The 72089-nt window shown below is 39.3% G+C and overlaps 2 protein-coding genes across 4 annotated transcripts; both read right to left on the bottom strand.

Moving 5' to 3' along the window:
* Positions 1-20981: 20981 nt before the first annotated feature.
* Positions 20982-23646, bottom strand: PHLDA1 (pleckstrin homology like domain family A member 1). The gene is made up of 2 exons (XM_063308527.1): positions 22950-23646; positions 20982-21595 (listed from the first exon to the last, which is right to left on the bottom strand). The coding sequence occupies exon 1, from the start codon at positions 23420-23422 to the stop codon at positions 22967-22969; it is 456 nt and encodes a 151-aa protein (XP_063164597.1). The 5' UTR covers positions 23423-23646; the 3' UTR covers positions 20982-21595; positions 22950-22966.
* A 12023-nt stretch (positions 23647-35669) lies between these two features.
* Positions 35670-71784, bottom strand: NAP1L1 (nucleosome assembly protein 1 like 1). 3 transcript variants are annotated; one of them, XM_063309061.1, is made up of 15 exons: positions 71658-71784; positions 60305-60343; positions 57737-57825; positions 55381-55483; positions 50008-50149; positions 49754-49834; positions 48932-49057; positions 48191-48262; positions 44621-44760; positions 41812-41957; positions 41078-41097; positions 39082-39204; positions 36671-36703; positions 36479-36529; positions 35670-36360 (listed from the first exon to the last, which is right to left on the bottom strand). In XM_063309061.1, the coding sequence occupies exons 2-15, from the start codon at positions 60319-60321 to the stop codon at positions 36325-36327; spliced, it is 1179 nt and encodes a 392-aa protein (XP_063165131.1). In that variant the 5' UTR covers positions 60322-60343; positions 71658-71784; the 3' UTR covers positions 35670-36324. The 3 variants fall into 3 exon arrangements, with proteins under 3 accessions (XP_063165131.1, XP_063165129.1, XP_063165130.1); XM_063309059.1 differs by having other exon boundaries at positions 48932-49060; positions 71658-71783; XM_063309060.1 differs by lacking the exon at positions 71658-71784 and adding an exon at positions 71239-71325 and having other exon boundaries at positions 48932-49060.
* Between the last annotated feature and the right edge of the window lie 305 nt (positions 71785-72089).

The raw sequence follows: 72089 nt of genomic DNA, 5'->3' as shown, positions 1-72089 counted from the left end.
AGTTACAAGGGAAAGAGTAAAAGGCAGAAAATATCTCTTTAGCTGTAAATAGATTACATCCAAAAGTGTTTAAGAAAGTGAGGCTTGTGCGAACCTTGTATCCATACAGGCTGCATTATGGCTTTGAGCTTGAATGAATTCCCTCAACCCCCAGCCACTCAACTCATGAGTTGACAGCAAAAACCTCAGTTCCTGCAGTCTCCTGATGAAGAGCAGCTGTCCAGGGTGCAAGTGGGAGATCTCACAATCTCTCCTTATCCGGAGAGACTGTGCTGGCCAGAATTCACTGTCTGGCCACCAATTTCTACCATAATGCCATCCCTGCTCCTTCAGGGACATCTAGTCCACCATAGATCCTCAGCCAGAAGCCCAGGAAGATTACATTCTCAAAAGAAGGAAGTCTGATCCTTAAATGTTCCAAATGATCTTATAATTGCCACATATAGGATGGGGAAACAGTAATACTGATTTTGCAGAACAGCATCAGACAAAAGTGAGGGGTTTGTTATAGCGCAAGCCAGCCTTCTTGTCCTTTTACATAATTCCCTTTCTCATACAAAGACTACACAACAGCGTTGATCTTTCCCTGCTGCTTACCCACTCAGATATCTCTGCTAGTGTCAGTATAAAGCACAGCCAGAATTTTCTCACCAGAAAGGTTTCACTAATACAATCTGTGTACAAACAAATACACTAGGAATGAAGCCATTATTACAAGACAGTTCAGAACTCTCAGAAGCTAGAACATGCTTCACATAACCTTGGCCTCAGAACTTTCCCCAAGTCTGTGTAAGCAGAACTGAAGAACAAGCCAGCAAGTAACAATTGTGTGGGTGTTTTGCTTTTTTTTAAAAAAGGAAAATAGCCTCCAGTAGATCTAATGCATTTGTTTTACTTGAATACACCTTAATTTCTAAAACACTACATGGCTTTGCTAATGAAATATCTGCAAAAGTGCCTAGGAATTACATTTACCCATTCCACCAAGTAAAGAAAGCTACAGTATTTTCTATCACCAGAGCTATCATACATGTCCTTAGAACCCAAAGCTGGATTCCTAAGATGTTCTTGACAGTGACTCACTTTGAAAGTTTCACAGATTGTAGCTAATGCATGCAGCATGTTGTACAATAATAAAATGTATTGCTTTTACCACAAATGCATTGCTTTTACTGAAATTAGAGTAATATTAGCAGAACTCAGATCCTCATCCTCAGGAATTAGCTGAAATATTTATATTAGAAGCCCAGGTTCTTCCAATGCGTGAAAGTATAATCACTCTAGTTTCCAACTGGCTCTTAATTCCAGTTACAGCTCTGATCTGATTATTGTAGCTGTAGAAAACCAGTATCTCAGTGCTTCCTTCATCTGTCATTTGACCCCTAACAGTAAGGACAGATTCCAAGGTGCCCATTAAAACCATAATCGGAAATACTTCATTAAACAAGCAAGAGTGTCACAGACAGTTAACAATAAGCCATGCTATGCCGTTCAATTTCATTTCCTATTCTTCTGACCTATTTTGCAGGAAGAATGGCAAAGTCATACTAAATCTAATGCAAATATTTGCAAAGCCAGTTTGCAACTGGTGACTAGAAAAACCATTTCTGTTTTCTTTTTGGGGCAAGATCTGGAGTAGAGTTGAATATTATATTTTTAAAAATCACTTGCTCTATTTTAACGCTGCATTTTTGACAACCCTTGACTTGGAAGGCCAAAGTAGCTCACATCAACAATGATGCAAAAAGACAGACAGGGTCTTGCAGAGTAAAAAGACGTGACACAAGAAAGGAAGTAGAGTGAAACAATGGAGATGAGTTTTTCAAGGCCAGAACAAAGTGATGTGCTATAAGCAGCCATTTATATGCAGCTGATCTTCGTTCACTTGTGTTCTTGCCTGAATAGCAAGTGATATCTCTTATTCCTTTAGCTAGTCCCTGGCAGCAGAATGATCTTCACCTTTTCTACTGCAATTCCACAGCAATTGGTAACTACACTTGAATGCACATTCTACTTGATGAATGGAAGTGAGCGTATACCACCCTGTCTGGCTGATGGATGATATCTATATTCCTCATCATGTTGCCTTAATGTTATTGCTGGAAAGCAGAGGATGTCATACATCAGGGGTGTTAGATGCTTTAACTGATGGTGGAAATCACAACATACCTCCTTTCGGATCTCCAGTTCCAGGATGATAATGGATCTCTTTTATTGAGTTAATCCAGATCTTTGCATTATTCTTACATTATATAAATATTAACAGTAAGTAAAATTACCTACCTACATTAATCAACATTCATAACACAAAGCCTCACTCTCTGAATGAGATGGGCAGTGACTAAATTTGATGTGTGTGTGTGTGTGTGTGTGTGTGTGTGTGTGTGTGTGAGTGAAACTGGAACTATGTGTAAATGGAGCCACTGAAAGGTCTGGTCACCTCTGTTCATAAATGCACGCTCATCTATTGCAATATAAATATTTCAAGCAATAACAGCTTTAACTGATCAGGGGAAAAAAATCCCTCTCTATAATCCACAACTGAGCAATACCTTTAATTTAGGATCAACTAAAATAACACCCAAAGAATGTGCAAATGTTTGTGTTCTCCAGAACCCTAAATCAGGGAACCAGAACCCTAAATCAAAGAAGCCAAAACAATTAAAAATGACAAACATTAGTCTTGATGCTAACAGCTAGGTATTCTATTCCTCATAATCAAACTTACCTTGTGTTGTCTGACAGAATGCATTTGTCAGCAGTAGGTGCTATTGATGGTACAGCCATATGTTTTCAAAGTGGGTATCAAAAGGTTTACTTTATGCTGAGACCAGTTGAAGAGCTGGAAGCAGCATTTACCATTTTGGACATTGCAATTGGGTAGCATATTATTTAATTTATTATTACTTTACATTTGCATTATCTCAAGTGTGAAGAGGATGCATGAACTGGGTTACAAAAAGTTTTACTAGCAGAATTCATCGTTCCCCTTGGTAATCAGAGTATTTTCCCACTAGTGATTTATTGCATCACTGGAATGGCTGGCAATCTCAATTTTACCCCCTGCTCAGAGGAAGCTGACCTTCTCTAATCCCCAGACCATGATTTATGCAGCCTTATTTCTTATTTTCCATTCTGTAAAACAAAATATGTAAGATAGCCAAGAGAGTAAGAACTATGCATCACTGCACAAGCTGCTCTTTGAACATCACAGCAAGGACAGGATTACTCTAAGGATCAGTGCTAAAGGAAAATTCAGTGTTGATGCATTCATGTCAGACACAAAATTGAATGCCATCAATTAATGAAAGTATTAGCAATTTAATTTGTAGGTTTTTCTGCTTCGGGTGCCCAAACTAAATTGACTAACCTTGGATACCATGCACATTAATTTGGTGGAGAGAATTTTTCTGTGAATACCATGTCTTCTTTCATCTCAGAAGACAAACCTTTTTTAGCTAATCCTGATAGGTTATTGAAACAATACTGAGTGCACCACTTTACAAAATTCTGTACATATTATGTTCCAGGATACACAATTTGTTTATTTATTTATTCATTTATTTATTCAATTTGTACAGCTGCCCATTCACATTCATGACTCTGGGTGGCTCACGTATTTAAAACAACCACATACAGACACACACACACAAATACAAAAATACAGATAGTAATAAAACAATAACCCCATTAAAACTAAATTAAAATCCAGATTAAAACATGAAACATAAGCAGGCAAGTGCAAGTTACGCATCAATCAATATAACAATTTAGCAGGCTCCAATCATAACCAGATGCCCAGGCCCAATGACAAAGCCATGTCTTTAGAGCCTAACAAAAGGCCAGAAGGGATGGAGCCAATCTAACCCCTTGGGGAATGTTGTTCTAAAGGGTGGGCGCTGCAGCGCAAAAGTCTCTCCTCCTGGGTCCCATCTACCAATTTACCAAAAGCTGACATTAAGCTAAACAGCCTACAGGGTTTTCTGGGTCAGCCCAAGTTTCTTCTTTAAAATTAGCATTATACTAGCTACTTTTCAGTCAACTGGCAGAGAGACCAATTTTCTGTTTTCTGATCAAACCTGTGGGCCACATTAGTTGATATTTTCCATGCAAGATACTGCCAGAAGTCTATACTTTGGTTAGAGAAGCCGAATTGTGTTAATGGAAACTGATAATGACTCACAAGTACAAGGATAATATTAACAGAACATGAACTAATAAAATAATGGAAATGGAGTAATGAAATTCTGTAAAATAAAATCACCTAATGAGAAAGTAGCATATGAGACTAGGGACTCATCAATGTGAAAAAACACAGAAGAAGAAGACAGTTTGGTGAGGAATGTCTAGAATGTAGAATTTTTCACACTGTACTGCACAGTAAGATTATGCCTATGTAATCCTAGTAAAACCCTCCCTTGTTTTACACAAATATTATGTTTTATAGTTATATAACAACTTCCTCCCAGCCCTATTCCTGTCAATTTTGGGGGGTGATTGTATGAAATGGACTGTCCATGCTTACATGTGGTCCATTCATTTGGTGCTCCACCTAAATATATGACATGCCTCTGAATTGCATCAACCAAACATTATCCTTCATTTTCTCTTAATGTTAATTTCATATATTTTAATAAGATATGGAAAGTAATCCCTCCCACGTCCTGCTGTATTACCCCATCATGATTCAGAGTGGGGGTGGGGGTAGGGGTGTTCCTGGGAGGGATGAGCAAAGAAAGCCAAGAGCAGAGTCACCCAAGGCACAAAGGTCATCCCAGCTGCCCAGATAAAGCAAGCAGGCACTTGTACTGGGAAGTAGTGATATAGGAAGATGCTGGAGGCAGATGATCACTCTAGTGGTAACAGTAAAGACATCATTTCATCAAAAAATGAGTCTAAGGTTAAATATAAAAAAGGCTAATGACAAGAGGTACAGCAACCAGCCTTAGAATTGACAATGGAGGTGCTCAAGTGATGAATAGCTTCTCCCTTTAGAATCAACTATCAACAGTAAAGGAACCAGCAGTCAAGAAATATGCTGCAGACTAGCACTTGGTAAAACAGCAATAAAGGCCTTGGAAAAGGTATTCAGATACAACAAAGAGCAGAATGGTACAGGCAATGGTTTTCCCTCTGATATTCTATGAAAGTGAAAGTTGGACTTTGAAGAAGCAGGATAGAAAGACTACAGATAGTCCTGGGGTAACAACCACTCATTCAGTGACTGTTCGAAGTCACAATGGCACTGCATGAGTGGTATTTACGATCAGTCTTCAAAGTTCCAGCTGTCCCAGCACCCCCGTGGTCCTGTGTTCACGATCTGAGTGCTTGGCAACTGGTTCATGCTTACAACAGTTGCAGTGTCCTGTGGTCACATGATCGCCATTTGCCACCTTTCCCACAAGCAAAGTAAATGGGGAAGCTGGCAGGGAAGGTTGCAAGTCTCTCTGACAAGTCGCTCCCACCTTCCCCCACCCAACAGCATCCACCCCTGGCCCAGCAACACTCGCACTGTGCATGCCGGCCACCCACGCACCTTTCCCCACCTGACAGCAGGCACCCCTGACCCTGCCACGCTCACGCCCTGCCTCGGCAGCCACCTGCACACCCTCCCCCCCCCCCGGCAGCAGCCACTTACCTGCCTACTGGCCTGCTTGCACCTGGCTTGTGTCTTCCTGACAGCTTCCCCATTGACTTTGCTTGTGGGAAGCTGGCAGGAAGTTGATTAAATATCAAAAGAAAATTATCTAGCTGACTCCAGAAAATACTGGACTTGATTTTAAATCTCCACCTCATTTTCTCACATTTGATTCTGCAATCAAACTCCCACCCCATAATAACAGTCTCCAGTTTGAAGTTAATTTCAATGAACTTGTCACTCTGATTCCAGTGAGACAGTTCTAAAGCATCTGGTTTTAGGAGAGGAGCAAAGATTTCAATTTATATACAGTAAGTAAAAAAGTTCCAAAGGTTCTGTAACTTAGTCTTGAGAGGTTTCCACCCTAAAACTCTGACCTGATTTGTTACTATTGAAATTACCCAGAGACATAGATTACTCTGGTTCCCCTTACTCCAATTCCTAGTTATGTACCAATATTAATGAGCAAGCTTGCTAAGATAGTTTTGCATTTTTTAAAAAAAAGATATCACAGAGTTTGAATTTTTATGTGCACACATAAATTATAATTAATATTCCCAAACTGTTGAAATATAAATTAATGAAATGCTACATGCAACACTCAGTAAGTCACTTAGAAAAGAGTGGTTACTTTCAATGAATGAATGAATGAATACACATACACATACGCATACGCATACACGCAAACCACAGGGAAAATCCTATTTATGTGCACTCACAATGTAGCTAGGTTTACACCATGGATATTTATGTTATTGAACCAACTATTGTCTTCATTCAAAACTTTTCCACAATATTTTTATGCCCTATGAACAGTTTCTAAAATATGTAGTGATGTAACTGACAAAAAAAAGTAAAGATGCTCAGTGAGAATTTTTTGCAGACCATGGGATACAAATACAGCAAGGCTGTAGCCAAGCAAGTGAATTGAAGATCCCTTGGGATGCCCAAAGGCAAATCACTGTTCTCCTTTGAGCTTGTTTGCTTTTTAAAGAAATGAAGCCAGCTAAAGCTGACATGGCTGCCCATTACTCCTTAATGGACAGTTTCAGAAACACAAGGTTGTGTTCTGACTGTTTTTAATAACTGTAGAAAAGAGTATTGAAAGTCACGAACTGTTATTATCACTGAAGGATTTTTCTGTGGTTGCTGCAGAGTTCTAATTATGCTGTTTTAAGAAGCCTTTACCTGAGAGGCCAGGGATGAGGGACTTGTGGCTTGCCAAATGTTAGTGACTAACATGGTCAATCCCGAAGGTGCTGGTAGTTGTGGTTCAGCAGTGTCTAGAAGAAGGTATGTTCCCTAGCCCTGGTATATTTCAATGACCTGTAGTCTATCACAGTGTTGGCGGAGATCATTGAAAATACCATGGTCTGCCAGAAGAACAAACAAATCAGTTTTAGAAGAAATACAACCAGAATGTTCCCTAGAGGCAAAGATAACTAGGCTTAGACTCTCATACTTTGGGCACATTGTCATGAAAGACCGATCACTTGAAAAGGACATCATGTTCAGTAAAGTCGAGGGCCAGGGAAAAGAGGAAGACCTTCAGTGCAATGGATTGATACAATTACAGCAAAAATGAATGCAAACATTGGAACGATCAGGCATATGGCGCTAGACCAAAGGGCATTTCATTCTGTTATACATAGGGTCCCCATGAGTCATAAATGACTCAACGGCAACTAACAACAGCAGCAACAATCTATCACATGGGCCCAGTGCAGATAAATAGATACATTTTTCAACTTCTCAATCGAGGCTGAGAGAGAGTGACTGGCCAAAGTCACCCAGCCAGCTTTTGTGTTTAAAGAAGGAATAGAACTTAGGTCTCCCCACGCCTAGCCCAGCACTTTAACCATTACACCTCACTTGCTTTCAGAAAGAGAGAGAGAGAGAGGGAGGGAGAAGATAGATGATAGATAGACAGATATTCACTCAGCAGATTAGTAATTTAGTAGTTTAATATTTTAGTATTTTATTCACAGATTGGTTTTATAAATTACTGAGTTTGTTATATATATATTTGAATTCTGTTACTTGTATTTATAATGTATTTTAATGTGTCCATTTTATTTCTATCAATTATCTAGAAAACATTTATTTGTCTTAAGCTGAGCTTTGTAACCATTTTAAAAACATTCTGTGATATAATAAAGGTAACTGAATTGAACTCAAACTGAGTTTGAGAAACAGGCTTTGCCTGGCATCTGCATAGATTGACCTGCCTTAAAATGTAGTGAATAAAGCGAGTGCAGAAAGTCTCCCTCACAGATAAATCAAGAATAATTGCAGTAATTCTATCATCCATTCCCAACACTTACAAAACTATTGTCCTCGCCTTGTTCTGGCATTGAACATGGAAAACACCACTTTACTCCTTAAGCCATTGTGGGGCTGCCTTACTAATGAGATAACTGTAAGACAGAGTTGATATAAGGATGTGTCCACAGCAAGAGGGGTGTGGAAAGTCTTTGCGCTGGGGCAAGGATATTGTACTGATAGATTTTAAGTTAGCCTTGCAAGGTATTAATGCTGTACAGTAAACTAAACTCTCAGAAAAGTATCACAACTTTCTCCTTCTCTCTTGTTACAACAAAACAAATATTGTTACCAAAAAGCTCGTCATGATTATGAAGAATTGCCTAACGTGTTAACTTTGTTTAGTGTTATTTTTGGTATTTAATAGTAAAACCCGACTAGCATCCTCAAGTTAAAATATGACACAAACGAGGAACATCTATGCCAGAAGAGGCAAGCTGTCTAGATGTTGAATTACAACTTCCAGCAGCCCTGGCCACTGGTGATGGATGCTTGGAGTTGTACTTCAGCAACATCTGGAGTTCCACAGGTTGCCTAGTTCTGATCTAGACCATTAGACGTTTATTTTTACTTTTGGGAGGCTAGTGGATAAAATGACGGTAGTGATTGTGTCTCAAGCTAATATAGATGTTGAAGCACCAAGACTTTGATGTGGCCTTTTATAATTATTTTTGTATTTATATATTCCAATTCTAAGCCAAAGATCTCTCATGGCAGTTTTCAATAAGAATGTATAAAACTATTTTAAACCACCATCCCCTGTAAACTTCTCACCTAAAATAATCAATAATGGTTGGAGCATTTAACATTGTGTCAGGAGTGCACAACTTTTGCAAGCCACAGGAAGTACTTTGCAGTTGAGAAGCATGCCGAAGGCCACAATCCAAAAAAGTGGCAGTGTCAAGATAAAGAATCAGATGAAGCATGTATGATTTGAATGTATATTTAAATATAGTCAGTAAGTCTGCTTTTGGTACAACCTAAGAGACGGCTTTATACATGGACTTCACCAGATGGACAACACCGAAATCAGATTGACTACATCCTTTGCAGCCAAAGGTGGCGGACATCTGTACAGTCGGTAAAAACAAGACCTGGAGCTGACTGTAGTTCCGATCACGAACTTCTTCTTGCACAATTTAGGATCAGACTAAAGAGATTAGGGAAGACCCACAGATCAGCTAGATATGAGCTCACTAATATTCCCAAGGAATATGCAGTGGAGGTGAAGAATGGATTTAAGGGACTGGACTTAGTAGATAGGGTCCTGGAAGAACTATGGACAGAAGTCCGCAACATTGTTCAGGAGGCGGCAACAAAATACATCCCAGAGAAAGAGAAAACCAAGAAGGCAAAATGGCTGTCTGCTGAGACACTAGAAGTAGCCCAAGAAAGAAGGAAAGCAAAAGGCAACAGTGATAGGGGGAGATATGCCCAATTAAATGCAAAATTCCAGAGGCTAGCCAGAAGAGATAAGGAATTATTTTTGAACAACCAATGCACAGAAGTGGAAGAAGACAATAGAATAGGAAGGACAAGAGACCTCTTCCAGAAAATTAGAAACATCAGAGGTAAATTCCAGGCCAAAATGGGTATGATCAAAAACAAAGATGGCAAGGACCTAACAGAAGAAGAAGAGATCAAGAAAAGGTGGCAAGAATATACGGAAGACCTGTATAGGAAGGATAACAATATCGGGGATAGCTTTGATGGTGTGGTCAGTGAGCTAGAGCCAGACATCCTGAAGAGTGAGGTTGAATGGGCCTTAAGAAGCATTGCTAATAACAAGGCAGCAGGAGACGACGGCATCCCAGCTGAACTGTTCAAAATCTTGCAAGATGATGCTGTCAAGGTAATGCATGCTATATGCCAGCAAATTTGGAAAACACAAGAATGGCCATCAGACTGGAAAAAATCAACTTATATCCCCATACCAAAAAAGGGAAACACTAAAGAATGTTCAAACTATCGAACAATGGCACTCATTTCACATGCCAGTAAGGCAATGCTCAAGATCCTGCAAGGTAGACTTAATCCTTGGGAGAAGAGCAATGACAAATCTTGATAAAATAGTTAAGAGCAGAGACATCACACTGACAACAAAGGTCCACATAGTTAAAGCAATGGTGTTCCCCCTAGTAACATATGGCTGCGAGAGCTGGACCATAAGGAAGGCTGAGAGAAGGAAGATCGATGCTTTGGAACTGTGGTGTTGGAGGAAAATTCTGAGAGTGCCTTGGACTGCAAGAAGATCAAACCAGTCCATCCTCCAGGAAATTAAGCCAGACTGCTCACTTGAGGGAATGATATTCAAGGCAAAACTGAAATACTTCGGTCACATAATGAGAAGACAGGACACCCTGGAGAAGACGCTGATGCTAGGGAGAGTGGAAGGCAAAAGGAAGAGGGGCCGACCAAGGGCAAGATGGATGGATGATATTTTAGAGGTGATGGATTTGTCCCTGGGGGAGCTGGGGGTGTTGACGACCAACAGGAACTCTGGCGTTGTCTGGTCCATGAAGTCACAAAGAGTCGGAAGTGACTAAACAAATAAACAACAACAACAAAGTCTGCTTATGTAGGGCACTTCTGCATAGCCACCAGCTTCATCCACTCAGACTCTCAGAAGCATTTGCATCCTGTTCTGTGCATGTTTCTATCCATGCAATGCTCAGTGCTCTCCATAAGCCAACCACAATCCCTCCAACTGACTAATGGGAAAACACAAACATCGTCTGCCCACTCTCTCCCCACTTATCATTACTTCATTGCATTTGTTTTTGCAGTGAGGGGGGGAAAATGGAAGAGGAGGAGGAGGAGGAGGAGGAAAGCCACTCTCTGCTGAGGTTAAAAAGCATAGTGAATGGCAGTGAGGTACCAGGGAGTGGAGAAAGGCAAGGAACTGAAATTCAGGGTGAGGCGGGTTTTCACCAAGGAACCACCTCAGAATTACATAATTAAGGCTTCCAGTGGGAATGGCGGACTGAACAGCTGTGCCTGCAGGTTCAGCGGGCAAAGTTGACAACACAGTAACTTTTTTCAGGCTCAAGCAGGTTTTCCTGAAGCCCAGAAACATTCTCCAGATAAAGGAGAACATCTGGAATCATCCCATCGTCCTATGGACAGCTGCTTGCAGCCAGAAGATTACAAACAGCATTTAGTGTTTGATTGGTAAGAGCCAGCTGGGAGGCAGGGCTGTCATCACTTTCCAAGCAATGCTGTAGCCTTAAAGGGACACTAAGACTGGCCACTCCATTTCTAAATCACCAATTTGGTTTTTTTTAAGTGTATGTACCCCAAGAGAGGCTTCCTACGGAGAAGAGAAGCTGGTTCTTTTGATGCTTAATGTTATTTTTGGGATTACTTTTTTAAAAAAATTCTTTTAAGTTTTGGATTTCAATTTCCTTCCAAAGGAAATTCCAAAGATTGAGAGTAAACAATTGTCTTCCTGTTATTATTTTTGTATTAAATTTGAAGATATTAGGATTTTCCAACACATTGAATTTGAACCTTCAGCTTTCTGTTTTCACTTTCCCTTGAGAACTATCTGCTATCTCACTCTCACTTTATGTAAACACGCTCTGGAACTCTTCCATATCTTCAACTTTCGCTGGTTAAGCTCCTAGGGGGTGCCATAATCTACTGTGTGAGACATGGAGGATTTCAAACAGATATTTTTCTGACTTTCACCAGGATTTTAAACAGATTTCTTCTGACTTCTATCAAGCTTTTATGCAAGATATCCAGGACATTATGGAAAATATGAGATCTAAAATGTGCCATCAGGCTGGGGATGTGGTGGATGAAATTTAAGAGCGATAGAAAGGTTTTTTTTTAAGACTGAGTTTGAGATTTTTATCAAGATGCTGGATGAAGATTGGATAATGGAGTTGGAGAAACCTAAGGGAGAGAGTGATCTGAAAGCCGTAAGTAAAATCAGTCTCCTGGTGGAATGCCATGAAAAGTAGGGGGGCAGTTGGGTTGTTTGATTCTTTCAAGAGAAAAGCTCTGTGCACCTTGTGGGAATATGTTATTGCTCTGGTTTATTTTGAAGTGGAATAAGGATTGAAGAATGTTTATCTGATTTGCTTTAAGGATTTGATTGATGCTATTTGCCTTTAAAGATTTGGATTTACTGTTTTGAATTGGCTTTATTTTTTGGGTTTATTAAGATGAAAATTATTAAAACTGTTATATTAGTGTTAAAGAATGTTTATCTGGTTTGCTTTAAGGATTTGTTTGATGTTATTCCCTTTTAAAGATATGGAATTACTGTTTTGAATTGTCTTTGTTTTTTGGGTTTATTAAGATTGGGATTATTAAAATTGTTGTACTATTAAGTATAATAGTGGACAACTTACATGCTTTTTAATTTGATTCTTATTATAGTAGACAGAAATGTAAAGAATAGTGGTAGGAAGGGAATAATTAAATTGTTTTATCTTTTGGAGGAGAGAAAGATGTTTAGGAGATTTATATGATCTTTCTTTCTTTCTTTCTTTCTTTCTTTCTTATCAATCAATCAGATTTATCACTGCCCATCTCCCCTGAGGAGTAATTTTCCTTTCTTTTAACATAAGGGGGAGGAGTAATTGTACTTAGTGATTTTTATTATGTGTTAAAGTGGAATGATTTACAGAAATAATGTGGTGTTTTGGTTTAATATAGAATAAGAGATTGATTATGGGAAGTTTTGTATATCCTTGCTGTTAAAAGTCAGAAGCCACATCTTTCTGTAAATTTGAAAATTTTTTCTCTTGTAAAATTTTTAGTTTTTTTCTTCCTTTGTAGTTTTTTGTTTTTTGTAGTTTTTATTCTTCTCTTGAAACCTAATAAAATTACTATTAAAAAAAAGAATTACATAATTAAGGCTGCAGGATTACTTTTTCAGCATCTTTTTCTATTCCAGAGCTGAGCTGGAAGTTAATTAGCTGCTGAAAAGCTCTAACAACATGTGAACATGGGATAGGCTGTTGAAGCCAACTTTGTGCAAATCAGATATTAGGAAGGATCAATAATGTCAACTAGAAAGATCAGTAGTCTGTCACATTAAAAATTACTCTTAGCAGCAATTTGGGGAGACAGTCAAAGTTTTGGGAGGCCTCCAGAACACAGCTTGTGTAGGGTTACAGTCTTGGGCTCCAAAACTAACCACTAAATGGCAGCAAAGGGTTGGAGTTTCCGTAATTCTTGGCTGCCATCTAATCGTTGTCTGCAGCCCAGATATGATATTTCTAGCTTATGCATCTCTATAATAAATCCACCATTTTCACTAGTTAAAAATAGTTGGGACATGCTGAGACTACCACTACTAAGGTTTTTATGCCACTACCTTGATGAATGTTTATGGTAGACCTCCATTGCTGAGCATTCATTCCAATCTTAAGAGTCTAACCCTTTTCATGTAACTTCACATTTGACCCCCTTAAACAACTTTGTCCGAAAACATTTACAGCTTTAAAGAGATCTATCAGCACTTTAAATCAGCTGTATCAAAAATAAAGTGGTAGCATCTGCACTCCCTGCTCTATTCTGCCTTCTTTGTCCTCTGACTTGAAATAAAATCCTGTTTTCTTTTCTCTCCTCTCTCCTGCTTTGACCTCAAGTTTGCTCTTCTGTTGTTGATGGTAAATGGCAGGCACTAAATCAACAAAATATGGATGCAGTAAGTGTAAATCTTCCAACACAGTATTCTCTAAGCTGTGCCCTTTAATGTGTTGGGAGTACAACTCTCTGAATTTTCCCCAGCATCATTTGTGGAAGGCAATTCTCTAAGGGCTAGTTAATGGCTGAAAGAATATATGAAGTGAGGCACTGCTTTTTAATGGAAAAAGTTATGTATACATTAGAGACATCTGCCATATCAGAAAAAATGTACTTTGTTTTTAGGAAAGAGGGGAGGGGAAAGGGTAGTTTAGAGTTATCATACATCATCCAAAAGAAAGGCTATACACTCCTCCCACCTACTGACTGACTGCTGTGTGACTAAGCAATTCCCTTTACATTCAATTTCCTTGTGTAAAATAGAGGTCAGAATGTTCTGATGCAAGCTGAATGCAGTCAGATGCTAGGGTGCATAAAATCATGTTTGGACAGACAAAGCTTTGTTTCAAAACCTAGCATTTTCTGTTTCTTTTCTATTTTTCTTACAGGAACTAGATGATCTGGTTAATTTGTGACTTGATGGATTCTTTAAGCATTATGTAACCCACAACATTTTCCGTATTCTATGTCATATTAAATTCCACCTCTGAGAGATATAAAATTGAGCTTGGGACTTCGGCATTATGGGTTCTCTCTTCCTCTTCCTGACTCTATCATGTATCCATTCACTGAGGTGGATAAATCATTATTTGTCTTTGTTACTCTTCTGGACATACAGTAGTAAAAGCCTGTCTGAATGGGCAACTATCAGAAGCAGATGTGCCATCACTGTTGGGAAGATAGAGTCATGTACTGTATGCAGCCAACTTAGTGCAGAGTTTAACTACGTTGGTGTCATCTTACTACTTTTTAGTCATTTTATGCCCCCTTTCCAAATGTGGTGCCCTCCAAATCAACTCCCATAATCCTGTACTTAGTGGAAGCAGGTTGGCATGAACATCTACTCAGAAGCAAGCATAACTGAATTCAACAGAACTTATTCCCAGGTAAGAATGTATAGGACTGCAGTCCTTAAGAAGGATCAGGAATAGGGCATGTGAGATTTAGTTCATGTTTAGCTTCTCTCATGCTGTTCAAACAGCTGGGGTAAGGAAACATTTCTTCTGTCCCTGAAGATTAGGTGTAATCTAATGCCACAATATCTAATAGTGTCCCTCCTCCCTCCCCCTTGAGTAATATGTTCTCCATCCATCCTTGGGTCAACAGAAAACTATTTGGACATTTGTTGCCCATCTTGCTGATCTCTATCCTGCCTCTATTGCTTCTGTTCAGAGTCACTGCAATCTCCTGGATTCTCTCCAAAGTAATGGGTGACAAAAGTAAATGGATTTTACACAGGCTGTAAAAAGGAGGCTGTTCTCCCCCTTGCAATGGAGAAGCAGGGCAGGAATAGAATGCTGGTATAGCTAAGGGCAACTTAATCCTCATTTATAGGCTAAGGATGAGATGAAGACAGTGTCATGGGGAGATGACAGAAAAATGATGGAGCTTCAGCATGCGTATTTCAGGGTTAGGTAAAAGTAGGGAAAGTCCCATATTTAGCCCCCAGTTCCATTTTAGAATTGACTTTTATTGCAGACTTCACAGCTTAAAATGTCTATCCTTAATTTTGGATTTTCTTTCTTTTCCCTATCTCATTTTTTGTAATAACTTGGCTGATGAAGAGTTCTGCAAAAACTTGCCTATACTGTTGTGTTATTTGGTTTATTTAGTATCACCCAATTATGGATTTCAATTTTTTTTCCTCCATAGATCAACATGGCTATGATTTCTTTTTTATGTGGTCAAGAAAATAAAGAAATATTTGCAATGTAAGTTAATTTTCTGACAGATGTAGGTTCTTTTCTGACAGATGTAGGCTACTTTTGTTGTTGTTTATTCGTTTAGTCACTTCCGACTCTTCGTGACTTCATGGACCAGCCCATGCCAGAGCTTCCTGTCGGTCGTCAACAACCCCAGCTCCCCCAGGGACAAGTCCATCACCTCTAGAATATCATCCATCCACCTTGCCCTTGGTCGGCCCCTCTTCCTTTTGCCTTCCACTCTCCCTAGCATCAACATCTTCTCCAGGGTGTCCTGTCTTCCCATTATGTGGCCAAAGTATTTCAGTTTGGCCTTTAATATCGTTCCCTCAAGTGAGCAGTCTGGCTTAATTTCCTGGAGGATGGACTGGTTTGATCTTCTTGCAGTCCAAGGCACTCTCAGAATTTTCCTCCAACACCACAGTTCCAAAGCATCAATCTTCCTTCTCTCAGCCTTCCTTATGGTCCAGCTCTCGCAGCCATATGTTACTACAGGGAACACCATTGCTTTAACTATGCGGGCCTTTGTTGTCAGTGTGATGTCTCTGCTCTTAACTATTTTATCGAGATTTGTCATTGCTCTTCTCCCAAGGATTAAGCGTCTTCTGATTTCCTGACTGCAGTCAGCATCTGCAGTAATCTTTGCACCTAGGAATACAAAGTTTTTTACTGCTTCTACATTTTCTCCCTCTATTTGCCAGTTATCAATCAAGCTTGTCATGAGTAAGGATGGCGAGCAGGGGGCTCCCACCCAGACTGTCAAGCGCATGCGTAGCACTGAGGAACTGTTCAGCCATTCAAAGAGACACAGATCGGGACCGCCTTAACCTTTGGGGTTTATATGGCTGGGTTTTTCCCACGCTTCCTCAGTTTGTTAGGATTCTTGTTAAGTACTACTAATAAATATTAGAGACCAAGTCATTGTCTCAGTGTGTTTCCTGGTAATCAGGACAAAGCTGGTTGCCATAATCTTGGTTTTTTTGAGGTTTAGCTGCAAGCCAGCTTTTGCACTTTCTTCTTTCACCTTCATCATAAGGCTCCTCAGTTCCTCTTCACTTTCAGCCATCAAAGTGGTATCATCTGCATATCTGAGATTGTTAATGTTTCTTCCAGAGATTTTAACTCCAGCCTTGGATTCCTCAAGCCCAGCATGTCGCATGATGTGTTCTGCATACAAGTTGAATAGGTAGGGTGAGAGTATACAGCCCTGCCGTACTCCTTTCCCAATCTTAAACCAGTCCGTTGTTCCGTGGTCTGTTCTTACTGTCGCTACCTGGTCGTTATACAGACTCTTCAGGAGGCATACAAGATGACTTGGTATCCCCATACCACTAAGAACTTGCCACAATTTGTTATGGTCCACACAGTCAAAGGCTTTAGAATAGTCAAATAAAACCAAAGGAGATTTGTCTCATGTGTAAGATCCCCTTCTGTGATCATGTTAATATCATTGACCAAAAAGTACATGATTTGAATATTATTCAACATTTTTTTCCCCAAATCCATGGATATCAGAGAAGATACTGAAGTGAATTTTATCTGGTGTACTGCATGGTTGCTTGGCCTTGAAGATGCTGTGATTTATTTTCACCAAAAAGGATGTGTCTACTTAAACTTGACATTTCCCTACTTCATATTTGAATAACTTCAAGTGAAGCATTATTAGCACTGCTATTGTTAAAAAGATACATAATGAGAAATGAGAAATGTAGGGATCAATCAGCTCTGCAAATATTTCATGTGTTGCATTTGGAAGACTGATTTCAGATGTAAGATTATCTTGTTTTAGCTCACACTGATAGTGGGGGTTTGTTTTTTGGAAATCTTAACTGAAATAGGATGAAATTGTATTTGATACTATGCTTCAGATTCACTTGAAAATCGTTTGGAATCTAGTCCACAATTTATAACTCAAACAACAGCCCTATACAAGGTCTTTCTATCCAGTCCACCCAATTTTCTAAATGTAGGTTGAAACCATTATGTTTGCATTCATCTCTGCTAGTCACAAACACAGATCCTGATGTTCATGATAAAATTGTATTCTTTAGTACCATATCTGGGCTGTAAAAATCTGAATGACCATCACATGACAGGACACAGAAAAAACTCTCCAGATACTTGCACTCTAGATATGGGTAGTTCTAAGTAAGCCCATGCATTTTGAATTTATGAACAGTGCTTACTCACATTTCCTACTAATGATACCTGTTCTCTAAACATTTTAGGTTGACCATGAAAATTCTGCCCAATTCCAGTGCAATCAACCCTACTGAGAAGTAAATTCTGTTGAACTCAATGAGATTTACAACAGTCTATTCCTAACCCAAACCAAGTTTTAGTCTACCTCATAGATTTCATATTTTACATATAATCTAAATATTCCAATAGATGCTTCTTTATTCGAAATGGAATGCATATTGAAAAATAAATCACATTTCTCCAAAATCATTTGAACTGTATTTACATACATTGGTTTGAACCTTATTTACACACATTGGTTTGATACATTGTTTCAGCTCACAATGCCAGAAATCACATCACTGCAACTAATCTGCAAAAGCCAGTATCTGCAACTGGTAATTTTTTTAATTAACAGATTTTTTTTTCAGAACGTAACAGAGAAAACATGGGATGATTTCCATTCTGGCAGAAAATTAAAATACCTTGTCATTTGTATTCTTGAAAAGCAAATGTATGAAACAAAATATTATTTTTCACCCACCATTTATTTGCAACATCAGTATGAAGCTAATTTTCACTAGAATATTATATAGAGTGTCATTGTATCTCAGGTGAGCACCATATAGAAAGAGTAAAAATACCTAAATGCATATGTGCAAACTACCCACTGTTACTAATTCACCATAACCCAAGCTTCTTTTCTAAATTCTGGCCAGGGGCATAAAAAAAAGGAGTGTATGTTAAAAATAATACTATTTGTATTAGTGTCACAAGATATGGCAGCATCTGGTTGACCTTTTCAGGACTTGGAAGGTAAGTAGGTAGAACATAGCTAGTCATTGGGTAAGATTCCAGCATGGAATTTACAGGGCTGAACTAGGCTGGAAATATTCTCCAAGAAGGCAGTGGCAAACCACTTTGGTCAACAGAAGTACATGTGCATATCCATCTAATCATCACGTTGATTCAAGGGCAATTTTACTTACATGTGTCAACCCTAAAGTAAGCTCTACAGAGTCCAGTAGGGCTAGCTCCCAGATATGTAAGTATAGTTGCTTTTCCCTAATGTTGTATCTTTATCAGGGCTCCAGCTTTTAAAAATCCCATAGCCATATTCTTCCAACAAATCTGTGAACCATCTGGTAGGGGATGCTTGAAATATAAAATATTTCCTCGGAGCATCAGGTTTTAGCTTAAAAATGCAATTCTATACATGATTAAAGGGGCTATGCATGCTCTGAGAATGATTTGGAAGAACTGCTTCACCACCTCTCTGCTACTAATTAAAGCAGCCACATTTTTTTTTTGACTTCCATGTAAGACTGAAAAAAGTTGCTGCTGCTTTAAGGAGTCAGCTTATTAAAGCAATTGTTAAACCAGCAGCATTAGGTTAGCAGCATCAGCACAGTAGCATGAAAAAAATCAAGCTATTTTAATGAGCAGCAGACAGCTGTAGATCCAAAGTACTTCTTATGGAACATTTTCAAAGTGTGTAGAGCCCAGAAGTAACTTCTACTGTTTTCAAAGTGTTATAGGATTGCAGATTAAATCTACTGTTTGTCACAATTGCAACATCTAGGACAGGCCACCATTTTAATAACCAGTGTACACTGTAAGGCATTTCTAAGCATTAGACAGAATGCTGAATTACTACTGTGGCCACTTCAGTCTGAGAAGTAGAACGCTGCAGACTTGCTGAGGATTATGCACCGTAAATTGCTATTACTTCAGTAGATATCCCGTTATCAAATAGGACCTGATATCAAGTTTTTCCTCTGAGTTGCAAAAAATTAAGAAGTTGGAGTTATGGCCAACCCTTCTATCTTTTTTGTATACTTCAGTGGTGAAATACAAGTGTTTGATTCAATCACAATACACTCAGTATATTATTTAATATTTAGTCCAAATCCTCATTCTAGAACACAAAAGTGCTCAGGGATGGAAAAAGTAATCTTTCATTGATAAAACAGAAGGAAGCCAGAAATGCTCTTGCCTGTCTATGTTTGAGATAGTCCTAAATATAAGCGTTCAAATATCTACATTTGATGGTCCACTTGTCATAATTTGATCACATTTGTCCCAAATATGAGACTGTATCAGGATGTCTATAGTTGCAGTTCTCATAACTGGTAATTTTGTACATTTGGGCTTCTTGAATTGCCCATCAGCTCTTCTTTCAACCTGAGAAGTGTGGGAGCCAAGCTGATGCTCAGACATTTCCATATGGCTAGAGTAAGAACTTAAATCTTGCAGAGACCTTCCATAATTTATCAGGATAAGAATGTATAAAACTGCATTCAAATATTTAATAGGGTGCACTCTGCTGTGTTTAATTTGACTTTAATTGGAACATAATGGATTTTATTTCATGCAAAACTAGATTGATTTGGAATATTATACATCCTTCAAAACAGAATATCTGGATTGAAAAACATAGCATATATTACCTTATCAAATTAATAATTAGGGAATTTTATATTGTAAATGAATAGATCAAGAGCTTTGATTCTAAAAATGTTTTTAGAAATCTTGTTATATTAAGACTCCAAATAACACCAGAACAAGAGCAGAATATCTAAGTTGACAAAAAAATAATTGTTACATAGTTTAAATGTTCTATGAGACTTCTAATGTGCATATTTATTTAAATCACTGTTCTCAGGAGAAAGAATTTTGATTATAGGAAGTACGGAAAATATTGTGTAGGATGTTACCTAAAAAACTTAACAATAAGAAGTATTGGTAAAATTACCCAATTAAGTACTTTAAGTCATTCTATATAGAATAATTTGATATGGAGTTTGAAAAGGTTTCAGAAACAAAAACAAAGCAAGGGCCAAATCTAAACAAAGAAGTGCAGTCTTTAGTATGTCGATGAAGATTCTCAGTCATCCAGGTGGAATTGTCTGTAGGTTGAGTCATGGCAACTGGATTTGGTTTTGGTTGAACCGTTTCACTGCTTGTCCAAGCAGCTTCTTCAGTTTGGGCAAAGGTTGGTAAGGGGACCCCATATATGTCTTCCAGGGTGGCCACATTGTCCCTACACCTGAATGGCTTGTTAATTGTGCCATGGAGATGTGGATTGTCTTTGGGATGTCTTACTCCTAAATCCCTCGCTCATCCCCAAGTGGATCGTTAAGAGTGGCCTTCCTGGTGAACTTGTGAAGTGGTCTTAATCTTCCTGGGGTCTTTAGTATGGTTTTCCAACAAATGTAAAAAAGAACATAACCTTTTTAATAATTGTTCTCCTTGAGAGTCAGTCAACTAAGATTTCCTGTTTGTTAAGTAAGGATGTGAAAACTGGTATAACTGACTGCTACTGAATACAATATATAATACCATCTGTCAAATGAATGTTGAATAAACAATAAAACAATCCAGAATTTTAATTCAAAGCCACTGCTTTCTTTGGAGATAGTGTTCTCATTAATTAGGATATTGGTGCAATACTTCAACAAAGCAAGATAGATTTCATACATTCATTTCATAACAGCCTTTCACTCTTTGAGATGAAAACTGTTGTAAAGCAGTATGTGAAAGCAATATGAAAAGTTTGTATCCTGGTAAACTACTTCATTTTCCCATTTTCCTCTTTCTTCCATTTCTTTCTCCCTCTACAGCAGCATATATAATTCACCAAAGCAAGTATGTTCTGCACTTCATTGTCTCTCAGAAAATCTACATTCAGAAGTAACTTGAAAACGTAACCTCCCCCACTGATAAATAAACATACAAATAAAACAGATTGGAATAAAAAAAATGACAGTGCGACGTATGTCCTTTGAGGTCAAATATGCCTTTCATAAGTTTAAGCAGCAGCCCAAACTTAGAACAGCTGAAGTACTTCCCTAAAGCAATCACAGATGGTGTCAAAACTGGACAAAATCCAGGGGCTGAACTGATGCTGTCCCTTGCACTTGTCCTTTTCTTTGCCAAGCTTTGATCACCGTTTCTCTTACTTCCAGAAGGGCCTCTTGAATTCAATCTATAACAACACACACAAAAAAATGATCTGAGTAACTTAGCAGCATTCTGTTTTTGCAAATTCTAGACAAACCGATTGGTTGTTCTTTTGAATCCAATCCTGTGGATGAAATGGGAAGGTTCTCCTTCACGATATTTTTGCAGGAGAGCTTAACGTTAGCAGCCCACTTGCAACAAATTGCATAAGCAGTCTTAAACTTCAGTTTAAACTCTCACTGCCATCCACACATCCCTATTACAGTACTGTAAAGCATACAGTTACCAAGGGCTTTGGGTCTCATCCTGGAGAGTCATGGATGATTACAAGCCAGTCACCAGAAAACTCTAATCATGTGGTTACAGAGAACATATTCACAATTGCCGATTCACATTAACAGGTTGCCATCCCAGCTGAGAGACCATTCATATAAAAAACTACTGTGTTAATTAACACCTAATTCTTTCTACTTATTATTCAGCCCTAAGGTTTCTGAGGGACTATTTTTAGGAAAAAAACCCAAGTAAGGATTTGGTAGTGTATGAACCTGGGGGGAAAAAATCAAAAGAATCAAAACACTGATTCAGTTCTTGGGTCCTCAGCAAAGAGTAATTAAGTTATAGATTCTGAAGTTGACGCATAACATAGATGGCCCCTCTCTTTCCTCACCCCAGAGCCTAGTTACAAAAGATTCTCTCCCACAGACAGCAGAGAGGAGAGGATGTGCAAAAGTGACCAAAGTATGCAAAGACTGGAATTAGGCCCCTAAGTAAAGCAGACAGCCCTGTACAGTGCAAGAGGAACACAGGAGCTGATTAACAGCTGAGTTACTGATTACTTTTAAACACAGGAACCTGCAAAGGACATTATCCCAGGAGACCTTCAAGTGTATTGGACTATAGCTCCAATTTTCCAGCTGATGCAGTGTTGCTCGCTGTAACCCCACACATCTGCAGGGTACCAGATTAGATAGGGCTTGTAGGAAAAGATGTAAAATCCATTTCTCTCACATACTCTGCTCCCCCACACCACGTGCCCCTGCACGTCTACTGAGTATATGTAAGCAAGCACATACATGTGAAGATCACAGGAAAGTTGTTTCTTCTCGTGTGTGTGGGGTTCCCCCCTCCCCAGGTGTAGGAAAAGCCTAAAACAGCAGCTGCATAGCCAAGGTGGGCGCTTCGGCAGAACAAAGAGTGTCGCTGCGCTCTGCTTGTCTGTTTTGCGAGAAGCTTTCCACCGGCGCGGGGAGAGCTTGAAAGGGGTCGCAAGAGGGAGAGCGAGAGAAAGGCGGGAAAAGAACCTGCGGGCGCCCTACTCGGCCAAGCACGACTCCAGCGACTGCGGGCGCCAGACGGGAGGCGGGCGGAGAGAGTACCTGTCGGGGGCGCCCGTCTAGGCGGAGTTGGAGGCGCTCCGAAGGCGGGGCCCGTGCTGCTGGACGAGGTGCTGCTGCTTCTGCCGGGTCGACCTGACCGCCAGGATGGCCTGCCGGTTCTTGTACTGCACCAGTTGCAGCGTGATCTCGGCGTTCCAGCCTTGCTCCTGCGGGCACCGAAAGTCGATCTCCTTCCCTTCGGCCATCACCACCGTGAAGTACATGTACTTGCCCTTCCGTTCCACGCAGTCCACCGTCTTCATGGTGGAGAAGGGCAACTGCTTGATCTTGGCGGAGGCCACCACCGTCTCTCCGCTGGCGGGAGAAGTCGCCGCCGGCTCCTGCTTGGGCGGGATAAGCAGAAGCCCTTCCTCGGTGAGGACGCAGCGCTTCTTCTTCCACAGCTGCAGCAAGCCATCGCTGCGCTTCTCCAGCACGCCCTCCTTCACCGGCTTGCAGCCGCTCTCCAGCATCCTCCCGGCGCCGCCGGAAACTTCCGAAAGGAGTGAAAAGAAGGCGCGCGCAAAAGAGAAGCGGCGCACGGGCGAGGAGGATTTCCAGGGACGCGCCTGGAAGGCTTTGCCTTCTGCTTACCGACGGTCAGGTTTAGCCGCGCAGCTTCCTGCGCTCCCGCTCGTCTTTCCCCAGAACCGCTGGAGAAAGCGCCCTACGTGCTCCCGTTGTTTTTGAAAGCGGCTTTTTCATCTCAGAGACCCAGGTTTTCGTGAGGCGGGGCGAGGAAAAGGCGGGCGGCGCCTGCCCAAGAGGCTGGGCGAGGAAAGCCCCGCCGTTTCGCCCTATCCTCCTTGCCTGCCCGCCTTTAAGGACGGAGAAGGAGGCTTCTTGCTTGCTCTTCTCTCCCTTCTCCTCTCGGAAGCCTGCAGAGGTTCCCAGTCGCAACAGCGCCAAAGAACAAAGCCTTGCTCCGGTGGCAGCCGAGCCGTTCTCACTCGTGGAACGCAAAAAGGAGTCCCCCGCCCCCGATCTGCTCTAGGCTGGAAGAAGACCCCTTCTTAGATGTCACTGACAGCGGCAGGATGGCGCTCGGCGTTCCCTCTGGAACTCGCAGCCCGCGGAGGCTGCTTGGGGAAAAACCAGCCCTGTTGCTCCGCGGACGCTCGCTGACACCCCAACTTCTCCTATTCTAGTTCTTAGGATGCCACGTTCAAAATTCGGGGGCAGGGATGCCTTACAGAACACAGAGACCCTTCTTCCTAGGGGGGTTTTGTTGTTGTTGTGGGAAATGCATAATATACCGAAACAAATGAACAAAAACCTTGGAAATGCTTGTCTGCTGCTTAGCTGTCATTCATATGGGCCAGAGAGCAACTATAGGATTCAGAATCTAACAGAATATTCGTTTCTTTTTCACACTAATAGTAAAGCATATCATGCTGGTTAATAAATAATAGGATACACACGCCGTTATGCAGCATGCATATAAGCTATTTCAGGGAGAAGGGGCTTGCTTGCTTACTTGTCCATTAATGTTCAGAAGACTATAACTACAGAATGGTCATCGCTAACTTTGGTACTAAAAAAAATTCCCATTGCTGATGTGATAGACAATGTCCCTAATTCCATGAATATGAAATGTACTTATTTTGCCTGAATGCTGGGGGGAAAAAAAAGTCTGAGAAAGCATTTATAGATACAGTAGGCTAAAAGCCAGATTACATTTTAGAGTGCTGATCTAAGAACATACAGGCCTAAAATCTCCCTACTTGTTCCATCACTCTCAGCAATGCCATTTTTACGTGGAAATGGGCCCATTCTAATGAACTCTGATGGGTTATTCAGAAATACTAATTGGAAAATGCCATTGCTAAACTGCCATCTACAGGACATGTCTAATAGGTTATGTCAGGAGTATTTAATACGTGTGGGTTATCTGTTCATTTCTCAACCCTAAAACAGCTCAGGACTTGGGAACAAACCTCTCTTTCCAACTACTAATTCAATATCTAAAGCTGTCCTCTTACCCCAAATATGTGGAATAAATTTAAGAGCAGAATTTTGGGAAGGGGGTTTAAACAGCACCTGAGTTGCACTTTGCCAATACCTGCTCTTGTAACAATGGTCCATGGCTGAAATAGCAAAACATCCTTCCCCATGAACCACTTCTGGAATTTAGTTGACCTGTTACTGCAAAAACGCCTTTCAATAAAGATCCACAGTAAACCAAGGACACCAGTCATTTATTTGCTCTGTACTACACAGAAAATAAAGATGAAAATGTTAGCTAGCCGAACCCTTCATGGAAAAGGTAGACAGAGATTTCCAAAGAAGCAATTTCCAGTAGCTAAAGATTCTAGAAATAAGAGGTAGCTGGGCAGAAAGGCTGCTAAAGGAGAAATGTACATAGATCATAGTACCATAATGGATTGCATGATGATTCAGAGAATTTTTTTGGAGTGAACAAAATCTTGAAAGAAGTCGTCAGTATAAAGACTTTGGAATAGAAATCACATGCTCCAAATAAGAAAATTATTTTAGCAGCAGAATCCGGGACAATTAGAATGCTGGGTTCAACAGATGTTCACAGGAAGCCCAGAAATAGTTAGGGCATGAAATTACGGGAGTCTGATTATGAGTTTTCACAAAGTAGACTGGGGAAAGGGCTGTATTTTTGCTTTGTTGTGACAAACCTAACTATAGGGAGAAAAGGAAAGGCAAGAAATCCAAGATAATGCAACAAGTTACTAGTTAAATATGGATTGAGGTATCTGTATATTTGCTGTTTTTTACCAATTGTTCTAAATACATGAACAGCTGAGATTTCCAAACAAATCTTGAACACAATTCATGTGTCTTGAAACCTCTCTATAAATACCTTTATTAAAAAATCTTTTAAGGTATATATAGTAAAGAAAGCCATAACCATGTTGTTTCTGGTACATAAATGGAGAAAGTTGTCTTTAAAAATATACATACTAAAACTGCCTACAAACAGAATTGGGTACACTTACCCAAATCGCCGCAGAGCTCATTTTTATCTTTATTAACCTAAGGGACTGCATTAATATGGCATATTATTAGAAAGCCTTTTGTTACTATTATACTTTAATAACTTTTGAAAAAATGTAACCATTAAAAAAGCTGACTCATTTTATTGCCCATGTTCACTCCCTTAAACTCCATCTTACTGTTTTCCTGAATTTGTGTGTCTATTCGTTCTGCACCCATTGTCCATCCTCTTTCCCTAACTTCTTTGCTCCGTATTTCATCATCCCACCATTAAAATTAGTTTATTTACTCATCAAGTTCAGCAGCAGCAGCAGCAACAGCAAACAAGTTTCAACAAGGTAGTTAAGATTGGGTGTAAGCTCCACTCTGCATCTTTCAGGAAGTATTGGGCCAATGTAGAATTCAAATTGAAGCTTTTGCATCTTCCCATATTATACTAACAGGCTGAAAATAGTATTAAGAATTTCTGTGGGGACAGGTAAGTAGGTAGGTAGACCTTGTTTGTGTATGTCCGTAAGCACATTCATTGCATGTCAAAGATACCTGGTCTCTTCAGAGATGATGCCAGATATTTGCAAGCAAAGGTGATGTAGTGGCTGAAGTGTTGAACTGACACCTGGGAGACCCAGGTTCAAATTCACCCTCAGCCATGGAAGCTCAATGACCAGCCTTGGGCCAAGGGAGTGACTAGCCCCATCTAGGATAATAGGATTGGAATTATTGGGCAGGGGTGGGTGGGAAGAGCTATACAGGAAAGGCAGAATGTACACTGCCCCTAAAGTTTTATCATTTGAGGAAGCAAATCTATGTTATTCAGAATCCCTTTATTTCCATTATGTGAGGAAATGGAAAACTGCTGATACTTATCAAATTATGTGCACAAAGCCCTATGACTTATTTGTATCTTCATGAGCAGTCCTATTTCACTAATACACATCAACAGTATTAGTTTTACAAGTTCAACTTTACTGTATCGTACATAGCATAGCTAATTTGATGTCAGGATACTGTAGCACATGTACGCCTCCTAGTGTCAAGCTTAACTGTGTGCACATTTCTGATTTGCTTAATATGACATACAGTACTGCTCTCTCTCGAACTGCTTCCCAATAACCAGGTTTTTTTTTAAATCTCCTTGTGCAACTTCAAGAACTAGACCATGCAGATTTATAAAAACTTTATAGTTTTTCCTTAAAGTGATGCATAACCATTTAAGAAAACTATCAACAATCTAGTCCAGCCTTTCTCAACCTTTTGACACTGGAAGAGCCCTTGATTTATTATTCAGGCCTCAGGGAACCCCTGCACATTCAGGCTCAAATAAAGGCCGGAAGTTACAAAATTATTATATTTGTTTCATGTGCAGGCCTGTATATATGCATTAACAGTGTACTTACATTTTATTTTCTATCCCACCTAATGAAACTTACCTCTTTATTGTGAAATTGCCTGAGTTTGAAATAATTTTTTAAATAAATCATGATCTCCCAGGGAACCCCTAGTAACCTCCCATGGAACCCTAGGGTTCCACAGAAACTTGGTTGAGAAAACCTGTTCTAGCCAATCTTAAGTGAAATGTTACGGTCATTTTATTTCTTCACACTCCCTAAAAAAAAGACAAAATTTTAACTCAAGCCATTCAAGTGTGATTCCGTTTCAAATTATTTTAAAATATTTGAAATACTGCATGATAACCAAAGGGCGAACAACCACACTGGAAGATTATTTGGGCCAATTTTTTTTTTTTTTTTGTGCAAGCAAGCCTGAAATTGCACCTCAGATCTGCTATCTTGGAACCACATGCAAACTGTTGTATGCAAAACTTTATGCACCCCAATCAAAATTGTATTTCAATCAATGCCTTTGTGAATGGAAGCTGACACAATCTCTGTATGGTACGAAGTTAAATATTACATTTCTACAAACCTGAGTATCTACATACAGTTCAAAAAAGAAAGCAATGAATATGGAGGTGCAAAATTTCAATCTTCACTCTGCAACACCTCCTTGCAGAAACAACAGCTTCCAAGCATTTCCTGTAGCCTGCTAAATGTTTCTATTCTAGCTGTTAGCATTATTTTTTACCATTCTTCCTTGCAAAACTAGTCTGGCTCAGAAATATCCTTTGGGCCTCTTGCATGCACTGCTGATCTCCACATAGATTTTCAACAATATTCAAATCTGGTGATTGTGACAGCCATTCCAAAGCCTTTCTCTTTCTTTCCTGTAAGTATTTCATACTTGATTCAGAGGCTATGTTTCATATCACTGCCTCACTGATATATCCAACCTTTTTTCAGCTTCTCTTTTATCAACAATGCTTAGATTTTCTCATACAAATATAGCAGCTCCAAGTGTTTTCTCAGATTCTCAGATGGCAATTGGGCAATGTTGTTATCACTTTCATCAGTAACTCAAAGCAGAAAGCTTGCATTTACAGAAAAGACACAAGACTGGTCATTTTTTTATTCCCTTGACTGCAGTGATTTGACCATTCTTATTTTCTATCCCATCTTCATTATTTTTTATAAACAACTCAAGGCGGGGAACATACCTAATTGCTAAACAAAGCTGTTATACTTAGAGAACTTAAAGCTCAATTGTAGGGCACCTGCCTTTTAACTCTGAATAAGCACCTTTTAAAAAAATACACAAGTATCTCTATCACAAACATGCACACATTTTCAAATTACTGCCAAAGGAAAAAAATGTTTACTAAAATTTTATTGCTTCCCCAGTACGTGTCAGTATGGGAAGACATTTGTTTGCTTAACAACCTTAAGTGTTTCAAAGATGGTATCAATGTGTTAAAAAAATATATCGTATCCTGTGATCCCACTGCATGAACCTGGATAATTTTTTTAAGGCTTATAGTTTCTATAATTTCTTCCATAGGCCATGCTAGGTTTCCCCCCGTTTTCAGATTATTTCTATCAATGGCATTGCAATCACAAATACAAAATGGGATTTTAAAACTTCCAGAGCATTCACTAAAACATGGCTGCTCAGTACTTGGGTAGGAAACCATGATAGACCCAGGCCTATCAGCTAGACAAGGAAATTAAAAAAAAATCCCAGAAGATAACAAAATCCCTGAGAAAGGCAGTCATCATTATTGTGAACCGCCCAGAGTCCCCTGTATGGAGATGGGTGGTGATAAAAATATGATAAATAAATAAATAAAATCATTAGTTAAGCTTGATTTGGAAATTCTAATTTACTGTACATTGTTTCAAGCATCACTGTTGCCACAAAAGTTTTGGTGTTGTTGTTGCAATATTATTAAGAATCTACTTTCATCAATATCCATCCTCCTACAAAACACTATTTAGGCCATACAGATCATCAAATATACAAGCTACTACTTTTTTTCAATCAGTTTGGATAAATTATGAAATTGAGTGCGTGTTTCAGTAACTAATCAGGTATTATTTTATGAGCAATGGCTTACCTATCCAATGCTTCTCCAGCAGCAAAGGTCCTGTCCAAATCTGTTTACTTTCAAAACAGGTATGTGGGCAGCTAAATTTTCGGCAGCCAGTGTCCTAACAGTCAGGAATCATGCTGAGACGAGGAATAGGTCTCTAGTGTTTATTGCTGCTACATAAGACAGAAAATCCTAACAAACTGAAGAAGCATGGGAAAAACCCAGACAGATAAACCCCAAAAGTTAAGGCGGGTCTGATCTGTCTCTCTTTGAATGGCTGCTTAATTCCTCAGTACTACGCATGCGTTTTCCACCCTGGATAGAGGCCCCCTCCTGCTCACCATCAGTGCTCATGACATCACCCTCCCCTCCAGATTCACATTCCATTTCAGCCCCCTCCCTTCCAGAGGTCTGATAAGAGTCCATCTCTCTCTCCAAGCTCCCATGGGAACTGGGCAACGATGGAAATTCTTCAAAGGAAAACTCCTCCAAGGACGAATCAGTGCTGCTCTCCAGGTCTGATAATGCTTCTGGCCCAGGTGGCTGCTTCTGGAAAATAGCTAGATAATTAGAAGATTCTTCCCCCCTCCCCCTTGGGAAATGCAAGCCCGAGGTGGAGGGCTGCGGCTCTCCCTCCTCCTGTTTCTGGTCTGAAGGCTTCAGGCGGGGGTGGAGGCTGCAAACTTACGAACTCCTCTGCTTGCTCAGCCAAGTGAGGAATCTCTGGTAGAGTGCGAGGCTTGGGTTTGTGAGGGAAAAGCTGATGGAATTGATGAACCAGCGTTGGTGCATGTACATCTCTGGCATTCTCCCACGTGCGCTCTTCCTCAGGGTACCCTTTCCGGTGTATGAAATATTGGATGCCCCTTCCCCTCCTCCTAGAGTCCAGAATTTCGACTTCGTATTCCTCCTCCCCCTCCACAATTACTGGAGGGGGGGCAGTTGCGATTGTAAGGCACTTGGGGGAGGGTCCTTGGCTAGCAAGGCTCTGTGAAAGACTGGATGGATTTTCATGGATGCTGGCAGCTTTAAGCGATAAGCCACTGGATTTATCTGCTGTACCACAGTGAAAGGGCCCACAAACTTGAGTCCAACTTCCTGGAGGGCCTGGTAGAGGTCAAAAACTTGGTAGAGCGCCACACTGTGTCTCCTACCACAATCGCTGGCCCCTCTTGTCTGTGAGCATCTGCAGCTCTCTCCTGTTCAGCTGCTCCTTTAACAACTCCTGTGCGGGGGGTTGCTCTTTAAGAAAATCAGTCGCGGCTGGAACAGCTCCCTGCTGGGAGGAGGTGGGCAACACCCGAGGGTTAACCCCGTAGAGTGCTTGGAAAGGAGACATCTTGGTAGAGGATTGCACAGAGTTATAAGTAAATTCTGCCATGGGGAGCAGGGCTGGCCAATTGTCTTGCTGATAAGTGGTGTAACACCTGAGATACTGCTGTAACCATTGGTTTTCTCAGCTTGCCCGTTACTAGCCGGATGACGCGACGATAGGTGGATCTGGACCCCTAATGACTGGAAAAGCGCCCTCCAGAACCTGGAAGTGAACTGAGGGCCTCTGTCACTCACCAAGTGATTTACCGTGCCTCTATACCTAAAAACATGGTCCATGAACAACTACGCTGTGGCTTGTGCAGATGGGAGGCCCTTGCACGGAATAAAATGCACCATTTTAGTGAAAAGGTCCACCACCAGTATGGAAGTCAGCCCCTGGACCGGGGGTAAATCAGTGATGAAATCCATGGAGATTGTATCCCAAGGCTGACTGGGGGTGGGTAGGGGTTGCAAGAGTCCTGTGGGCTTCCCTGGGAGAGGCTTGGCTCATCTACAGGTATGACAAGCAGCAATGTAACCCTTTATGTCTGCAGTCATCTTAGGCCACCAGTAGTCTCTCTGAGCTCTATGGACAGTTTTGAAAACACCTCCGTGACCTGCCGTTTGATGGTCATGGCGAAGTCTCAGTACTTCTTCCCTCAATGAGGGGGGAATGTATAATCGCCCGCTATGCCAGAGGATTCCTGCCTCCACATTAAAGGGGGAGGCAGTGTCTTACAGGCCCCTCTGGAGGTCATCCATCCTGGCCCTGGCATACGGGTCCTGTTGCTGCCGAGCTCCGACTCTTGTAAATAGGTCCTCTTGCTTGTCTGCCTGCTCCCAAAATCTGTCTGGTTCCCCCTCATAGACTGCTGAAAGTTGTGAGGTTGTAATATAGTAGCGTGTACCTCCTGGTGAGTAGCTGGGGTTGCCTGAATGGATTGAGACAGGAAATCTGCCAAACAGTTCTGCGCCCTGGGAATGTAAGAAATAACAAAATTGAAACTGGAGAAAAACTGGTTCCATCTGATTGGCGTCGGGTGAGGGATCTGGTGTTTTGTAGAAGCTGTAAATTCTTGTGATCGGTGCAAACTTTCACAGGAAAGGTTGCACCTTCTAGCCAGTGCCTCCACTCTTGAAATGCTGCTTTAATTGCTAGCAATTCCTTGTTAAAAACATCATAGTTTCTCTCTGCTGCTGAGAGCATGCGTGAAAAAAAGGCACAAGGAAGCAGCGTATTCTCGGTTTTGTTTGTATATTGCAATAACACCGCCCCAATGGCAGTATCGGAAGCATCTGAATGCATTATGAATTGCTTTGTGGGATCAGGGTGCTTTAAAAGCGGCTGGGATGCAAAGTGTTGCTTAAATTCTTGGAAGGCTGCTTGCTCTCTCTCCCCCCAAATGATTTTTGACCCTTTCTTCAAAAGTTGTGTGAGGGGTTTAGCCCTGTTGCTAAATTTATGAATCTCCTGTAAAAATTGCAAAACCCTAGAAATCTTTGTACCTCTTTCACATTTCGGGGGGGTTGCCAAGAGAGAATTGCCTGGACCTTAGAAGGATCCATGGATATGCCTTCTGTTGATATTTTATAGTCCAGGAAATGTAATTCAGTTAAATCAAAGGGACACTTCTCTAGCTTGGCGAATAGCTTGTTCTCTCTGTCTTTGTAAGACATTACGTACATGGGTTACATGAGTTGTAGCATCATCAGAGAATATTAATATGTCATCTAGATAAATGACCAGATACTTATCTAGTAAATCAGAGAAAATTTGATTCATAAATCAGGAAAATATGGCTCCTGCATTAGACAAGCCAAAGGGCAAAACAAGGTACTCAAATTTACCAAACCTGGTGTCAAAGGCAGTCAGATATTCATGCCCCCCTTTCATCCAGATCAGATTGTACGCATTCCTGAGATCCAACCTAGTAAAAATGCATGCTTTCTGTAAGCGATCCAGCAGATCAGATATTAGCGGGAGGGGATAATTTTCTTTTATCATGAGTTTATTGAGGGAACTGAAATCGTGTACCACTCTCATGGGTGCCTCCTGATTTGCCGGTGCCAACGGGCCAGGCTTCTTTGGTACGAATAAGGTAGGAGCAGACGCTGGGGAAGTAGATGGTCGGATGAAGACCTTTTGGAGATTAGAATCCAAGTAATCCTTTAAGGTGGCTAGTTCCTTGGGGGACATGGGATATTGTTTCCTTGCTGGAATCCTGGCTCCTGGTATCAACTCAATGGTACAATCACAGTCCCTATGGGGGGGTAGTGCTGTGGCCTTTTGTTCACTGAAAACATCTGCGAAATCTGCATACTTGGCTGGCAACTGGACCCCCCTGCTTCCACGGCTTCGTTGGTTGCTGGAGAGAGAGCGGCTTGAATCTTGTGGTGCTGCCATTCCTTAGCTGGGAAGGAGATTGCTCCCGTAGTCCAGTTTAACAATGGGTTGTGGATCTTCAGGCAAGGTGTGCCCAGGACTATAGGCACATTAAGTGATACTGTAACATAAAGTTGGATCCACTCAGTATGGTCTCCCGTTGTTAGTTGCAAGGGTTCTGTGAACCTTCTAATCGGCCCTGCCTTGAGGGGCTGGCCATCAATAGTCTCCACTTCTATGGGACGTGGCAATTCTATGGTTGGGATGTTGAAGTCTTGTACAGTCTGTATATCAATAAAATTGATGGAAGCTCTGGAATCCACGAGGGCCTCTAGCTTGACCTGGTGCTCTGGGTTTATGTGCATTATGACTGGTAAGTAGTAAAAGGATTGCCTGGAATCCTCAGAATGAGCCCTTAATTGATTGATGGTCTCCCTGCTGAGCTCTGTGGAGGGAGACCGCTGGAGTTTTCCTGGTTGGAAGTAGAGGCGGAGGTGGCTCTTGGTTCAGCTGCTTGCCCTCGGGCTCTTACGGAATTTGCTTGGCTTCTCACTGGGCAAGCTCTCAACATGTGCCCTGGACTCCACAGTAGAAACAGAGGGCTCCCTTTCCTTCTCTGTGTCTCAGCCTCGGAAATAAGCCTCCTGCTCGCCCCGATCTGCATCGGCTCCTCTGGTCCCGAGTAAGGAGATGCTGCAGAGGGAGCTGGAAATCCTGGAAGCGCCTGAGGCGCTTGCCTCTCCCTGGCTGCATCTGTCTGAGCTCTTCTAGCCTGGCATCTATGACCACAGACAACTGATATAAACTTTCTAGGGTAGCTGGTGTTCCCTGGTGCACTAATTCATTTTTAATTTCTTCATCCAGCCCGTTTGGTCTTTCAAGGCACTCTCATTCCAGTCCAGATCTCCTGCCAACAGCTTGAAATCAGCAGTGTAGATTCCCACTCTCTTGTTGCCTTGCTTGAGCTTCCGAATTTCCCAGCTGGCAGTGACCTCTCTGATCGGGTCGTCAAAGTGTGCTCGGAACCCTGCCAGAAAATTCTGGTAGTCGTTGAGAATTGGGCCGTTATTCTCCACCATGGGAATAGCCCATTTGGCTGCTGGGCCCTTTAGCAGACTTAAAATGAAGGCGACTCTGATTCTGTCTGTGCGAAACTCTGCCGGTCTGCTGTCGAAAAACATTGTGCACTGTGTGAGAAAAGTTCTCGACTGTCCTGCTTCTCCTCCAAACTTCTCTGGTAGACTGCCCTGGGATCTCAAGACTACTGGCGGAGCTGCTGCTGGCACCGGTTGTGGGTTAACCGGAGCTGGTTGTTGTAACTACTGTAGCATAGCTGCTTGTAATGTGTTGATCTGGAGATCTACTTGGTGGTGGTGGTGTTGCAGGGCTGCTGCCAATTGTTGGATGGCTTGCCGAATTTCCTGGTTTTCCGAAGACATTTTCCCAAATGTCTCTTTTTTTCTTTGTTCCTCTTTCAATGGGAGTAGGAGTTTGTTAGGATTGATGTCCTAACAGTCAGGAATCACGCTGAGACGAGGAATAGGTCTCTAGTGTTTATTGCTGCTACGTAAGACAGAAAATCCTAACAAACTGAAGCAGCGTGGGAAAAACCAGACAGATAAACCCCAAAAGTTAAGGCGGGTCTGATCTGTGTCTCTTTGGCTGCTTAATTCCTCAGTACTACGCATGCGTTTTACCCCCTGGATAGAGGCCCCCTCCTGCTCACCATCAGTACTCATGACAGCCAGGAGCTTCATGTGTATTTTATTATTTTTTTAACCAAAGGCCATGAATTTCAGGGGTGTAAATCTAGGTTCCTACAGATGCAAAGAAACTACTAGAGAGCATCATCATTGTTTTGTCAGTAATTGGGCCATTCTATAGTACCAATTTTTACAAAATGAATCATTCCTAATTCTATTTTTGCTCTATTCTGTCATTTGAGTGCTGATCGAGGCCCATTGGAAATGTGGTTCGACTAAAGATCAGTCCTTATATCTATGTCCAACACGCAAGTACAGATCATTCTTTTTAGGAAGAAAATGCCTATCATTTGTTTCACAACCAGAAAATAATGACCATTTTTAAAGTCAATAAAGTTAGAAGCTCTGAAAGAGAAGGAATTATCTTAAGAAACCAAGTTGTTTCTAGGCATCACTCAAGAATTATGTTAATGCCGTTCCAATACATTGCATTATTAGATTTTCTAGCTAGCATGACCAATCATACTGACTGGAAACTCTGGCAGCAGTAGCCCAACATACCTAGACATAATCAGACTGCAGAAAGCAGCTGTAAGTTGACTTATTGCTAGACTCATTTTTATTAGCCTAAGGCAACATGTTAATGGTCTAGGAGTAGTTATGACTATGGGAATGTTTGTGGGAATTCTCTACCCTTGCTGTGAGAAGACACAGGTGTTAGAAGTGACCGAATCAAGATACAATAGTCAAAAAACAAAAAGTTATGCAAAATGCAAGGCCTACTGAAATGAGTTCATGCAGAAATACAGCCACTTGAAACATTGCAGTGTTTTGCATCTGTATGTATGGATTGTCTCCAACAGTAAATGTTTCCCACAACTTTGGTTGCTTACAAGATTTTAAAAGGTGTACACAAGTAGAACTAGTTTCTGAAAATACTAGGTTTATTCACATCCCAGTGATAAACAACCTTAATATGATGTTTCTAGAGATTTTCTGTAGGTCACCATCACAAAATACAAAAACCTAGAGCATAAACAAGCAGACAATTAATGTGGTCTTGATGGAAATTAACAGTTTATATGGAACTTGTGAAATTTGAAAATGTATATCATTTCCTAATTAGTACGAGTCACTGCTATCTCTATAACGAAGTAATGAAGGCACAGCCAGTGCAAGCAGACTTAAACCCATTTAAACTACTGGGCCAAAAAATACTTTGGTTGGTTCTCTGGGAAAGGATCTTTTCTAAACAAATAGTGGTCTCTGTCAAGAGTTCTGGTATCTTCACAGCTGCAGTCTAATATCTACATGACAACAGACTTCACTAGAACCAAACTATATATAGCAATGAATTAACTATTCATGCTTTAGGATTTACTGCATTCTACATATTGGCAGAAAAGTACTATTAAAATGCTAGGTACAAGGAACCTACATTTTAAACTGGTTCTGTCAGTTTGTTTTAACAAAATGTTTACTTAATTCTACCAAGATACAAAACATAAGGCTGTAAGTAACTAATAGTTGTATTTAGGCTATTACAGTGCAGATAATCCTCAAGGCCACAGACACACTGTTTCACTGCTGCTTGCATTCTGCTGGGTTTTGATCCTTCTGTTGAAGAAAAAAAAAGATACATCATTGTCAGAACAGGTCTGCTTACAGGAATTTACAGATTATAGGCAGTTATTCTTAATGCAATTATTCAATAACATATGAATTGATCACATACCTTGGGGTCATAATCTGGATCATTTTCTTCATCTGCTTCTTCCTCTCCTTCCTGAAACACATGTGTACATAAGAAGTATATTTGGCCACATACAGCTAGACTGAAATTCCCTTCAGGTACTTCTCTCTATACCTTTAAGTCCCTGGAATCAATTAATTTATTAATGCTTCTGAAAACCACAATAAACCTTACCTCATCATCAGCTTCCTCACCTTCTTCATCATACTAGAAAATGAGAAAAAAGAGCAATCAGAAATACATTAGCTCCAAGACCACCACAACTTTTAGATTGCAAAAAAGCCTCAAACTAATGCAGTTATCCTCTGAATGCTTATTTAACAGCTAGCCCTAAATCAAAACTGAGATCCTATGGACCTACTCATGTTGATGAGTTACAGTTCTCAACAGAGTTCATTACTAGTCATGCTAATGGTGGTGTTGGGAGGTGAAACTGAACAATATCTAAAAGGCAGCAGTTCCCTCTGTAGTCTTAAATGAAGGCAGGACTTATTTCAAAGGAAATACATATAGGATTGTTTTGCAGGGTGTTGATCTGTAATGGAACTTTTCCTATTATCATTTTTGAGTGAGATTTAGAGACTTGAAAATAAAAATAAGTTCAAACACACAATTCAAGCTGAAACCAATGAAATGCCCCATTTTTCACACAAGCAAGTTTAGCATGTCTTTCACTCTTTCACTCTGAGGGGTATTTTTACTTTGAGGAACTCTCCAGTGGCTTTTAAAGTTTTTGAAGCAAAAGTGGTACCACAACTGTTACACTAAGCATAGCCCTCTAGAGACAATACAATGTTTCTCCAAGATCTCTGTTTGATTTTTCCAAATGTTCCTCCACTGTGATTCTTCAGTTAGAACTGGTGCTTGTTATAGTAGTCTGTCTGCAGTTCTTTTTAATGACCGGTTAAAACTTATCTACGTGCTAACAGGCCTGGCATCTTTCATGCTGAAGGATAATTTTAAATCCTCCCAGGGAAAGGCACTAGTCATTCGGAATCCATTTTTATATTGTGATACGGTATACATCAGGTCAAAAACGAAGCATTTCACAAATGGAACAAACTTCTGCACTATTGTTTATTCCACATACAGTATGTGAGGTCAAAACCAAATAAGGGCAGAATTTATAAAAACAGAGAAGTGTCACAAATGCTATTCTGTGCTTCACAAGTGAACATGGCGATAATCATGCACCAGTATCAAGATATACAAGGCAGAAGCCCTGAGTTATCTAACTTACAGAGCTTAAATATGTAAGTATCATTCTGAGGCTTCCCTCAAAACTATTCAATTAAAATTTCTAAGGGTTCTATTTAGTTTCCATATTCATATGTGATTAAAGATACCTGAATATCTTTGATCCCCAAAATCACTATTAAACTCTAGAGAGAATACAAGTATCAGGAATGTCTGGTGTGCCCAATGTGTGCCCAATTCTCTACTGGAATTGGAAGCACGTTTCATCCCTATAGAGACCTGTACATGGTATGGTCTCTAAGTATTGGCTAAAATTAATTTACTTTGGGAGTGTTGTTTCTACATATTTGTAGTTTGGTAGTTTCTATGATTCTTCAAGACAGTTTCGCACCCTCCTAGTCTAGTAGAGTAACTGCAATTTCAGAGTTTTGAGGCTTATTATCACAATACTTGACAGCACATTGGGCTCAACAAAATTAAGTCAGAGGCAAACCAATGAGTATCTGACATTGATCTTCAGAAATATTTCTGCTCTAATCCAAATGTACATAGTTGCAATTCTGTCACTAGACCTTTTCTGGGAGATTCCTATCTTTCTGAGGTCCTTTGCCCACCACATTTAATAACTACCCAGATTTAATGTATGATTTTTAGCACTTCTAGAGGGATGATTTAACAGCATACCTTTACATGAATGTCTCTGTCCCTATCCAATGAAGGAAACTTAATCACTGCCCACATTCTCCTATACTGCAACTTTTACTCGCAATGGCACAAAAATCTAATCCTCCCTCTCCTGCCAGATCACCAAATGAATTTAGAAGATAATAACCACCAATTCCATCTCCAATGGGGGGACATTGTAGTCTATGGTGGGGATACAGACTTGAACATACTACAATGGCAACTGCACAGACTTGTGGTGATTTGGTCATATGGAGAATGAATGAGACCTGAACTGCACAACAAACGTATTAAGAAAGAGTGAACAGACTTGGAAGAAGGATAAGAACAAGAAAGTCATGGTTTGTGGGAGCTGATTTGATTCTCAAAAAGGGAAATATAGCATTAAAGAACAAAAGAATGTATAAACATGGTGGAAACAACGATGGATTACAATGGCAGAAAGGTATGGAAAAGTGTAGCGCGTGATGTTGATGTTTGCTAGATTTAATTGAATTTCATTTCCTTTTCTCCTATTTTCTGCCCTAAATTTCATTTGCTTCTATTTCTTTTCTCTGTTCTGCATTATCACTGTTCAGTCTGAAAGGGAATAGTGTGATGGGTATATATACGTATACATATTTAGTTACAGGCCAATCTAACTTCTTTAAATCAATTTAATAATTAAAATAATTTTGATGTAGCTGAAATTGAACACAACTTACATCATCATCATCATCTTCAATGGCTTCTCCTGTAAAATACAATACTGATCGTGGAACTATGCGCTCCCGTAGAAAATGGCCAATTTCAAAATCAGCTGCAAGAATTGCTTCAGCATCATCATCCTGCATAGGTAAATGAATTTATGCCATTATCTGTATTTACTATAGACAAATATACCACTTCATTCATCAACCTCTTTAGTGGTAACATTTTCTATTACCCTAGACACTTGATTGTATAATTAATTAACTTTTTACCAAAAATAATTGGCCTCCAAAGAAATGTTGAATTCTTAATTTCACAAAATATTTATTATCAAATTTGAATCTGCATGCTCCTGGAGAAGTCAGCCTGCAGTAGTCTACACAATTGTTTTAATTAACTTAATAAATAACAATAAAACCTTCAAATTACAGGTAGTCCTCGACTTACAACCATTCTGTCATGTTCATCGTTTCAATGTTCTGTAACATCGTAACGTTTCGCATGTCACTTTTCTAACCCGTGTTTGCGGGTTGGAAATTTCCAGCCGTGCCAGGCTGTAATCTTCTTACTGCAACTGTGGAATGTATGTTTGGGTTAGTGACTCTGTTCAAGGTTACTTTCTCGGGCCGATGTGGGTAACGGTTGCTAACACCTGGGAGGGGGTGGTTGCTAGGAGGGAGGAAGGGCAGGGCTGGTTTTGAAGCGAGGGTTTTTAGTTTGTATTTGGCGCGCTTTTGCTCATTCTCAGCTTTTTTCGTACTTTGCATACTATTCATTCAATAAATCAGTTTTCTCTAGTAATTACTGGTGAGACTCCTTTTATTGGAATAGGCAACCGTTACACATTCATTTAGCAACCGTTCAAAGTTACAATGGTGCTGGAAAAAGTGACTTGCAACTGGTCCTCACATGACAGTTCCAGCATCCCTGTGGTCATGTGATCAAAAGGTGCTTCAGGTGCTTGGCAACAGGCATGTATTTACAAAGCTGCAGCATCCCAAGATCACACGATTGCTATTTACACCCTTCCCAGCCAGCTTCTGACAAGCAAAGTCAATGGGGGAAGCCAGATTTGCTTAACAACCATGTGATTTGCCTAACAACCATGGCAAAAAAGGTCGTAAAATCGGGTGTGACTTGCTTAACGGCCACCTCACTTAGCAACGGAAGTTCTGGTCCCAATTGTGGTCATAAGTCAGGGACTACCTGTATTATAAATGCTGTTGATACTTAACATGAAGTTTACAGCAAAAAGGAAATACCAGTTTTCAAATTTTGCATAAAAGTGATTAGAGAGGGTAAAAACCATATATAAATAGAGAGGGAGTTTCACAGCATTAAAGCCATCAGAGAGAACACCTTGATTGTAGCTCATTCCAGTCACGTCTCCTTCCTAGCAGCATCCTCAGTTGATGAGATATAAATTAATTCACACTAAAAAACTTCAATAGTGCTTGAATTCATATATGACAACTTTGTAATTGTATGGCTACAATACTTGCTTCCTTAAAGTTATACTTTCGCATTATCTTTTGGCTCTCATACATTTCTTTATAGGTTTTAACTCACAAGTGGACAATTTAATCATTTATATGACATCTGCACTGGTTGCTTTCATATATATAGTATGGGCAAAGCTGTCTACATGTGCTTACATATGTGGCAAGCAATACTGCATTTGCTGCCCAGGAGCACTATGAATTAAGAGGAATATTTTCATGAAAGAATGGGCAAAGACTGGATAGACCCTTCACACGAACAATCTAGTCTACTTTTAGGAATTTTTGCAATATTTATGAACTTGTGATCATTTAATATTGTATTGTTGTATTCTATCTATCTATCCATCCATCCATCCATCCACACACACACACACACACACTAGCAAAGCGATATATTTATTACAGTGAAAAACTTTAAAAACTATGTTTTATAAACACGGGATAAAAATAATGAAAAAAATAAAATAAAAATGTTTTCATTCATAAAGAAAATAATTGTGAAACTTACCAAATCTCCACTTTCAGGAACTGTAATAAAAAAAGGTGTAACACATTTAAGAAAGCTGCATTATTTAACTGCAGTAACAACCTGAAGGGTCCACTTTTTGTTTTTATGTAACAAGAAGGCAAAAGATGTCCCACACCATTGTTTAAATGCCATTTTATAAAATACAATGTAAGTTAATTGGCTAAAGTCAGACAAAACAGGGGCACTTGGTAAGTATTAGAATACAGAGTAGTCTGAGTGGGACTGCACTCCTATTTAAAAACAAGTGCAGATAAAGAATCTTTAATTCAACTTTGTTCCTGAATCTCAGTGGAAATCCATTTCATGGGGATATCACTTCCATGTTGTGCTGACTTTCAGTAAGTTTCTGTAAACAGATTATGGTTCTTGTGATTCTCTGGAAAATCTTAAAACCAAATGCTTGAAATCCTGCCTGCTCACATAAACAGTTCCACCTTTTACAGTTATCCTTGAAAGTCTTGTTCCATGTTGCTCTGCTTTCAGGTTAGTTTAAACACAAGTCAAAGACTTCTCAAGTATGGCACTGCAGGCTATGGAATACTTATTTCTAGAAAGGCTCATATGGCTCCTTTTTCAGTGCCAAAGCCAACGACCAAAACATTCCTGCTTTTAACTAGATGCTACTCCAATATTTCAGTTTGTTTCCATTTGTGACATTATTGGAATTTAAATGTATGTTCTTTTTATATATAATGTAATAAAGTTAAGTTTACCTTCAGGAGGACTGAAAAAGTTGAAGAAGGAATCATTGGAAACTGTTTTTGTCACTGTTCTAACTGTTCCACGCCCCTTGTGCTTTTGTTTCTTTTTTATAGTTTTCAAAGTAACATTCTTCCCCTTTTTCCAGTCTATTTGGCACCTATGAGAAAACTGTTATGAAACCAAGCATATGCCTGTATGTTCGCCTTAGCTATTATAATCCTGGCACATAATATCACACAACTAGAATGGAATTCTAGTTGAATACAAGAGTAATTCAACTGTATGAGCAACAAGAATAGTTTAGGATTCTCTGCACATAATTCTCTAGTACTAAGGACTGAACAACCCAGTATATATTATTTTTCTCTCCACACACATAAAAATAGGTTCTCTCCCTTTGGAAATTATTCAGAATTTTCTAATGTATTCAATCTGCTGTACAATTAAAATGAAAATACAAATAAGAGTTGCTTTACACCTTTCCCACTTATTACTGCAAAATGAAAAAAAAAATTAAAAATCCATCAACCCAGTGCAGAATAGATCTTTGAATCTCCAACTAAACTATGGCATTCAGGTAATCAGGCATTATAATGCAAAATTTGTTTAGTCATGAGGCTGGGAAGTGGTGCTGGAAAGATCAGCACCTAAGCCAACTTAAATGGTTGCCTTAGATGTATTGCACTAAACTCTATCCACCCCCATGCAGCACAACAAAATTTAAACAATGTAGCCCAGCACACTTAATGGAGAGCTAGGTTAGGAAAGGTTGGCCTAGGTACTCATCGGTGAATAAGCAATCATGATCATGAAGTCAGAACGGATGTCACCAGAAAACATCTCCCATTATTCTTATACATTTCAGTTAATTCAAATGCTAAGGGGAAAGTATTAAATTCAAAGCAAACTAATATTCTAGAGTCAACAGTAATCTGAAAGCAAGATTAGTACTCTGGGCATGCTAATTACGTAAGTATTCAGTGTGCAAGGTTATAACACAGAAGATGTAAATGTCCTATTTATATAAGGCTTTAACTTTGTTATTTCCAATACTGGGAGAGCTAGGCACAGAATTAATAAATTTATTTTTCTTTAGAGTAAAAACGCTATTCATGTGCCCATTTAAAGACAATTTACTGTACTAAAGTATATTCACTTTATGACATTAACACACAGTATATTCATACATACTCATGCCTACTTCAGCAAGTCCTATTTTGGATGATTCTCATTTAAGAATTGCTCTTTGCCCTAGACATTAAATGATTTCTACTCTTAATTGTTGAAAACAACCAATTGTTGGTTCCATAGTGTAGTGGTTATCACGTCTGCTTTACACGTAGAAGGTCCTGGGTTATTTATTAGAATTTTATTGTATATTTATTGTTCTGTATTGTAAACAGCCCAGAGTCCCTCCGGTCGAGGAGATGGTCGGTGACAAATTTGATCTCTCTCTCTCTCTCTCTCTCCTGGTCTTAGAAACCTTAGTTATGATCTATTTGCTGATGTAGGTATTTATTTGCTTGCCTCAAATTTATCCTTTTATGAAGCAATGCCTGCTTAAATTCTGGTGCTCTATTAGCAGACACATCCTTTTAACACTGCTTACAGCTTTGCATTTGATACCCTGGCTTATCTTGATGTCAGCCATATTTGTTTAGTGCCTTGGTTCTTCTTTTTGCTTAGTGCTATCAGATCCTTGTTCTATACCTCTTACTTCTATATAAAATTGCAACCTTAGATCTCTGAGGTTTAACCTATATCCTTTGAACACTCACACATATTTCCTGAACAATGGTTTCTGGCCAAGATAACAGTTGATGGGCAATCAATAGAAACACTGATAAATTAATTTCTACATTATAAAAGTCAGGGTTTTTTCTCTTCTATGTCCCAACTGTTTATTTTCATGATCATATTGGCTGCACATACTTTCATGTGATACCTGCATGGGGGGGGGGGGAGAACAAGTGATTTCTGTTGGCACTCTCTCCTGTGCCTGACCCATTCCCCCCCACCCAAACAGCAATTGGAAAGGAAGGGAATACAAGACAGAAAGCAAGCACACAATGGGGAATACAGCAGCTTGTTTGTGTTGCGTGCTTATGGCTGCCAGCACCAGAGCATTGCTTTCAATGTGTATTCCCCACTGTGTCCCTGCTTACTCTCTTATAATCCCTTCCTCTCCAATCTATCTGCTCTGCAGAGGGGGAGAAAAACAATAGGTCAGGCAAAGGACAACACATACTGACTGTAATGGCAGTCATGTGAGTGAGGGACAGCACCATTGTAACTTCAAACAGTCACTGAATGAAGCAGTCAGTAAGTGAGGGCCCTGTATTTAATTGGTTTACAGGTAGTCCTTGACTTATGACAGGAACTGGGACCAGAACTGCCATAAATTACATGGTCATAAAGTGCAATGTCACATGACTGCATTGCTTAGCGACAATTCCAGCAGGCCCAGTTTCCAAAGTTAAGCAAGGACCTCACATGACCACAACTTCCTGCTTCCCCATTGACTTTGCTTGTGGGAGGTCAGCAGGGAATGTCAGAAATCGCAATCATGCGACCACGGCTCGCTGCAATGTCATAATAGCAAGCTGGGCGCTGAGCACCCAGATCGCAATCACATGACTGCGAGGACAGTGTGACTGGAACTACAAAGACCTGTCATAAGTACCATTTGTTCAGTGCTGTCGTAGCTTTGAACCGTCACTGAATGAATGGCCGTGACCCGAGGTCTACCTGTATTTATTCAGACACTTTGTGGCCACACATCTTAGTTCCCCATCATTTATTGTACAAAATTACACTTACCCTGTGCAACCCATAATTTCTGGTCCATCGAAGGAGAAAGGATCAGAATCATCAGGTTCTGACCTCATTCTGTATGTTTTTGTTACTACTTCATTTGTGAAATATTCATTAGTTTCAAAGTGGAATTCTAAAGTAAAAGTCTTTGAAAAAGTACAAGTCAGAATAAGTATGCATTATTAATCTGAACTACAGAGCAAAAATCCAAGGTGTTCTCTATTAATTTTACTGTTTATCCAAGTGTTCAATACTTGTCTTTGAATTCATTAGTCTAAACACAGTTGAACTGTAGCTTCCATCAATCCCAGCAAATATAACCAAGAGCCATGGATGAAGGGAGATTGATAACTTTTCTATTATTTTGTACAGTATTCTGAATTTCTTCCAGGAGCATAAAGTCCATCCTCTGTATTTAATCTCCCCAACAATACAGAATAGGCTGAGTATCATGGCTGAATGGGGATTCTGAATTTATTACAGCACTAGTTCTCCCCGTGTTAATTCAAAAGAAATACAGTAGACTCTCAGTTAACTGGCACCCATGGGGTTTGGTAGATGCTGGATAAATATAGTTTCTGGTTGCTTGAGAGTTACTATTAAAAATGCCTTTTATTTCAGAGAGAGATGGTGGGAGAGTGCCATCTTTACTGAGGCAACTCCTGGTGACTGAAGTGGTTTTCTTAGTAGCTATGAGGAAAGGTTTGCCTTCTTCCAGATTTTCTTTTTTGGGATTTCCTTGACTAGCCTGCAACCCCGAAATTTCTTCGTGGTCTCCCGGCCTGGCCCAGTCCAGTTCCTGGAGCTCAACCAGAGTAAGAAATTCACAGCCCTTAAGTGCCGGGAGAGAAAGGAGTCTCCTCCTAAGCGGTGTGTGTGTGTGTGTGTGTGTGTGTGTGTTTGTACGGGGGTGGGGGGGAGAGGGAGATAGAGATGTGTGCAACAGGCTCACCTTTGTCCAGGCACGTGCCCAGCACCGCAGGATCCTCTCTGTGAAACTCAAGGGTGCTGACCTCACGGTGCCTCCTCCCAGCCACACCCACCGCAGCTGTGCCGCTCAGTTCTTCCAGCACCAGAGACCTGAGGCGGCGCCGGCCCCAACTTTTTTCTTGGGCATACCGCTCCTCCTTTCCTCCCCAAGCTCAGCTCCTGGTCCGCCACGAGGGTCCCGTGCCCAGCCCATGCAGTGCGGTAGATGCCCCGGCTCGTCCCACTTACTAGCCCCCCGGAGCAGGATGGCCGGGCCCACATGGAGTACCTCACCACCTTCACGGGCAAGAGCGGCTGCCTGCTGAGGGACACTGCCAACCGCCTCTGGCGCGCTGTCCCCAGCACGGGGAGCCTGCGCCAAGCCCACTTCCATGGTTCCCAGCATGACAGGGCACCCCCACCGCCGGGTAAGGCTTCCTGCTTGGCAGAAACGCATCCCAGCCAGGCCATCAAGGGCTTTGGCTCCGCTGGCCCGGCAGGTTTTGGCGGGGACAAGGATAGGGGTCCCCTCTGCTCCCTACTTTGCTGGTCAGGTGAGAGACCCCCTCGGCCTGTCCCGGCCTGCCTTCCGTCTGTGCCTTCCTCCTTCATGTGGGAGTACAGTGGGAGTGGGAGACAAACGTGGTGCACGAAGCATGGGCTTACTCATGGCATGCCAAGTTGAAATTTACATTTCTGCTAGAAATTAATTTTATTTTAATTTTTATTTAAAGTATTATTTCTTCGATTTTTTTGCCAGTTGCTTGAGAGTGCCAGTTGCTTGAGTACCGGTTAACTGAGAGTCTACTGTATCACTATCTCACATGCCGTTAATTTCTTCATGTTTAGAGAACTTGCTCTGAAGAATCCCCTATGGTATAACTTCAATAGAACTCTCACCACCATAAACCAGCTATCTGTGCTTAACTAGGCAGTGAACTTATAAAGAAATTCTTTGAAATCTTTTTCAGACATCCTTATGGGCTGAAGATTAAAAGGTTTCAGCAATTTGGGAACCTCGGTTAAAAACAGTCTTTTGATTTAAGCATTGATATAATGCTAATGATAGTTAATGGGATGCATTAAAGAGACAGTCATGTCTGATTACTTAACATTTTAATTTAGGTTTTAGTCCAAAAGAAGTTTTTACTGTCATGAAATATCAAATTGCTGCACAATATCTTCAGTCTTTAATTTTGCTATCAAGTCACATAAGTCACATAATAAAAGTTTATAGCTACTACACGTCTGAAATAGTTTAACAACTGCAGTTAATCTGCAAGAGCTAATCCTACATAAAGATCACCACAGTATTCTGGGCCAGCTCTGTGGGCTGAGGATTGGGGGCACCATTCTATGGTGGTTCTCTTCCTTTCTCCAGGTCAGTTTCAGTTGCTGCTGGTTGGGAGAGAGAGATCACTCCCTCAGCCCCTCCTTCTGGGATGCCAGAGTTCTACTCTCTCTCTCCTCCTTCTCAGCATCAGCATGAAACTGTTGGGTCAAGTCATTCGCCGGTATGGGTTAGGTATCATCACTCTGCTGATGGTATCCAATTATGTCTCTCAATCCAAGGCCAGCCAGACTATTGAGGTTCTGTCCCAGTGCCTGGAGACTGTGTGGGTTTGGATGAGAAGGACCATCTCCAACTCAATCCTACCATGACCAAGCAGCTGTGGGTGTTTGGGCCACCCAGATCTGGGGATATTCTATGACATTGGACTGGGTTGCACTTCCCCATTCAAAAGTGGTATGCAATCTGGGGGTCTTCCTGGACTCAGCTCCTACTCAATGAGCAGGTGGCAGCTGTGGCCAGGAAGGCCTTTGCACAGCTTCATCTAGTATGCTTGTTGCACCCTTTCCTGATCAGGAAGCCCTCCCAATAGTCACTCACGGGCTCTTTACGGGGCTGCTCTTGAAGACCACCTGGAAACTTCAACTGGTCCAGAATGCAGTGACACAGGCAGTGATGGGCAAGCCTCAATATGCCCATGTAACATTTTTGTTTTGCAAGCTGCACCGGTTACCTCTTTGCTTCTGAGTGTGATTCAAGGTGCTGTTCATTACCTTTAAGGCCCTTCATGGGTTGGGCTACATGGCCCTTCATAAGGCCTGCGACTGCCTGTGTCCCACAGAATCTCTCTGCCCTATTCAATCTGGCAGGGTTGGTATATGCTCTGGATTCCTTTGATTAAACATCATCTATTGGGACCCCAGAAGCACACATTCTCTATAGCAGTACCTGCCATCTGGAATGAGGTTCCCCCCAAGACCCAAATGGCCCCCACCCTGCTGGTGTTTTGAAGGGCCATGAAGACCAAGCTCTTCACCCAGACCTTTGGCAAGGATTAATGAAGCCCCCTTAAATGGTGTGCATTTGTTTCTCTTTCATTCCTGTCTGGTTCTTGTCATCCCTGCCATCTTTCAATCTTGTCTCTTTTGCCTCTGTATTTTTTCTTGCTTTTAATGTTTTTACTTGTGAGCTACCCAGAGTCCTTGGGAGTCAGATGGCATACAAATTTAATTAATAATAATCTACATAGAAGACATATTTTAGTTGCCTTATTAACGTATTTAGTTGCCTTATTATTTCCAACAATACAAGCTTACCATAGGTTCTCCAGCTTCTGAAAACTTCACTTTAATATCTTTTAAGTGTTTCAGGATAGGTTCATCATGTTCCTATAAAGTAAAACTGCAATACATTAGGCAATGTTTACCACACTTTAAATGCAATTACAAAATAGGAAATCACAAGGAAACACAAAAGAGGGAAACTAACTGCCACAGAATACATTTAACATCAAACACTTGCATTTTATTGTTAGTTTCACAGGTGGTACTAATACTTGCATATTTACCATGGAAGTATTTATCCCCATAGAATATCAACAAGACTTGTGCAGAAATAAAGAATTTACCATATGCTTAGTGCTATATTCCTGCCAAACATGAGACAAGCAATCTGAAGCATTCCAGAAAATACATTGTTAATACAACATTATGCAAACTAAAACTACAGCCCAGAAGAAATATTTTAATGATGTCCATCCTACCTAGTTCTAAAAAGTTTAGTTCTAGTTCTAAAAGTGGTTAAGGCAACAGGCTAGAAACCAGGAGACTGAAGAGTTCTAGTCCCACCTTAGGCATGAAAGCCGGCTGGGTGACTTTGGGCCAGTCACTCTCTCAGCCCAACTCACCTCACAGGGTTGTTGTTGTGGGGAAAACAGAGGAGGAAGGAGTATTAGGTATGTTCACTGCCTTATTTATAAAAATAATAAAGCTGGGGTAATAGATAGATAGATAGGTTTATCAGCAATATTTCAAATAATTAAAATTTTATTCTTTTACCTGAACCATATCACTGAGTAAATCAACATTCTTGAATACTGTCAGCCAAAATTCAGGAATTCCTTTAGGATCATCTTTTTCTTGATCTTTTTTCTCTTCTTCAAGCTTGGCCTTCTCTTTCATTTCCTCCTTGTTAAAATTAGTAAGTTACTCTTTCTAATATTTGAGTGCTGAATACCTATCAAATTTAGTGTTATACAGGCAGCCACAAAGATTAGGTGAACATCAATTATTTTAGTTATTTAAAATATTTATATATTGTTTCCCATTAAGAGAAATCTCAAAGTGATTTACAAAATAAATTTGCATACTGCACAATGAGCTACAATGTCTTTACTTTTAGGTTACATGTTTTCCTACTGCTGTTGAAAGTACTCAGAAATTATCCATCCCAAAAGCTGAGATGAAAAAGCTCAGATCTCAGATCCACCCATTCCTGCATGTGCAGTAACTTTTATAATTCCTATCTTTATATTGCTGAAAACAGTAAAAAACAGGAGATCCCTAAACACTATGCATAACATCTGGAGCTACTGAATTCAAAACTATCTTAGCCACCAGATGTAATCCCCAACTGGTTTTAATCTACACCAGCCCAGAAGTTAATGTAAATCACTTCTCTTCTGTTGGTTTCAATGGCAGGCAATTTGAACAAGGAAACTTAACAGTAGGGAAAGAAGCAGAAATCCATCCCTCCAGCTTCATAACGCAAACACAAAAGGGCTTTAGAGTACTTTCGTATTAGAGATCCCATGAAACAAGACAGGACTGCCCTTTAAGTCTACTTCCAATTTTTTAAAAAAGCAACATGTAAGTACTCACTGAAATTTCTTCTTCAACATCTGTTTTCCACTCACATTCTTCTTCAGTAGGTTCATAAACAGCATTGATGATTTCACTCCTCTGGAAGATCAAACCATTGTTCTTTCAGGTTACCATGTTACTATGACTCAATACCTTTTACAAGGAAGCAAAGCACAATTCCTTTTGGAAATAAAAACTGCAAAATTAGAAAACCTACAGGAATTTTAGGTATCCCCACTTTCAAAATTAAATAGTAAAAGCACACAGATTACCTTGTCAAATAAGGGTTGATAAAGAGTAGCATATTTTCTTTCCAATTCATGAACTTCTTCGTAGAACTTTGCTTCTATCTGCGCACATTTAACTTGAAGATTCTTGAGTGCATTTACTCGTCTCTTAACTACTTTAGGTAAGCTGTGGGGAGTGGAAATGTATTGCATGATTACACTAACAGTAATTCATACATGCCTTTTTAAAAATAAAAATGTCAATAAATGTTGGTTGAAATGTATTGTATAATTTCTTATATAGTATAATAGAGAAAATGCAAAAATAGAACTATTGTCCTGTCTATAGAAAATTATATTGATATACCATTCTTTACTACAATTTCAAGAAAAAAATTAAAAACCTAGCCTCTTTCTATTCATTGTAGGATTTGAAAATCAAGATTAAAACAGTGATCTACGACTTTATACAATTTTATTAAATGCACCTTAACTGAAAAAGGAAATTAGCATATTGGTGTGCTCTTAACTTAATTTGGCCAAATATCTTTGACTGAATAAAACATAATTTTTAGAATCAATTCAGCAGATGCCAAAGTGGAAGTGCTTTTGGCAATGAAAGAACACAGAAAAGGTTCCATAATATTCTGGGCTAGCAGTTCAATATTCTGGGATGGGCAAATCTGAGCTGATTAAAAATCCTAGATGGAGTCCAATTTATGCCCTCCCTTTCCACCATGCTGCCTAAACCTACAGGAATTAAGCTATAGATATACCCCTTATTAATCAGGACTGAAAAGTACTTTTGGAACCTCAACATGTACAAGCAACGATCACAGAGAGAAGTAGGGCATAGAGAAGTTTTTAGCTTCTCCAGTATTTCAGTATTTGTTTAACAGCAAGCTGCTTAGAGCCCCTGGGACACTGATGCTTAGGATAAGACATTCAGTTCTCCAATATAGGCCATTCCTGCTTTACCAAAACAAACAAACAAATCCTAAAAACAAAACAACACAAAACAAAACAACTTTCATATGCATGCTAATAGAGATATGTATAGCAACAAAACTAGTTCTTTTATTGTTATTTTCTACTGTTTTGTCTCACTTCTTTTAACTTTCAAGAATGGCCTAGGGTAGATTTGAAACAAAGTGACAAATTCAAAACAGTTTAATCTCTAGAGGAAATTTATTCTAGTCAGGTTTAAATTAAAACAAGTTAAATGATTCTCAAATTGACATTAGCAGATTATCATAAAAGGTATTCAGCACTGGATATGATCTATGTTGTATTGTATCTGGCCTTAGGGCTGTAATAAACATGTTAATACTACAGAAGTGCTTTCTGTGGGGGAAGATCAACATGGTATTATTATTATTAATGCTACCAATCAATAAAATGTATTTATTTAATAGATATGTGTACTGATTACATGGCTTGAAAGCTATACTTTACTTTGTAGTTTAGTTGCCAAGGTAATAGCTTCTCCTAGAAATCCACGAACAGGTAAGCTCATATAGTAATGATTTGTAGTGGAAAACATTTTGAAATACAATTCCCCCTCAAAAAAATCAAGAGAGGTAAAATAGCAATGTAACACGTAAACACATTAGCAAAACAGCAGAAGTGAGAATATGTATTGCTGTTAAGAGTATTTAAAACAGGAAAGAGCAATGTTCCAGTATAATGAAATAAAAAAGTAAGCAAATAGCGGCTTCTTTAGCACAGCAGCATCTCTGGAGACTGCATGGTGTTCAGGTTACAATCCTCAACATGCCAACTGGTAACAAATTACACTGGAAACTGACATATTTAACAGGAATAAGCAAAAATGTTTGCTCGCTTGGAATAGATCCATGCTCTTGTACTCAGCAACTAATGCAAGAAGCAATCTAATAAGCACTGATTTGTGAGTCATTGATCAAAATTCCTTTTTTTAAACTGCTTTTGTTCCTATACTGTTTATACCGTGTATAACAATCACTTTTTGCCTTAAGAGTCATTTGTCAAGATGGGCTGTGAAGAAATGTGATGGATGGATGGATGGATGGATGGATAGATCACATAGTAATAGGACTGTGTTGATTACTGTTGTAGTCTGCGTAGTATTTTTCCCTTGGCTATCTGCAATGTATTATCTATGGGGTTGGGGCCCTAAAGAACAGAATAGAATTTTTTCACCAGTGATTCATAACCCCAAAAGGTAAGTGCATGCATGCCTGTGCATGTGTCACAAAATGGATTTAACAATTAAGAGAAAAAAGGGGTATACCAAAATACATTTACACATTTATGACATAACATACAATTCATTAATGTTCGTATTAAATATATATTAATACCGATATTAAATATATTTACATTAGTAAAACAAATTGTAAAACCAAAAATATTTTTAACAAAATTCTTTAACGAAACAATTGTATTTCTCTAGTATTGTTTAAATATTGCATAAGCTAGGTCAAATTAGAAGAAATATTTGCCAAGAATAGGTTCTACTCAGAAAAACAATGTAATTGCTTTTTTCGTATTGCATCCATTAACAACAGTTTAAAATAGGCTTAATTATTTTGATACTTGTTACAAAGCCAGGGATACTGTGTTTCATGCTCACACATGCATATCTTCCAATGGAAATCAATTCTTATAAGCCTATTTTCCTAATTAACATATGCAGCAATACTATTCCTTCATGATAAAAAAGTTGTTAGTTTCTAGAGCTGGAACAATGAGAACAGAGAATATAACAGAAATTTAGGAGAGTTATCAGCAGGCTCTGTTCTTCCTGTTTCAATCACCACTGGACCATTACTCTCTTTTCAACCTAATTTTTTTGGTCTAAGAAAGTATATTTTAAGAAGACATTTAAATCCCAGATTACCAATAGAATCCCAGCCAATATCTGGGCAATAATTTATAAAAAGGGGCTACCAAACCTGCAACAATAAAAGTGGAAATCCATAGCAGTTAACTTATAAATAGAGTGACAAAAAAGCTACAGGTCCCATCAATCATTTGTTATCAATCTCTTAAGGAATCAGATACCATTCAACATGCCATGTTTTATACAACTAGGCTTTCAACTGTGAGGAGAATTTAACAGAATACTTGCTATTCAATAGTAAGTGAGCCAGCTAATTACACCCCTACCTGCTATTCAGAGGAAAGCGGCAGACAAGTAGTAAAGATACACAGAAGAGCAAAATGCTTTTAGTGGGATAAATCTAGCAAAAAAGTATCATGGCAAAGCACTCTAATGCAAGTTGAATAGAGACATAGGATAAAACTGGTAAAGTAAAACAAGTTAAAATAACAAGATCTTAAGAGGATGGAAGTACTTATTTAAAAATGCTATGTCTGCAATTTAAGAAAGATTTTTAATAGATGGTTCTAAGGCTAGAATCTTGGAAGGAGAGAAATAAGGCTTTGCTTGAATTGATTCAGTCAAGAAACATTATCTTCTATATGTAAACAATTACATCAGATTTGTTCAACTGACATGCAAAATACACCTGCAAAATCTTTAAGTGAACATGCAAAATATTGAACAAAGTTCTATATGTTATTCTTGTTAATTTAGTATCTTCAAACTGGCATAGCTGACATGCTATATAATTTTTAGTACTGAGTTACTTGTAACAAAAAGCAAGCTTCTGTAACTGTCTCAAAAGGTATAGTATTCCATTGAAAGCAGCATCATTAAACCCAGTAAGAACTTACTGATCTTGGGTCAAGGACTTTTCAGATTAGCAGAGGTTACTTAAATATGCTGTGAGAGAGAGAAAAAGCAAGATCACAGCAGATCTGAGATCAATTATGGCCAGCAAAGTAAACTGTAAAGATCAAAATATAAGTTATGCACAAATGGATGTGTTCAGAAAAAACAGCTTCAGATGCCATGATCTTAGGAAAACAATTGGAAGGTATGATTATTTTTGCTGATACTGTATTTTGTCACCCCACCTCAGCTATTTCTCATGTTAGGATTCTATGAGAGAAAATAGAGGATAGCTAAAGGACTCAGTATTCGCAGCAAGGGAAAAAAAAAAGATAGAAAAAAGATGTATCTCTACACACACAACCTAAAACAGTCTATTTTAGCAAGGACTTCTTAATCCAGTTTTCCAGACATTGCTTCTACGTGTCTTGGATAAGATCAAGTGTAGTGTGATATAGTTTTACATCAAGCATGATTATAAAATTGTCACACATGAGAAAAGTTTCAAGAACAGACGCTTGGAGTTAGGGAACTTCTAGATGTTAGTGATGAGTATCTTACGCAGCACAGTAACAAGGGATGAAAGTACCCATCCATGATCTAAACCAGGACAAGGCTAGAACTCTGATCAGAAGCCTCTTATCCCAGTGCTGCTCTGCCACCTTTAACTTCGATAGGTGGTTCCACAACTATGCTTTCCTTACTATTAACACATTATATTGATACCCTTGCATGCCTTGAAATAGCAACTCTCCCAACTGATTCTCATTACAAACAGGCAACAGTTGTGGAAAATATGTAAAGACAGAACTTGGTAATGTGAGAATGAATAAAAAGTTTTGGGCAATGTTTTAATATCACATACCGTTTAAGATTTTCGAGTGAGAGTGAAGAAGGAACAAGACCTGGAGAACTTGGAAACACTAGTTCTCAACACTCAATCCTGAACAGAATGTGTCTCCTGATGGATAAAGATGTGCTACCCATTATTTATACTTCTACTGCCTAATAAACTTACTGCACTGGCTAGAATATAAGCAGAATATGGATCTGGACAATGCAGCAGTTGCATCCAACCATACTTCTTAAATACAAAGTACTATGGAATGTCCATGTATTGAGAAATATGAACAGTATTTCATGCTCTTATATATTTATATTACCAAAATGATTAACCTTTTTCTATTTTATTACAAGTTACAAGTGAAACAATCCATGAAAAATCAAGTAAAGCAACAGAAGCAGCAAAGCAGAATAAACATTTCAAAGAAAGCATTATGTTCCACAAAGGCAAAGAAAACAGGAAGCAGACATATAATTGTAATGTATTTAATTACAGATTATACAAACCTGTAATTGTCATATCTCTATATCCTTCCCACATCTTTCACAAAGAAAACCACATACTTTTCTTCTGAATGTTATCAATGGAATCTTATATAGATTCACTAAAAAGTCCCACTGGGTTAAATACTCGTTTCCAAGGAAGCTTGTATAGGACTGCAGACTGTTCTTTTCTATACCATCAATTATGAAAGTTTCTCTGAAACAGATTACTTGTCCCAATTTAGACTCCAATTTAACATTACACATACAAGACACATTCCTTTCATTATTTTGCCAAGTGATTATGTGGCATTACACAAAAAAATTAAGTGATCAAGAAAGGTAAGACAGCAAAATAACATACTGTACTGTACCTTTCTATATATCCTGTAGGTGTTCCAACCAGGCCATCAAGCCTTTCTTGGAGGGCTGCAAGAATCTGAGGATTCTGCATCATTTGTACAGTCAGTTGGCGTGCTGAACAACAAAAAAAAAGATTTGTTTTTTTAAAAATTTATTATAAAATACCCTTATATCTCTTTCAGTAAATAACACAACATAAATATCATAAATACTTTTCCCCTCACTGCCTGCTCACTGATTTACCTAGTCAGATAACATACAGCAGCTGTATTCAGCGCTAGACAATAAAAGCAAAATAAATTACTGATGTTAAATCCTCTAAAACTTTGCATGCTAACTGCAAAAACCATACATGTGTAAATGCTATTATACTATCCCTTTTCAAGTTATGTGAAGTGCAAAAAAAGAGTTAGAAATACTAATAAAAATAAATTAAGGCATGAGATTAAGGAAAAGAAAATACTGTTAAATCTAGTTTACACTGTCACCATTCATTATATTTCTCCGTATCTCTCTCTCCTTGTAAAACCATTCCTGCTTCTACTACTTCCAAATGTCTCTTCATCCATTGACTTCTCTCAGCTCTTTCTGATGATATCATAAATCTATCCAACCACAACTTTCTTAGTCTTCCCTTCTTCTCTATCTAACCATTTGTCCTTCATATATTTGCTTTGTTGTTTAGTGCTCATACATTCTCACTACATGACCAAGCCACCTCAACAAACTTCTTTAGACTGGTCACACATATTTAAATTCAATCAACATTCATATAACCACCATTGATTATTGATGTTACTTCTCCTTTCTACCACATTAATTTCTTAAATAACTAATTCTCACTTCATCAACTTACTTCAATGTTTCTACCAGCATACCCAGCTTTTACTTATTATAAGGTGGGCAGAAGCAAGACCTCATGTAGCTATTTTTGCTTCTTTTAATAAATTCATTCATCACAGCAGGTTACATACATCCAAAACTTTTCTACCAGCATTTGCACATTGAAACCTCGCCATTCATCTCCCACATTTAAATAAACATTTTACCAAGGTACACTAATACATCTACATGCTCTAGGTTTTTGACATTCACGTGTAAGTTGGAATCATTTACTCCATTTCCCCGTTAAACACAACTATTTGGTCTTTGATATATTATTTGTTTGTTTTATTCATCAGATTTCTCTGCTGCCCATCTCATACCCAACAACTCTGGGCGGCAAAATAATATATTATTTTGATATATTATTATATTTTCAGAACTATATTCCTTCTTGCATCATACAACTTAACATTTGCTGCAACTGATTCAGGCTCTCAGCCAACAATATCGCTTAATCTACAAATAAATGTTTACACATTCATATCCTCTACCAACACCACAAACATTCCTTATACATTTGTATATAAATACATTAAATAATCAAGGGAGCATCACATACTGCAGAATAAAAATCTGATTCTTATAACTGTTGTCCAGCAGAGCATACTGTACTTTCAAAATTTTGCTGTCAATTTCTATACTATTTCAATCAGAAATCTGACAAATATGTTCCCAGCCACCACATACCTTCCATAGTTTTTGCATCTACTCTTGCTACTTTGCTTTTTGTAGAGGTAAACAATGGCATTCTTCTAACCATTGGGCACAGATGCTGTCTTCACACACATAAAACAAACTGCACAGCCACTCCATAAGCAAACTAAACCCACAAACTACTGTACGTTTATGAGAAATTTTACATTTAAGTTTCATGTGTACATATTTTTAAGATTGAAATCCTGTGTGTGTTTACATGGAAATAAGGTCCACTGTATCCAGTGGAAATGTAATGGTATGTGGGAATGACCTTGGGAGACAGGGCAACAAGACACAGCCAAGGGAATGGTCAGATAAAAGGCAGCTTAGCCTGAATCATGAATGTGGGCTGGGCAAGAGGTTCAGAAGAGACCCTCCCTAATTTCTTGGGTTGTAAAGGAGACGGAGGGGAGAGAAGTACTTTCAGACTTGCAAGATTCTGTTAATGTAACTTTACAATAAAGTAGAATTAGCATATCTGGTCATGTTTCCTGTCTGGTCTACCTTGTAAGACTGACAGGAGCTTGCTTAGAAGAAAAACGTATGTCTGCAATAGAAAATCTCTTAATTTTAAAAAAAGTACGTTTCATAAATATTAATTAGCAAGTAGATTATTATGACCTAAAAAAAAGAAGGCAAACATTGCATTTACCAAAGTGTTTGCCCCCTAACCACTAACAGGTGTTTGCTTTGTTAGCAGGTTTCATATTGCATTGCGAAAATCACTTTTTATATTTACAGTACTCACAAACAGCTTAATGATCTCTTGCTTGTTTCTGCCCTTACCTTTACTATTAGCATCCTCACCAGATTCTTCTTCTTCTACATCTTCAACATCTTCCATATCTTGCTGGTCAAACTCGGCCTGTTCTTTGCTATTCAAACCAAGAGTTTTCAACTTGTTAACCAGATTTTTAATTTTTAAAAAAAGTTAACACTTCAAATACACATTCTAATCAGAATATGTCCAGAAGTTTCAAATCAATTTACTTAATGCAAAAACCATAGGATTCTCTTTGCTCAGTGTTCTGCCTCAACATTAACAACCAACAGTGAGAAAAGGGGGAAACATCCCTGTTCCACTTAGGAATCTAGGATAATTTGTAATTAAATGTGTTTCAGTTGAGAACACTGGGAATATTTTGGGTGCAGCATATATATTGTGTTTGTGATGAACTTCTGCAATTAAAAACATCAAAATAATATATGTGATCATTTAAAAAGTAATTGTATTAAAAAAATTAAAATGCATAGATATTAATAGAAAGGAGACACTTCTCAAGCTCTTTGGTGCTAGATGACTCAGCATATCTGCCCTGCAAAAGGTCGCATGATGCAAATTTGTATTATATGCAATATACATCAGGACTGAGGTTCACAGCACTACATAACTGACAGTTACATAAGGAACCTAAGTGCCAAAAATGATAGATATTACTGGAATTTGGGTTTTGTAAGGTTTCACTTTAATTTTTACTGTCTAATGAATTAAACAAAGGAATATGACTTGTATACATCACTTGCAGTACAACGTCCACTTGAATATTTATGCATAATTTCCAGTTACTCTAACTGCACTTTTCCCCTTTCTATTTACTTTCTCCAAATGTACATTTCCTTGCCTTTGGCACACAAGAACTATAACTGACATTTTAAAGAATAAATTAGACAACATTGTCATTCCAATTTAGCATTATTGACCAGAATGAAGAGCAAAGAGTCAGGTCAAGCATGTTACTGGTTTCAGAACAGAATTTTCAAAATGTACACAAGAACATGAATATGACATCCTGTTCTCACTGGAGCAGAACTTCAGACATATCATATTCTCTACTTTGCACTTTGTACTTATATGCCAAGGGAACAAAAACACTGACATTTTACTATATCCATATCTAACCTGCAATTCTATTCTTCTATTCATGTTCTATATTTATGTTGAATTCTTAAAGGATAACAATCTTATCTTTAAGATTCTATGTTATTATTATTAGTTAAGTACTGCTAGCCAGCAAGAATCCTCAGAATAAAGCAAAATATGCATTTAAGTAAATTTAACGTTGTTACATGTAGATACTCTCAGGCATTATAAAATGTAATGATTGCTATGGTACCATTATTGGAAAAAATATAGAAAAATCTATTAGAAAAATGTATCTAGAATTGTATGTCTATGAATAAGAAGATTCATTATTACTTCAAATAACTGCAGTAATATAGAAATGATAATGAGTAATTATATTATACTATATTATACTATATATATACACTATATAATTTTATACTATATATAGCATTGTGATGTAATACATATATTAGTTTTTAACAAGTCAAGTCTGATTTTAATTGAAGTAAGAGTGAATAATATTATAACAAGTATGCTGGTTTTATTTATCTTGAGAATGATCAGGTTGCTTTTAAAAACTAGGGCTGTGCATTGCTTTGAATTTGAGTCTAAAAAAGTACTTTTAAAGAATGCAGTGGACACAAATAGCATCTCAAAGCAGTCACAGAGTCCTGGGGAAAGACAGCTGATTTAAGAAGAGAGGTGCAAGGTGTGTAACCTTGTACATTCCAAAGCAACCTTTTCAGAATTGAACCCAAAGCACTGCCCAGTCCTAATAAAATCTATTGTAAAGCTTCTGCTCCTATTACAGGCCTGAGGTTTCTATGATTAATATCAGAATTATGCGCTCAAAACCCTAAACTAGGGACAACCTACATTCTACAGCAAATTTATCAACTTAATTTTGCAGAATTTGTTCATCTTAGGGAGCAGCCATCAACTAAGCAAACACTGAAAGCACGTATAATCACTAAATATTATTCTACCACAATATGAGCTCCAGATCGAATACATATATTTAGTACAGAAGCTATTTATTTACACTGGGGTGAAGGAGGAACATACTCTTCCTTTATATTTTATGAAAACCGAGTTATGATACAGATATTCAACACAGTCATGCATCCACCTCTTTTTTAATCCTCTCAACTTTGTTAAAGGAAACATCTGTGCAGATCAATATCCCTATGTCTGGATCTCCACATTAATCTTATGGCATTAGCTATGTGACAGAGAGAAAATACCTGTATTTATACTTTTACCATATGAAACCACTGCCTAGATGATGTGTCTGAACCAACTCTTAGAATTAAAAATACATTACTTGCAAGCATATAAAAGCATTACTATAGAATGTATACAAGCAAATATGCCTAACTGATCTGAATATGGCATTAATGTGACACATAGCAAGGTAAAGATTTAGGATGAATTTTGCTGATCTTAGCCCTTTCAAAAATTAACAGTACTTCAATCAAAATGGAAAAAAACAACAACCCCATGCTTACTTGTCAATCTCTGCCATTTTTCCAGACCTCAGCAAACCTCTAGGAAAGAAGAGAAATGGTTTAAAATTGTTTTAAATAGAAATTATACTAATATTGAGCTATTTTGCAATGTATCTGGAAGAGATATGCCACTCATATTGCAACCATTTTTAAACCTGTCAGAATTACGGTCCACCTCTTTTTATATGATCACAACCAACGTATCAGGAGTTTAAAAGGCTAAACAAAAATACCCAAATTACATATAACGCTACACACTATAGCTGGTTGAGATGGCGTAAGAATCCAACATGTATCTTGATAGAATAAAAGGATTCCATGATTTGAACTCATCTCCTGGCAACTACATGGACACATTTTTGTGCCTTTTTCAGCAACAATGTGGAAATGGTTTGCCACCTCATTCCTCTAGGACCAGCATCTGTAATTAGTTCATGACATCCAGCCCATGAGAAAAGTGTCATCACTGTGGAGTCCTTGGTGCTCTCTGAGCTTGGTTGTTTGCTTGCAGACATTTCATTGCCCTACTAGACAACATTTTCAGTGCTAGAAGGGAGTGGGGTTTGCTCTCCGTTTATATACAGTATATACAGTAGCTTGCCCTGACAGTGTTGGTAAGGGTGTTCTTCTCTCCTAGGTAGTTCCTTGAGGACTCCACAGTTCAACCCTGAGCTACATATATTCCCTTCTATTGGTTTCATCATTCTCTGAAATAATACTTTCACTATAGATACCATAAACTTTGTATTATTCTGTGCCTTTATTTTATGTTTCAAACAAGCAATTATGTCTGAAACAAGCAATCCTGTTTCCTGAACCTGAGTAGTGAATTGCCAGACGCTAGAGATCTTATAGTCAGTCGTCAGCATGTTAATTCTGCTATCAACCTATAGGACTTTCACTGAACAGTGGTGCATTATAGAAGTGATTTTGAAACTGCACTTTGCATTTTTAAAAGTTATTTGCATGTTCAAAATTGCCCTGCAATACTGAGGTAAACTTATCCACAAGGGTAAGTGAGAGGAGGCACCCACCTTCACTGGAAAGAGAACTGTGAATTTTGCTACTCAATTATCAAAATAGATAATTGTAATTGATATTGCTGCAACCAATTACATTTATGTTGTTCATCGCCACTAACTTCCTCTTGTCTTTATTAACAAAGAGAATGTGTGGTCATGGCATGAAAATATTTATTCAATTCTTTCTGTGCAAATTGTAACAATATTCTGAAACAGGGAAAACATTCTTGTTTGAAGGATCTTATTCACCCTAGCGTTTGTTTCACCCTCATTTGCAGAGATATCCGTGTCAGACAGTATCGCATAACTGGTCATTGTTAACTGAGCAGAGTTGCTTCTTGTACGTAAGCTGCATACTCAGGAAATGTCAGTAATAGACCTGATATGAGTACATTTCCATGAGGCATCTGATTCTTATGCAACTGTCTTCCAAATTAAAGTCCAGGTAATCTAAGTCCTTATCAGATGCTTCTAGTAAGACTACTCAAACAGAACTGAGTAGTCAATTCAATTTCTGATTAAATCAACATAGAATTATTTTTTGTATCAATAATTAGTCATAATAGATATAGAAATCTATTATATTGTATTAGCTAATAATTTAAAGCATTACTACCACTTTTAAAAAGAATTTTATTAAGTTTCAAGACAAGGATAAAAACTATTAAAAAAAAACTACAAAAAAGACCTTAAAAGGTATGAAAACACAAGAGATTTTTTTTTCAAAATTACAGAAAGATATGACTTCCAACTTTTAACAATATACAGAAATTTCCATAATCAATCTCTTACTCTATATTAAACCAAAACCACATTATTTCTATAAATCGTTCTACTTTAGCACATTATAAAAATCACTAAGTACAGTTACTCCCCCCTTACATTAAAATGAAGAAAAAAAATTAATATAGACCCCAGAAACAACCCCCCCATAAGCACATAAATTGTGTGCCATTATACTTAATAGTACAACAGTTTTAATAATCTTAATAAACCCAAAAAGCAAAAGCTATTCAAAACAGTACCCTTAAATCAAATCCTTTTTGTTGTTTATTTGTTTAGTCGCTTCCGACTCTTCGTGACTTCATGGACCAGCCCACGCCAGAGCTTCCTGTCGGTCGTCAACACCCCCAGCTCCCCCAGGGACGAGTCCGTCACCTCTAGAATATCATCCATCCACCTTGCCCTTGGTCAGCCCCTCTTCCTTTTGCCCTCCACTCTCCCTAGCATCAGCATCTTCTCCAGGGTGTCCTGTCTTCTCATTATGTGGCCAAAGTATTTCAGTTTTGCCTTTAATATCATTCCTTCAAGTGAGCAGTCTGGCTTTATTTCCTGGAGGATGGACTGGTTGGATCTTCTTGCAGTCCAAGGCACTCTCAGAATTTTCCTCCAACACCACAGTTCCAAAGCATCTCTCTTCCTTCTCTCAGCCTTCCTTATGGTCCAGCTCTCGCAGCCATATGTTACTACAGGGAACATCATTGCCTTAACTATGCGGACCGTTGTTGTCAGTGTGATGTCTCTGCTCTTAACTATTTTATCGAGATTGGTCATTGCTCTTCTCCCAAGGATTAAGCGTCTTCTGATTTCCTGACTGCAGTCAGCATCTGCAGTAATCTTCACACCTAGAAATACAAAGTCTTTCACTGCCTCTACATTTTCTCCCTCTAGTTGCCAGTTATCAATCAAGCTGTTTGCCATAATCTTGGTTTTTTTGAGGTTTAGCTGCAAGCCAGCTTTTGCACTTTCTTCTTTCACCTTCATCATAAGGCTCCTCAGTTCCTCTTCACTTTCAGCCATCAAAGTGGTATCATCTGCATATCTGAGATTAGTGTTTCTTCCAGAGATTTTAACTCCAGCCTTGGATTCCTCAAGCCCAGCATGTCGCATGATGTGTTCTGCATACGAGTTGAATAGGTAGGGTGAGAGTATACAGCCCTGCCGTACTCCTTTCCCAATCTTAAACCAGTCCGTTGACTTGGTATCCCCATACCACTAAGAACGTGCCACAATTTGTTATGGTCCACACAGTCAAAGGCTTTAGAATAGTCAATAAAACAGAAATAAATGTTTTTCTGAAACTCCCTGGCTTTTTCCATTATCCAGCGGATATTGGCAATTTGGTCCTTAGTTGCACTCACACCACACGCTCTAGGGCTTTGCAGGAAGGAGGAGAAAGTCTCGTGAACTGCCAGCAGCTTCCAACATGAGCTGCAGAGCACATGCACCAGAAGCGCCCTGGAGAGTCTGCAGAAGACTCTCTGCAGAGTGAGCGAGCAAAGGAGGGAAGGAGGTGAATCTTCTTTTCCAGAATGGTCATCTTATTTCTCTCTCCCTTAACTTTTAAAGATCAGCTGTAAAATACAAAACCAGACTCCAAAGGCTAAAAACTCTCATCTTCCACCCAGATAGTTGGGCAGTGTGTGTGGAAGCGAGCGAGAGAAGGAGGGAAAGAGAGCAGGAGGGCACCGTGCATGTGAGTGAAGGAGGGAAGGAGGCCACAGTATGTCTGAGTGAGCAGAAGGAAGAAGGCCGCAATGCACGCAAGCAAAGGAGGGAAGGAGGCCATGGTGCGAGCCAGCCAGCAAAGGATGTTGTGATGCACGCGAGTGAGTGAAGGAGAGAAGGAAGCCGCGGTGCATGCAAGCAAAGCATACAAGCGAGCCAAGGGGGAAGGAGGGCCAAGAAGCCTCTGGGCTGCAGCGTGGCAAGCATCCCCAGAGCTGCATGGTTCTGGGGCTGCTTGCCACCCCACAAGGCAGGATGCAGGGTGGCCGAAAGAGCAGAGATGAGGGGAAATAACCAGTTGGGGGGAGTTGAAGGGGTGGCAGTCCCTTACCTTGGAAGAACCAAGGCTTGGGAAGGTCCAAGCCCAGAATGGCTTGGATTGGGATGGGTACTCACTTAATGACCTACAATTCTCAGTTAACAACAGCAAGGGGGAATTGCTGGGATTGAGATCATTTAGCGATGCAGTCATGTGACGTTGTGCTTTATGACATCGCTTAGCAACAGCAATTCCAGTCCCAAGTGTGGTCATTAAGCAAGGACTACCTATAACAGAACCTACTGACAACTTTAAAAAATGCTCATTTAATCTTATTTTCCTGGGGACATTGCTAGATTTTCTATGAATGGAATTCAAGAAACAGATCCAAATCTGGTACGTGCCTCTTCAAAAACACAGTTATTAATCTAAAGGAAAGTAACATGGTGTAAAAACCAGGCTGTCTGAACAGTCTACCACTTGTTGCAGAAGATTCATTTTCAGAAAATGATGATGTACCCCCAGAATGGCCAAATGTGCACATTCTGGAAGAAAAACATGCCATTCCAAAAAAACAGTGGAAGATTCCAGGATCAGAACATGGAATTTTGCATATACCTAGGAACTGATAGACATAACAAAAAAGGAGAAGAATTCTGCTCCTGCTGCTCATTTTTTAATCCAGGGAAAAATGAGGCATTCATGGAGGGTGGGGGGTGTTGCTTCAAGTATTAGCTTTATGAATAATGTACCTTGATTTAAGCGAGGATGAGTATGGTAACAAAGTCTGCTGCTCCAGTTCAGTTTCTGCATCCTATCCACCCTATCTTACTGCATTGCACAGGAAATCATTTAGACTTTCATTGTATTCTTCAGCAAAAAGAGTAGCAGTGAGATTCAAGAGACCTTAATCCAAGATACTAGAACAACACTGTCTTGCCAGACCAGGCAACAGCACATGATAATACCAAACCTTGCACTGAAGTACTCTTTGGCTATGTTTTCAGGATTTAACTGGATATTTAAAGTAGCATAAAGGTCAATCTCAAAGTTCAAATGTTAATTTCAGAAGTCAATTATGGAGAACAGTTGCATAAGTACTTGTCTTAATGTAAATATGTGTTAAGAATAATGCAATATAAAAGCAATTTCCAACAAGCAGTCAGATACAGAAAGACCTAGGTTCATCCTGGCTTCTCAATTGAGAAGAATGCCTTCATACAATTATGTCTGATGTACAAGTTGTATCCTTTCCTGAGCTAATTGGATTTGGCAACAGTTATTCATGTCTTGGATTATATTATACCCTGCCAGAGATGCCTACTGCTTACCAGTCACAATCTAAATGGCTTAAGGCCTCAGTATCTAAGAAACTGGCTCTCATGTTACCAACATGCTCTGTTAATATTGGCAGAAATCTCTTATAAAGATGTCCCCACAGTCAGAGGCTCATCTTTCTGGCACACAGGGGAGGCCTTTCTGTTGCACTGCTTCTAAGCAATGGAATGCATTCCATCAAAAATTGGGTTTGGTCCCTACCAACTCAGTGTTGAGGAAATTTGTAAAGATGCAACTTTTTTGCCAGATTTGTAACTATTAGTTTAACAGTTTTATTGTTGATTTTAATCTGTATTTTTAATATATATAAATTATTTTAAAATTTGTTAGCCGCCTTGATTGCCAGAACAGATAGAATATAAATAAAATAAATAACTATACGCATATCAATTAATCACATGCTGTCTTAACCTACTCCTCTCCATTCCTGCAAATTCAGCCGACCATTTTATTCTTTACTTTGTGTTAAGGCATAAAATAGTTGTCAGAAGATTCTTGATTATATCATAGTTATTGTCCAATCTGTACTGTCTATGAGAAGCTGTTACTGACATCTTGTACATTTTCCCTTAGAATTCTTTCCAAAGAAGAAGGGAGTGACTGAATGCAGCAAAGCCCCTTCAAAAGCAATTCCGCTTTAAAAAAAAAAAAAAAACTGTTATGTATGTCTTCATCCTAAGTCTGTGCAAATTTTAACATTATTACATGGCTGGTCTTCTATTAAAAAAAACCCTATCTTGATAAAAGGTTTTTTTTTAAGAAAGAAAGAAATATGTGTTGATCTATTCTGAACAATGAAATTCAGAACTTGTCATTGCTGTTAACTTCTACTTGATTAAGTAGTTAATTCACTTATGCACAATCCCAATCCTTAGTTCTGAAGCTTAAACCAAGTCATGTTTATCTGTACATTTTCTTCTGCAAAGAATGCCAGCAAAAAAGTTTTTTCTAAGTATCATATAATACCAAGTCTAGACATTACAATCATGATGAAGCTAGCAGAATGCGTGAGTACCTCAAACTCACTATGTCCAAAGTTGTTTGAAGAGACTGTTAATGAAACTTGTAATGCTGAAATACATCAGTTCACCATCAAGTAATAATTGATATAATAACTGATCATGACAATCCAACTTATATATGCCCTTCGGTAAACTTTTATTATATCCCAAATGGACTTTTACCAATTATTCTTGACTAGTACAAAGCTGACAAGGAAAAAAATTGCAGAGTCCCAAACATATCATTTTTAATCTCTCTCTTTTTAATAAACTTCAAATTATTTCACAGAATTGTCTATTAACAATTTGCTAATGTGATGTGCAACAACCAAAAAACAGGTATAACATTTAAGCTTCAAACAGCAGAGCAAATTATTGTTAAAAAATCAGTTTCTGAAGCCATGAAGGAGCAAATGCGGTATTTGAAAAAGACTTCAGGGCATTTTATTATATAATTAGTCTGACCCATTTAAAAAACTAGGAAGATGTCTGTCCCTTGGCTTAAGATTTATAATCATAGTTGTAACATTAAAATCTCTTTTGAGTTCCACTTCACTCCTGGATTGGATATTATTGATAGTCAAAAAAGAGAAACAGTACAGAGGAAATGTAACACCTGATTTCATGCCACAGAAAATCTTGAAGAGTAACTTGTGTGTATAAATCCTCCTAAACCCACATAGCCAAATCCACATTCTAGGATCCAACCCCTAGGAGACATATCTATATAGATGTAGTTATTCTTTTTTGGGACAGAATAAACAGATCATTAACAGTAATATCCAGCTAATTCCTGCACCCCAACATTTCACAGTATTCTTTTCTAAATATTCAAGAGAACATACTCTGAAGAAAAAGTTACCAAATACTCCTTCCTCTAGGAAAATATTCCACAAAAACCATATTATTCTCAACAGTTTCTAGTAATCCAATTTCTAAATGTTTTCCCCAAAATGTTACAGCTTATGCTACCCTGTAAACAGAACATCTCTGCCCAACCTGGGCAACTTTAAGATGTGTAGGCTTTAACTCCCAGAATTCCCCAGCCAGCATACCCATTGCTAAGAATTCTGGAAGTAGAACTCCACACATCTCAAAAGTTACCTAGGTTGGGAAACACTGCTAAAAAAAAATCTTAAGAGCTTAAAGAGAGGATGGCTACATAGGTACAAGCAGATTATAGCAGCTTCTTACTATAGTTAGGGTTCAGATTTGTTAATTTTATTTTTCACCAAATTTTGAGCATGTTAATACAATATCACAGAAACCCAAACTTCAGTGAAACAAGATTCCCCTTTCATCTAGTTTATTTGTGACATAAATATTTCTATGCAGTTTAACTTTCATGTAAGGACTCAATTCTGCAAATTCCATGAAGAATTTTGCTAAGTCATAAAACTGAGGAAAAGACCCCCCCAACCCCAATCACATATTTGCTATGAAATCTGAACTAAAAGTGATTGAGAAAAGGATCCCAGAATTTCGGCAAACAGAAAAATGATACATCAATCTAGCTTGCAGCTAGTGAGAAGGAAATCCGTATTAGGCATTCTTAAGAAAGCAATCAAAAGTAGAACTGTCAATATTCTTACCTTGACATCTATCTGTGGTACTACAAATGCTTGGAATAATACTGTGTGCAGTAATGACCAGTGCACTTTAAAATGAGGTGCTTTAGAGTTGGAAAAGGTATGGTTATCTATCCCCTGATATCAGTTATTAAAGGAAAAAAGCAGAAAGGTGGTATTGCACTCATTTCTTTCTGAGTTTGCCATAAACATCTGGTTGTCCAACACAGGAACAGAATACCGAATTTAAGATGGAACTAGTCTTATTCAACAAAGCTCTTAGGTTCACCACTGGCACAGCATCCACATGCTGAAGGGCCTATCTGCTCAATGTATCAAAGCCTACTTCAACATCTTCTGTGTCACAACAGGCATACCTTGGAGATATTGTGGGTTTGGTTCCAGACCACAGCAATAAAGTATTACAATAAAGAGAGTCACATGAATTTTTTGGTTTCTCAGTGCATATAAAAGTTATGTTTAGACTATACTGTAGTCTATTAAGTGTGCAATAGCATGTCTAAAAAAAACAATATACATACCTTAATTAGAAAAATACTTCATTGCTAAAAAATGCTAATCATCATCTGATTAATAATGCAGAAGTTTGAAATACTGCAAGAATTACCAAAATGACACCAAGACATGAAGTGAGCAAATGCTGTTGGAAAAATGGCGCTGATAGACTTGCTTGAAGCAGGGTTGCTACAAACCTTCAATTTGTAAAAAAAAAAAAAGCAGCAATATCTGTGAAGCGCAATAAAATGAGGTATGCCTGTATTGGGAAAGGAGGTCTATGAATTATAGACATTCCAGACATCATGGTTGGTCTATTTAATGCTCCAGAAGAGAAGGATGCAAAGAGTTAGGATCTAATTTGCCCACCAATGTTTGAAACATACCTGCCTGTTTCTGAAGAGCAACTCCTGTCCCCAAGAGAGAATAATGTGTACATTATTTACAACTAGGATATTCCAGTTATGTTTTCTTGACCACCAGGGCAATACAGATCAGTTATGCAAACACTATTAAATAATGTTCATGCTAAGTGCTACCTCACAGGTAATATAAATACACACGATATTGAAAACATGGAAAGCCAGAGCAGTATACAACCAAACATATTAAAAACCACTTAATAGTTTCTCAACTCTTTTTTTAGTAGATACTGATACAAATTTTGGGATTAATATGATTAATACTTGTACATAAATGTTATTGAGCACAAACTGATTTGCAGCAATGTTTTAAAAGCCTACGCTAGGCCTGCACAACCTGTGGAAGGGAAAGGACCACACTGATAAATTAAAAATAATTACTACTGCAAAGGAATAGCAGGAGCGCCTATCAGCTATTCAGTGGCTAGAGAAGCAGTGACAACAGAGCTGGAGGCACTAGTGCTACTCGGCAGTGTGTCTTTCAGGGCAGCAGCGGTGGATCCTTCCTGATGGCTGCAGACATTTGGCAGCAGCAAATTGATTTTTTTTAAAAATGCCAGTGGGCTACTTAAGGCTGTTTGGTGGGTCACATGCAGCCCATGGGCCATATGTTGTACAGGCCTGGCCTACGCACATACTATTAAGTCTGAACTTCAGAAAATCTTAAGTGGTCAACCTTGCAATTTATTTACCTATTATTTGAACTGCAATCTATAAGTAATGTCACATTTATACAAGTAGTCCTTGCTTAACATTAATTGGGACCAGCAGCTCTGTCACTAAGTTACGTAATCATAAAGCGCTACATCATATGATGGCGCTGACTTACAACAGCAATTGTTAGGCAAATCCCATGAAATCACAGCATTGTGCAGCTACGTGATAGCCATTTGTGACCTCCTGCTGACTTCCCCATTGACTTTGCTTGTCGGAAGCTGGCAGTGAAGGTCGCAAATGGCTATCACACGAACGTAGGACGCTGCAATGTCATAACTGTGAGCCGGTTGCCAAGAGCCTGAACTGCGATCACATGACTGCGGGGATGCTGCGACTACTGCAAATATGATGACCAAATCACCCTTGTTCAGCGCTGTGGTAACTTCAATCAGTCACTGAACGAGTGGTCATTCAGCGAGGACTACCTGTATTACTAAATACAATTGAAATAAGCCTCAGTTAAGATTCTTTAAGACATGACCAGATTTTGGGGTTGGGGGGGCACTTTTCCTGACTATGCTTTCCTGGAAAGATGCAAAATGCAATTCAATATACCTGTAAAGTTCCAGTTTAATAAAGAAGGGTAGATTAAATAATGCCTATATTCACATGGCAGTAGAATATACTCTTGAGTTAAAACTCCCTTAGTATTCATTACTATCACTTATATACATTATTGCTAGGCCCAAAGTGCTTTATAATTTTGCATATGCATCTTCGGGTACATTAATATCACTTCCATGATATTAGTCTCAGTCTCCTGGTTTCTAGCCTGGTGCCTTAACCACTAGATCAAACTGGCTCTTTTGTTGCCACATCAAACAAAAAATAGTGGTAACACACCTAGTGTATGTCCCACCTCTAATCAAATACAACCCAAGTGTAAAGATCTGGCTACTGAAGACAAAGCAGGGAACAGTGTTTCAAGACACTTTAATCTTGCTTTACACTGCCTTTCCCTAAAAACCATGTGGCCAGTATCATGAAGCATGTTCACTAGACTGAAGTGCAAGCCACCCCAGTAGTTAACCTGATGCTGTCTAAACCACAGTCCTGGCACTATCTCGTAAGTTACTTAGTAAAGTAACTTAGTACATTTAGAATACTTATTAAATCAATCCATTGAGTCAGAAAATTGTTACACCTACTGGGCCCTAAAAATGAGTAAGGCACTTTTTTTCTCCTCCCTCTTAATATCCACAGCCATTCACTATTTAGCGTTTTATCTCCAAATACAACATTCTCGCTGTGCAGAGGGAGGGAAGGTGGAAACCAACGACTGTTTATTGCTAGGAGATCTACCTTTAGATTGGGGCGGGGGGGGAGAGAGAGATTATAAAACAACGCCAAATTCTCTCCAAACCGATTATCCCCCCTCAGGGAAACATACGAATGATAGACTAAAAACCTTCCCGCCGCAACGCGCATCCTACCCCCCAAATTGCCCACACCCTATCTCTCCCGGGGGGCCGCTACTAAAATTGATTGCCTGTTTCGATCCCCTTTTCCCAACCCCCATCGCGGCAAAGCCTATTTACGTTTCAGCCCCGATAGGAAGCTTTAATCCACGCAGCGCCACTTACAGGTCACCGACTATGGTGGGCAAAGGCGCCGGAGGCGGCCCAGACCTGCCTGTTCCCCACGTGTTTGCTTGTGCTTCCGCCGGCCAGACTAGGCCCGGCCAAGCCAAGCCAGATAGAGCCGCCCTGCCAAGTGCCTCGCCCCAAGGCGAAAGTGATGAGGGCGGAAGGAGAAAAATGGCCTTTGCACACTCGCGCGCGCGCAGTCTCCCACTCGAGCAACCACCGCTCCGAAGTCAGGCACAATTCCCACAAGAAGACCAACGGCCAAGGAGGGCACCGCCTCAACCCGCTTTCTCCCCATCCTCGGTGCCGATTGAACGCGAGGTTCCTTGCAACTGGTGGGCCGAGATCGCTGGCTGGCCGGTGGGTCGGCCTGTGATCTTCACGGTCCCACCCTCGAAGCCACGCGTCTTGGTTACCTGCGCGAGGCCGCGTCTCGCAGTGACTCAGGACTGAGGAAGAACCGTTGCGCAGCCGGCGGTAAAAAGACCCAAGCTCCCGCCGCTCGCGCTCATATAGAATTAACGTCACTACGTAACCCCCCCTCCACCGCCTCTCTTTCCCGCGCGCCTCGGTCTCCAGGCAACCTCGGGTGCGCGCCTGCCTTGGAATGGCTAAATTGCTGCCTAGTGACAAATAAGGGATCCTCTCTCTCTCTCCCGCCAATCCACCCGCCAACCATCAACCCTGGCGGCAGCCTAGGCGGTCCGCGGTTAGGCCACGTGCTCCCAGGTTCTCTGCGTTAAACAACGCGTGTAGCGAAAGGGAAGGAAGGATGCTCGCGCTGGGTGTGTGTTTGAATGAGGCATAGCAAATTATTCCTTTTCTGAACCAGACACTTCCAAATTATC

The sequence above is a fragment of the Candoia aspera genome, chromosome 7, assembly GCF_035149785.1.
Source record: "Candoia aspera isolate rCanAsp1 chromosome 7, rCanAsp1.hap2, whole genome shotgun sequence".
Lineage (NCBI taxonomy): Eukaryota > Metazoa > Chordata > Lepidosauria > Squamata > Boidae > Candoia > Candoia aspera.
Note: the sequence above shows the minus strand (reverse complement) of the source record. Positions and strands in the feature narration are given on the sequence as shown.

Excerpts from the sequence above, each read along its gene's own strand:
- PHLDA1 (XM_063308527.1), bottom strand. The coding sequence starts at position 23,422 with ATGCTGGAGAGCGGCTGCAAGCCGGTGAAGGAGGGCGTGCTGGAGAAG.
- NAP1L1 (XM_063309059.1), bottom strand. Across the intron at positions 50,150-55,380 it reads CCTACAGGATATATAGAAAG|CTTACCTAAAGTAGTTAAGA; the intron begins GTACAGTACAGT and ends CACTCCCCACAG. Across the intron at positions 48,263-48,931 it reads TACTCAGTGATATGGTTCAG|GAACATGATGAACCTATCCT; the intron begins GTAAAAGAATAA and ends TTTACTTTATAG.